Source organism: Mytilus californianus, unplaced genomic scaffold (genome assembly GCF_021869535.1).
Source record: "Mytilus californianus isolate M0D057914Y unplaced genomic scaffold, xbMytCali1.0.p SCAF_2, whole genome shotgun sequence".
In the NCBI taxonomy this organism is placed as follows: Eukaryota; Metazoa; Mollusca; class Bivalvia; order Mytilida; family Mytilidae; genus Mytilus; species Mytilus californianus.
In genome coordinates, this window is record NW_026262668.1 from 38,560,641 (window position 1) to 38,631,301 (window position 70,661).

Sequence of the window (70,661 nt, forward strand, 5' to 3'; positions counted from 1 at the left end):
ATAAACTATCTATAGACCAATTAAAAGATTACTCGAGTTGTAAATATGTGCTAAATTGGATAGTCTATGAAAAGGTATATACTATGAAATTAAATATAAATTTCATAGTATATACCTTCCATAGACTAACCTAGACGTATTTTTTTCTAAAAGAAAACATATTTCTTACACTGTTTAATTATATTATTTAAACAAAAATAAAAATTAATACACTGTTTATTTGTAATATGTTTTTCTCCTTCAAAGAATTACCATAAAATAAAGAATAAGTCAGATAAAAAGAAGTAAGAATAAAAAATCATTGAAATTGTAAACCTAAAAAATTGTCATTCGAACACATAAATTGATGATAGATAATATTAAAACGTTCCCATCTTGCAAGATTTCCATGTACAACAAACGCAAAAAGAACCTACCAGTTTTACCAAAAAACTTCGATAAATATACTGTTCCCAGCTTCTGCCAAGATCGAAGACCGGTTGTTCAATGCCCTAACTGACATATATCAGATTGATACTAACATCAACTACACACCCTTTACAGACTATGTAACAAAATACTGATGGGACCATTACACAACACAGGAACTGAGGACTACACATCATCTTTAATGGCCAAGCAAGCTGAAGAAACATGTCCAGCACCTACATCCAAACATATTTAAACTCATAAAAAGATTGACACATGAGGAAGCTACGCCCTGACAATGATCCAGTATGCAGCCGGTGGGAAGAGTGGCCCAAAAACGAAAATATGTTGAAATCGACAGCAGATTAGATGAGCTTAGGGATGGATACCGCAACCAGGAAGTCACAACAGTACAGTTTGGTGATGTATCCTCCCACCTTATTCACATTGAATAAATTAATAAACTTTAATAGACTTATATACAGTGAATTTCTAATGTGTGTTAGTGTGTACTACAATGTGTGATTTGTTTTAGTGCTGTTGTATTGTTTGTTTCATATTGTAATGTTTGCTTGAATCTAGTGTTGAACTTGTGTTTTAAAAGTATTGATATAATTTACTTATATTTGTTAAATGACCGCAAAAAATTTTTTGGGATCGTATAATGGTATGATGTCGTCGTCGTCTGTGTTGTCGTCCGAAGACACATTGGTTTCCGGACAATAACTTCAGTTTAAGTGAATGGATCTCTATGAAATTTTTTAAGAAGGTTCAATACCACAAAAGGAAGGTTGGGATTGATTTTTGGGATGATGGTTCCAACCGTTTAGGAATTAGGGGCCCAAAACAAGCATTTTTCTTGTTTCAGGATAATAACTTGTGTACAAGTATTTCGATTGCTCTGAATTTGTACCACAATGTTTAATACCACAAGTAGAAGTTTGGGATTCATTTTAGGGGCTATGGGGCCAACAGTTTATGCATTAAGGGCCAAAAAGGGGCCAAAAACAAGCATTTTCTAGTTTCCAGACAATAACTTGTGTGTAAATGTATGGATCTCTCTGACATTGTACCACAAGGTTCCATATAACAAAGGGAAGGCTGGGATTGAGTTTGGGGTTAATTGCCCCAAACATGTAGGAATAAGGGGCCAAAAAAGGGCCAAAAACAAGCATTTTTCTAGTTTCCAGACAATAACTTGTGTGTAAGTGTATAGATCTCTCTGAAATTGTTCTACAAGGTTCCATACTACAAAGGAAGGCTGGGATTGAGTTTTGGGGTTATTGCTCCAAGGGGGGTTTCATAAAGTTCGGGGGGGGGGATTTTTTTAAGGGATAAAATTTCGAATTTTTTAAAAGTTTCAAGAAGAAATCTTCAATTGCACAGTATTGCGCAATGGATTTATAAGATCTTTGACCACATTTATTTTGTGTCAGAAACCTATATTATGTCAAAAATTTGATCACAATCCAAATTCAGACAGTATCAAGCTTGAATATTGTGTCCAAATTTGCCCCAACTGTTCAGGGTTCGACCTCTGCGGTCGTTTCAGGCTGCGCTCAGCGAAGCATTTTATTTCTATTTCGTTCATATTTATTTAAATTAAAAACACAGAATTCATACACATACAAAAAAAAACACTTGTCAATTAAGATTTGATTAAACAATGCTTATACAGTATAATCCTTTGTTTGCACAAGTTCCCCACTCCCCCCCCCCCCCCCCCCCCCCCCATTCCCACACACAATTTTAACTTTTCTTACCATATTTATAAAAAATGGGAATAGGAGGAATGAACTATGCAAACAAGTGTAAAAAATATTCTGGCATATTGCTGGGAGCATGTCAATCAATATATTATGTCCCAGCATATATAGAAGAAGTTCAGAGAATTACTTTCCAAATTTTTTTGACCTTGTGACATTCCCTTTCAATAAAAGTTTGAAATAAACAATTATTATCTTTAACTAAACTTTCCAACTGATAAGTTCATCAATCAAGAAAACTTCAACAAATCTGACTTGCAAATAATAAGCGTTGTCTCTCTTGGTAATATTAAACAGAGGATAGAAATCTTTATTGAGAATTATATGACAACTTTAACCCTGACCAATTCAGTCTTTATATCCCCCTTACTATTGATGGCTACTTGTGAGGACACTGAACTGATAAAGGGCACAGACTCATTTGAGTTAATGAAGAAGAAAAAATGAAAATAACACTTTAAAAATTGTATGCATCTTAAAAGCACTTTTCTGGAATTCAATAAACTTCACCAAGAACACTCAAAGCCCAAAAATTAAAAGCCAAGGATGTGTTGTACATAGAGCTATATGACCCAAAAGGACTTAAAAATAATAGCCAAATTAATCTAAGATCTGAAGTTTGCCTGATGGAGTTGCAACCTTAGTTTCTTAATAAATTCTTAATTCATCTACACCAGTATCCATACACCATAGCAATGATTTAGACATTTTCAAAATAAGTATCATTGAAATGTACAAGATGTACTAGCTAAATCAATCAGGAAGGAGTTTATGTAATAGTTAGTGTTATGTGAATATCTAATCTGTCTAATAGTCCAAGGGAGGTAACAACTAATGAAAACTTCAGCTGTGATAGCATTTTCCAGACAAGGTCAGTTCAAATCATTCAGACATTTTTTCATAACATATATCTAGTTAATAAGGTTCATCTTGGTTGTATGAAACAGGTCATTTGCCAAAATCTGGAAGGTGGTCATCAAAGGACTATCATTAAGGCTAAATAAACAGACTTTGAGATGAAGAACAGCAATAAAGCACTGTTCCTTTGCTTTTTGTGCTTTTTTGCTGTGCATGTACAGACTCTGTGTCATGGATTGATACCCCAATCCTTTCTTTTCTAGTATAGAAACATGAAATAGCCAATACTTGTGTATAATCTATAGTGATAGTTAAAATCTTAACATCTTAAGAGTGATTATAACCTAATTTGGTGTAAAACTGCTCCGGTGACTTCAGATGAAAACATTCACACAAATAAATAAATGAATGGCAAAATAGCTCAGAGAATAAAATAATGATGGTTTTCAATTCAAGACTGAACAGAGAGTCCCCCTAGTGATAAATTCAGGGGCGTATAGAGGCCTATGCACCCATCCCCCTTTTGATTTGAAAATGTATAATAATTTTTAAGCATTGCATTGTCCAAACAATTATTTGCCTCGCTCCACTAAGCGCTTTTCTTAACAATCAGGAATTCTCGCGAGTTGGTTATTTTTGGTCCAAGTTTCCAGAGCTGAAAATGTGTAAATTTTACCCAAGACTGACAGACAGAAAGTGATGGCAATAGCCCAGATGACCCTATTGGCCAGAAAAGATAATAAAATTCAAAAGGGTTGCATGGACCCGTAGTATCAGCATGTGACTACAGCATAATCTAAAAACTATAGCCACATTACCACGTTTTAAAGTGATGCACAGAAGTAAGTTTGTAGTAACCATTATTAATCAGGAAAAATATTCAAAATTTAGTGTAGTCATTGAAAATATTTTCTTACTTTTAATATAGTGGCTTCCATAAATTTAAGAAAAAACAATAAACATTTGACAAAGTTATTGAATTATATGTAATTAAGACAAGTTTTAGATTCTGAATCAAATGTATGAGCAGGCAAAGAAGTTTTAAAGATTTAAATCCACCTTTTGAAAAATAGGAGCAAAAATTCAATGCAGAATTCAACCTTCAGTCTACATATCATTATAAGTGCTCTATAAAGTATAAACCTCATATTAACTACTGGTAGTGCAAAGTGAGAACTTTACTATCATTTTAGTTCATGTTGACCTCAGGCTCATTCCAAATGTTTACCATTATTGTTAGAAATTTTTAACAAAAACACAATACAGTTGTAATCTCAAGCAGGATCAAATTTTTTTAATAATCCTTTTTTTGTTACATGTGTTTCACAGGTACCAAGGGTGTATCTAATTTTGTGTTTTTGTTGTAAAAACAATCTGCCCCTTTTCCACAATAACTGTAGCAAACATTTCTTTATCTTCTTTTTTATGTTTTATTAGAAAACCTAAACAGTGTCCGAAACCAATCTCACTCGTCAAAATATGAATTTACACTTGATATTTCTACATATATCCAATCTTGATTTCTTGCAAATCTCAAAAACAGAAGGTAAAAACAGCTTTTTTTATGTGCAAGATTGAGGTAAAGGGAGTCCACATGTTCTATAAATATGTGATTGTTATATATATGTGACATAATTCCTGCAGGAATCAGAAACTTCTTTACATAAATTTTGTACATCCAAACTATAAGCACTCTTATCAAAAAAGAAATGAAAGAACAGAGTGCCAATGTCCCCCATGTTGCACATATTTTATCTATCCAAGGTACAAGGGCAATAACTAAAAAAAGCACTTTTTTTGGTTCTTTAAAACTTTTTATTAATATCTTAGAGAAATGAAGGCTTCAGAGCAAATGCAATGTAATTTCCATTATAATTAATATTTCCAAGGGGCATAACTCGTTAAAAATATTTGATCAGAACTTATTTTTTGAAAGTGTCAAAGACATTGCTGATATAAATCTATGATATAAGTTTCATAAAATTCTGGCAAGAATTGAACACATGAGAGCTCTAACTATGCAATTTTCCATATAATCAATATTTCCAAGGGCACAACTCTTTCAAAAATAATTGATCGGCACTAACGTCTGGCAAGAATTGTACACATAAGACGATCATAAGGCAATTTTACATATAATTAATTTTTCCAAGGGGCATAACTCTTTTAAAAATTTCTGATCAGCACTAATTTTCGAATTCGTCAAAGGCATTGCTGATATAAATCTATAATTTAAGTTTCAAAAAATTCTGGCAAGAATTGTACACATGAGAGCACTAACGATGCAATTTTCCATATAACTAATGTTTCCAAGGGGCATAACTCTTTTAAAAATAATTGATCAGCACTGATTTTCGAACTCGTCCAAGACATTGCTGATATAGTCTTATGATATAAGTTTCATAAAAATCTGGCGAGAAATGTACACGTGAGGGCGCTAACAAGACTGGACGGACGGACACCTGGTATTTCTATGTCCCCCGCAACGTGTTGCACAGGGGGCAAAAAGAGAGAGGTCAAAGCAAAGATAGGCTTCCCTTGTAATCTAACAAGTTTTGCCTACAATGCTAACAGATGATTAGATAAACTAAAATCTATATAGTACCAAAAAGTTTTTTGCCTGATGGTATGTGATGACCTTGACCTATATAACTTGAAGACAAATCTTCTTTGAAATATGTTATTTCTCGCTCATATAATGACCTAGCACTGAACTATATGTTTGATGGTGACTTAATTCATATTTGTGAGTTATTACTTTTTGGATCTACAAAGTGGGAGATCTCTATATCTTTTCAGCTCCACTGAACAGGGGATGAGGCTAACAGTGACGATCTTTTTCATTCAAAATTTTGTTATATTACTGTAGATACAAAGCATTTTAATATTTCAGGAAAAGCTAATAATTTACACAAATTTGATTACCCATTAAAAACAACATACTTCTAGACAACTGAAATGACAAATACAACTAAAACTGCCAGTTCTGTGATCTTCATCATGTAAATAATTGGGTTTAAATTCCACCCCATTGCCAAGCACTGGACAAAGTTTGCTGGATTGGATGCAAGACTGACCCTTTGTGTTGCCTTCAGGAATGTTGCATATAGACTGATTGGTACTAGAAGTACTGTGTGTGAGTAACATGTCAATGTATCCCACATCCTACAACTTTATACATATGTGTTTATAGTTTTAGGACATGTGTCATTTTTTTAAAAAAGATATACAGCAATTTTGAGTGAAGTATCTCATTTTCATATCATAGTATTTAATTTATAAAAAAAATTCAAATATATCCATAATTGCTTTCTATTTCAAAGCATACATTTACTACTCAAAATGTAGAAACCATACCAAAACACAATCTCTTAAATCACATGTCAGTCAGATCAATATCAATGTATAGAGAACAAACATCTTACTCTAGATTCTAAAAATTACTTCAAAGACCCATTCAAATATACATTTTATCAACCTAAGTATATACTTCAGATTAAGATATTTAATATGATGCAATCAAATATTAAATCTTTTTCTTAAAAATGATGATTTTGTTTACAAAAATTGTAATAAGATTTTTAAAGATTTTGTCAGGACAGCTGCCTGAGCTGGTTATCCAAATGAACCAGCACATTTCACATAAAAATGTAATAAAAAATAATGTGCATTCTTAATTCTTGAGATAATTAATGGACTGTTATAGAAGGAATCAGAATCTGAAAACAAGTTGATCTCTTTTTAAACAAAAAAGAAAAGCAATCTTGAACCATAGATCTCTGCATATTTGAAAGTTAAATTTTCTGTACAGATTGATACTTAAACATTTCAATTATTTAATTTTATATATATAAATGAAAAGTGACATGTCTACCAAGTAGGTTAGAATGATAATAGAGAAACTGAAGAATCATCTACAAAATAGTTTGATTACTACAATACATAAAATATGTTCCCTATTGCAGTGGGAAATCTAGTGTCAAAATATTACCTCCCCTTTAAACACTGAAAACCTGATCTTTTCGATGTTTGTTTCATTTTAGCAAGGACACATTTAATTATATAAATTAACAAGAAAAAGTTTTGGTAAATAGTCACAATAAAAATGAATTGAAATAAAAACAAAATTTCCATATAATGTTGATTATCATTCCCTCCTAAATTGCAAACGACGAGTACAACAGACTATAGGAGCTCTAAGTAAAATTGGTTTAAATGTGATTTTTCTTTTAGAGAAAACAATATTTTTTTATTTTTTTTTAAAAGTCTTTATCTTTTTTTTTAATTTTGGATGCTTTTTTGGGGGTTTCAATTGGATTTTTACTGTACATTCCACCTAGCAGGTAATATATAGTTCTAAGGGTCAAGAATAAGGGACTGTAACAGGAAAATTTCACATTAAATAGTTAAACTTTTAATTATGAGACAAGGAGGTTATATTTAGATCTCTTTGATTAGACTGACTCGCAATACAGTTACTTCTGACTGAATAATTTTTTCTTCTCTTATGAATTATATTATTTCCATCAGGTACAAGTAAATTGATAATCTCGACTTTATCATCACCTAAAGAACACAGTGAGAGTAACCTATAAATTGATGCTTTAAATTTACCATGTTTTGAGTGTTACACCTTAAATATTGACGTTTTATACTTGTGTGTTTGTTGTTTTGTTGTAGTTTTTAAAGTGTCTTTAAAAGCAGTGTCTGTACCTGTGTTGCTGCATACAATTGATTGAGATGACATATATTTTGGAGCATAACTGATCATTGGAGCCAATAAAACTTTGATGAACATTTTTCTTGTACAATGAGTGTTTAAAATTTCAAACTATTGGCAAAACACTCGAAGTGGATGCAGCAGTAAGTTAAATGTAAAAAAATTGCTTACATGCTACAACTCAATATTATCAAACCGCAGACCAAATATTAAAACATATTTCTTCCGTACAAACCTTTGAAGAAAATTTTCCTTGTACAATGATCGTTGTAACAAACTATCTGCTTACAGAAAGTATGTAAAAATTGCTTAATGCTACAACTAAACACCAATAGTGCTGAAAATGGTGTTAAACACCAACAATCAATCAATCAATTTAATCCACCATTTTCTACAAAAGGAAATGCCTATACCAAGTCAGGAATATGACAGTTGTTTTCCATTCCTTTGATGTGTTTGAGCTTTTGATTTTGCCATTTGAAAAGGGACTTTCCTTGGAGTTTTGTATTTTTCTATGTTATATAAATGTATTTATGTATGAATTTTTCTGTAATAGCAGATGGAACATTTCCTTAGTGTAAATACATGACTAACAACCTTTACTTACCACCCTCTCCATTAAATCTGTCATCAAGAAAGCGTTGTGAGTAATTTCCAGAAAGTTCTGAACTCATGTCAGATAGTGATGTCACACTGTAACTCCATAATCTATTCATGGATTGCTGACCCTTTGACCTCGGAGATATGTTATGCTTTTCATGGAGAACTGACCAACTATTGCTTCTTGTACGTAATCTTGGAGACTGTTCATAGTCCATTATTGGCGAAATGCACACATCATCATAAAAAGATTTTTCAATCCTCTTCTCTTTTCGAAAACCTGGCTTAGGTGAAGACAAAGAGAAGCTATGACTCCTCTCTCTCATAAGATAATATTCTTGATTAATAAATTCATCATTATTTTTTGCTTTTCTTGTTAAAGTTTCATAAGATCCCCAGCGGTCACCTTTAGATACATTTGAACTTAAAACTTTGTATTCATCAATATTTGGCAGTACATTTTTGGTTGGTGTTTTTGGATTTCTGTTCTTTTCTAGAGTTCTAGGATTTTGATCCTCCTTAACAGGCAACTTCTTCAAATTTTGGGTACAAACAATTTGTGAATATATTGCTCTTTGTTCATTATTAATTGGTGAGGATGACCTTTTTACTGGTGACCTTGATCTATTGCCAGCTGAGACAGATCTGTTATCAAATAAAGCATCGGAGCTTCTTCCTGCCACTAATTTGCTTCCAGAATTAAGTTTATAGTTTTCACTTTGAGATGCAGCATAATAAATCAAGTCATTGCTTGGTGCTGAGCCACTATCTGAGCTATTGCTACACACAAAAGAATTAGGTGACTCTAGTCTGTTGCCATGCATGGCATGATTGTGTGAGTCTTGTTTAAAATATTCTGCTGAATTAACCCATTCCTTTGTGGGAGATTTTTGTCCAACACCTACATTTCTTAGATTCTTCATTGGTGATACATGACCTCCATTATTTGCAATTTTATTTTGTATTTTAGAATCATCAGGGGAAACAACCCCATCTTCTGTTTTCAGAGCTCTAAATACAAGCATTCTTCTGGCTTGAATAACCTCTTCAGGAGACCTACGATTAACCTTCTCATATGATCCTGCATTTCTAACTACTTCTTTAGGAGTACTTTCTAACGGCATTTGATGAGATATTTTTCTTCTCTGATGGTCACCTGCTCCCATAGCAATTTTTCCTTTTTGTGTAAATTCACTTGCTGGAGCAGATCCTGTCCTTGGTCGCATAAAATAGAAATCATTACTTTGGGAAAAATCCTGTTGTTTTGGACTTTTTTCATTTGAGCAAACACAAATATTGTCCTCAAATTCATCATTCTCATAATCTGTTGACAGCAGACTATGAAGTGACCTAGACTTCATCGAGATCTTTGACAGGCTTGCTTGTGACAAAGACATGTCACGATTTTGTATTGCAAGTCCTCTGCGTAGAGAAAGATTAGCTAATTTATCTCCATATATAACATTGGTGAGTTGCCTCATCCTTTTTGCTGTAGACTTTGGGGATTCCTCCATCTCTTGTTGTGTAAAACTTTTACGAATTGTGTCCCGCCCAAGTGTATCCTTCCCCTCCAAAAATGTGATTGTTGATGAATTATGATGATGAGGCATATACCGAGATCTAGAAGGAGCTGAGGTAGATATTGAATTGGAGGAATCATTTTTGTCCTCCTTGGCAGACTTTTTATTCCAATTAAGAGTAACAGGTTTACTCGTACCGTCCATAGGCAGTGAATTAGTTTTTGACAATTTTGAATGACCATTCTGACCAGAATAAGTATCACTATTTTGACTAGACTTTAAGCTTCCTCTTTTTGGACGTTGCTCTGAAACAGATGAGCTGCGTTCTCGTGTTGGACTCTTACTTTTCCGACGAAATTTTGAAGAAAATCCTGTAAAGGATCTGCTCCTTCCTCTTATTTCACCAGGAAATTCCACATCCTTCTTTGATGTCGTGTGTTTGTTCCCCATTATTAAACTCTGAAATATATCAATAATTAAAATGACTAACTACAGTTATTTTAGTTTAAGGTAACTTTTCGTCAACCTGTTTGTAAAAATGCTTTAATTCAGTTTCATTTTCAACTTAAATTAGTTCTCACATATTATATTAATGTAAATTCTGTATTTCCTGTGGTTATTTTTTCAGCCAAATAAATATCTGAGGAATGAAAATTCTCACATAGTATTTAAATGCGAAGCAGACATGTTTAATATGATGGAAACAAATCTATTTACACAAATAACCAGATTTAAAATTTTAATTTCCCTTTTATTCTATTTGACATTGTGTTTCCAACTGATTTTTTACACCTAGCATTCGGTATAATTCCTAAATTTTGTTTAAACTTGCTCATGCTCCATTCTAAATTACCTTTTCTTATTGCCATTTATTTTTTGACTGGTATGTCAATTTCCCATTCACTTATAAACATATTACAGAAGTGTACTACTTCTTAAAAATTATACAGAAACATCTTTAAGGAAATGTTTACCAAAATAGATGTCTTTTTGGTTTTGTGTGTTCCATAATAGTTTACAATATCAATCAAAGGCAGAGTGTTGAAAACTTTTCAAACAGTTGAAAGGCAGAAGAAATTCATTCTTAAAATATATTGTTTAGACTTAAATCTGGTGCTCTTTCCATTTTTCAATAAGTTACATTATTAAGTATGGTAACATCTTGTAGTCAACAACTATTTATTGATGGAAAGCAACAAGTGTAAAGGTATTATAAAATCATTTGTTATTTAAATCAACATCATTTAAAACCTTATACAGTTTTGTGAACAGGCTACTAACTTATCATTATCTCTTCTATCCCTTCTATGAGTATAGTGTGTTTCAAAATGCTACCATAGTTAACCTCACTCAGTTCATGTTTTCAATGATCATAATTAAAAAGTGTGCATGCATGAAGGGTAAAAAACACCTAATATAAATTATTAACAAAAAGATGTGGGGTATACTTCAATGAGACAGCAACCCACTAATATAAAAATCCAAAAGACATTTAGAGGTCAGCATGACAGTCTTCAAAAACAGACAGGTGTCAATACAATATGTAAAACTCTAAATCACACAGTCTAAAAGTGAGTAGCAAATCAATTTAACAGAAACTTATAATCAAAGATCTGCCATTAACACCAAATTCCCAAAATGAGGAAAAAACAATTTTTATACTTTTAATAAATAACAGAATGACTGCAGTCTGTTTGAAATCACACCCAGAGGAAATCTACCAAAGACTCTCAAATAAAAGGTATACCAGGGGTGAAATGAATTTGATGCAGATGCTTTCCTGGTTTGTGTTAGACATTATTATTTATCTTGGTGTAATCAGGGGTGCACAGAAGTCAACAACAGTGTAAAATTCTGTACACTCCTAATTACACCAAGATAACAAAATATTTCTTATGAAGTTTCCTTTACTCATTTTTATACCTGGGCTGAAAATTGAAAAATTCATATGAACTAGCTCACAACACATTTTTACATACTGGAAAACAGACTAAAGTGTACGTGACATTGCCTGGGTATATATGCTCAAGGATATGCCTTTTTACCCTCTCTGCAGTGGTTTTTTCCAAAATGTATATGCCTTTTTCACTTAATGGAGAAAGTTGATCAGTTGTGTGCTTTTGGAAATGCAGTTTTAATTATCCCCAGATGTAGATCAATGATTTTGAAATAGGTAGCCCACCAACCAGACAACATTAGGAGTGGGACTTAAAAATATTCTATATATTTACCAAATATGTAGCTCTCTAAGGGTTGCACAGGTCCCCTCCCCCAATAAATCCACCTTTGATCCCTGGATGTAAATAGCTTTGCCAGGATGAGGTGCTATTTACAGCCAGGTAATTAACTAATCAGATTGCTTTTTAAAAATTACAAATTATATTGTTAATATCTAAATTTATTTAAGTGTTTAAATTGTCATTTGAAATTTATTTAGAAGTACATTGATCAGTCTGCATGATATTGATGATATTAAGAAGGCTGAAGTGTAAGCAAAATTTATTTTTTTTCTTCTTTACTTTTATTGTATTTTTTCCCAATGTTTTCTACCACAGACAATAGATAGAGTTGAATTTTAACCTTGCAAAATATTTTTATTTGTACACTATCAGGGATGTTGTAAGTGTTATTCATTGTTTCTACATGTTTGTTTTTTTTACAAAACAGAATTTGGTGTAAGTGTTAGAGTAAAACCTATCTTTACTTTACCATTTTCGGTTGAAAAAATATCGTTCACATATATGGCAGATATGGTCATGGTTTTCACAGGTTTAGTAACCTCCATGTAAGGATAAAGTTTAATTATAAAAAAAAGGAGATGTCCTGATTTAAAAGAGGTTTGCTTAATGATTTAGGGGTTGTAAAGACCATATGGTTACCTCTAGATAGATATAAGAAGATGTGGTATGAGTGCCAATGAGACAACTCTCTATCCAAGTCAAAATTTATAAAAGTAAACCATTATAGGTCACAGTACGGTCTTCAACACGGAGCCTTGGCTCATACCGAACAGTAAGCTATAAAGGGCCCCAAAAATTACTAGTGTAAAACCATTCAAACGGGAAAACCAACGGTCTAATCTATATAAAAAACGAGAAACGAGAAACACTTATGAACCACATCAACAAACGACAACTACTGAACATCAGATTCCTGACTTAGGACAGGTGCAAACAAATGCAGCGGGCTTAAACGTTTTAATGGTACCAAACCTTCACCCTTTTTCTGAAACAATAGTGTAACATCACAACATAGAAAGACACACTATAAAATATCAACTGAAATAGCTTAACTCAATCAAAGGACATATTAACACCATTGAACATACACTGAACAAATAAATTTGACCTATGATACAATGTAAATACAAAATAAATAAACTAAGAGAAGAATAATAAAAGTAACATGTTATATCGGTATGAAATGTTAAACAATTAAAGAAAAACAGCCATTTGCAATAACGATATCTGTTTTGGTTTTCTTAATTGTTTTGTTTCAATTCAACATTGCCACTCTCCTCTCTCCAATTTTTCATTTTGTATACTTTCTTCTGGTAGTCACTGAAGAAGTCTTCAGGTAAGCTGTCGTCTTGAATTTCCATTCAAAACATTAGAGCTTATTCATATTAGTACTACTGGTGAAAAGACTTGCAAACTGTTTGCACATTAGAAATTTTGATGACAACCCAACTGCTATATACTATCAATGTCATTATTAAGATCAGTTACATCAAGTTAAACTGTGACTGCCATTGCTAACAAATGATGGATATCTCCTATAAGAATTCAGTTGGCAATTAATTGATGAGCAATGGGTGTGAAAATACATCATATTGTATAGCATGCTCACATGAAGTCTGATTCCAAGTTCTAGAAAGCCTTGATTTGTAGTTCTTGATAAAAATGCGACTAAAATTTCATACAGGACCATTTTTTGGTAAAAATATATAAGTATTTGGTAAACAGGAAGTTGATGTGTGATGATTCAAACCATATTTAAGAAGCTAGCTCTGATCTAAACAAATTTATAGGACCAATGGACGGACAGAATGACAGACAGAAACATAGACAGACGTACACAAGAATACCTCCTCCTTTAAGAGCAGGGTATAATTAGACAAGTAATGGTAATTTTAAAATTTCCAAAACTTAATCCATTTCTAGACAGACACTTGATATTTACACCTATATCAAAGTCCATATCAAAAATCAATCTAAGGATTAAACCTAACATTCTTTGTGTCCAAGTTTAAAACTATTTATACAATGATAACATCAACTTTTATTGTACAATTTTAAAAGGTGATGAAACATCTTTATTTGCATGCCGACAAGGTCAAGGATTTTAGCCTAAAACATTCTTCAGGTGTATTCCTGATGATATAGACCAATTTAAATAATGAAAACTTAAAAATCTAATTAAAACAATTTTGCAAGAAGTCACAGTTTTAGATTTTCAATAAAAAGGTTGGAATGTGTTCGTGGTATTGTCTCACTGCTCAGTCTGAGTAAAATATTTGTGGCCACCATTATTAGGTAGTCAGAATTTTCTTAGTGTTCAGATCACCTTGAAAATCTGAGTTATGCCATTGGGGTTAAGATAAAAAAAAAAAAAAAAAAAGAGCAGATCAATTGAAAACAAACACTCTAGCATTTCATGAATTGACTATGTCATTGCAAATTACTGAATGCCTTCATATTTTTAACTTGGTTTGTTGTCTCATTGAAATATACCCACATTTCTTTTTATTCATTTTGAAAGGAATTGTCCAGTCCATGTATATCTTATTCTACATACTTCATAGCACATATCATATATTTTTCAAAAAGTCAAACATTTTTTAACTCAATTCCATCATTTTATTATGCTTTTTTCTTCCTACATATTTCTAAAAGTTAAAATAACAAAACCAGATTTGTTATTAAAATCAGAGACATATAATACAATTTATATGTCTCTGATAAAATCAATCATGGGTTGGGTGCCTTTTGAATCTTTCCTTAAATCCAAGGGGGTCAATTTATATATATGTAGGTCTAGGACTTGGAGGTGCGATGGTCACACTGAAGTGCAATGGTCTGCGTCATTTTTAAGTGTGGTGGTCTTTATGACGGGTGATGGCTAGTTTTAAATCTGCAAATATCTTGAGACATAGATTTTTTTATTAGTCAGAATTTGCAATCATTATTGACATATGGCGTTTCGGTTTAGATGATATGTATGTGTATGGTTGAAAAGAGAGAATCTGTAAAAGAATTATCATTGTGCAATTATATAAGCCTGTTTATCGTACCATTAGGATTATGTGATTATTGTTTACTGTTTGAACATCATCTGTAAGAACACTGCTAATGTCATAGTTTCATTGACACTTTAATTTTTATCTCTTTAAACAGTGTTTGCAAAATTTGAATATATTTCATATCATTTATGTCCTTAGTTACAGTTGTATACTAAATCATCCTAATAAATTTTGCTGCATACTCTCGACTATTTACTAAATAAACTGAAAAGCTGCTTCTTACAAACAAATTGACTTCTCCATTGACATGTGGACATGAAAAACATTGACAATAAAGTTTAAGCAATCCATCGTACTTCAACTTTACCACCATCACACTTTGGCGTGATCAAATTTGCACTTCAGAGTCATCATTGTGGTTTGGAGTACCATTTCGGTTCAGAGTCCTACATATATATGTTCCAGACCATATGAGTATATGGTCATGACCATATGCGTGCATACTCAAATGGTTCGTCACCATTCAAGTATTACTCATATGGCCGTCACCATATGAGTATGGTATATAATACGATAAACGCTGATTAGGTATGACCCTTTAAGGTGTCATATAAGTTAAAGAGCTTCTTGAATGAAATTGTGACTTAGTTAATCAAATAGCAATTTGTTACATGATAAAAAAAAAAAGTGGATTTTACTCACAAGTTAAAATTAAAGTAAAAGCATTTTTGCATGGTCATCATCAATTTTTTCCTTAGGTAATAAGAAACACAATATGTTGACTTCGACTTTGGAATATAACTTAAAGAAATATCTAAATGAAAAAAAATCAATTGTGTGTGTTTAACTCATAGGCACTTGGGGCATTGCACCCTATTCTTTTAAAGTTTTTATCTAAAATAGACACAAAAAAAAAGTTTTTTAATTTATTTTTAGTAAATTAAAATTTCTTAAATATTTTAAATTATTTTTAGTTATTTGATGTGTTCATGCAATTTTACAATCACAGTTGTTTATACGTGCTGTCCATATATTCTTATGTGGAACATTAGAGTAATAGAAGGGCAGCACGTATAAACTACTATTATTTTGAGATCTTATGAATAGGGACAATAATCAATCAATCAAGTAAAAATAAGTATAAAATGGAATAATTAAAAAATAAAATAATAAATGTGGATAGTGTCCACATGTGGACACAGATGATGCTCCTGCTTGCATATCATATAGTTATAAAGGGACATAACTGAAGAAGGTAAAAGTGACGCTACCCAAATTTGAACTTGATCTGTGTTTTGTGGTAATAAACATTGTGTATAAGTTTCAACACATTTGGTTGATGCAAACTTAAGTTAGAGAACGGAAACTAAAAATTTTGTAATTTTTCCATTTATAAAGGGGCATAACTCTAGAACGGTTAAAGTGCCGCCACCAAAATTCAAACTTGATCTGTGTTTTGTGGTAATAAGCATTGTGTATAAGTTTCATAAAATTTGGTTGAGGCAATCTAAAGTTAGAGAACGGAAACCAATTCTGGGACATACGGATGGACGACAAGGGTAAAACTTAATACCACGGAGGGGGCATAAAAATCTTTTAATTTGATGAAAAGACACTGTTTTTATTTTAGAGCATTCATTTTTACATCCCAGATAGTCCAAAAAAAGAGATTTCTGCGAAATTTGATGAAATCGTTCAGATTTCAACCAGATTTAGGCCTAGGAAACATAAAGTGCAGGCATCGACAAACTATAAATTCAAGTTAAATGTGTAAAATGATATAACAAACATTAAGTTAAAACATCTATTTTGTGGTGCATGCGCTCTACATTTCCTGTTAAAAATATCAATAAAAATTTACCTGTTTTCATTGAATTTTATCCTGGAAATTATATAAATCTTTAACATAAATTCAATAAAAATCTGGCAAGAATTGTAAAAGTGAGAGCACAGAAGTTACATGACCAAATGCCCAAAAAGGAGAATGCACATATGGATACGATACATATATTTGGTTTGAAAGTTTGGCTGTACCAGTTAGAAGTCTTATTACAAATGCAATATCGATCACATCGTATTTTTTATGCTGAAGTTGTTTATAGAGTCCATAAATTTAGAAACAATTCCTGAAAACTTATTGAACCTTTTGAATTTACTTATTTAGAAGGGCTATCAATTTGCCACTTTAACAAGATTTTTTAATATTGTCTGTACCTTATTTCAATATTTTGTACCTTACTAACACTGATTTTGTTTTTAATAAATTTAAATGTAATAGCCTTTTATATATCTTCTATTTGGTATGGGCTTTGTTTATTATTGAGGTTTGATCATATACAGTGCCTTATAGTTATTCAAATCTTTATCCCTTGGTGGATATGGTTCCCTAGATTTTTTTATTCTATTTGTGTATTTTAACCCTGACATTAGACATCTAGAATTTTGATCAGAGGCATACCTGGATCAGACAGCTAGCTTATGATAAAAATTTGTATTCGTAGATAGGTTATACCCATGTCCAGCACAACGCCTACAAAAAGGATGAAGATGTCTATGCTAAATACAGAGAATTGACAGCTGTGTTGACTGGATGACATGGTCTTTGGATAAATTTAGCAGATATATCCCAAATATATTTCAAAGTTTGTACCACATTCTATAGAGCTCAGAAAAGAAGATCTCTTAAATGCTGACATTCTAAAGGTAAAATGACAAACAAGATGCTGAGCATGAAGCAATTTGCTTTACTCCTAACAACCCTGGAAAAATCTTCTCTAATACAGATTTGTGAAATCTTGACCTGACCAAAAGTCAAGTTGCAAATAATAAAAGTTGTATTTACATACACATATAAATATATTGAAGATAGAACAAGATAAACTGACATGGTTGTATTATGCTGACAGGAATCATAAGATATTGAACTCTCCAATAAATATATGATTTACAATATCATACTTAGATAATAAACCAATACACTTAAGTAGTAATTACTAGTGATAGATCCCATAAGAAAACACTGGGTTCTAAAAGAACTCCGGATACACTCTATTTTTATTCCTACAACTTGAGCAATTAGAGAACCTTAAAGAGCAAGCTCATACCCCTTGTCTCCATATAAATTATGATTTAAGACAGTAATATTGTCTTACACAAATATACTATTAGTAAATATCTTATTTTATCTATATATTTATTTTGGACAGTAGACATAATAACATCAAGATTGATGTGAATTTTCGTCTCATCATAGGAACTGGCGACCATAAATCTGAGTAAGTTAGCAATCCCATATTTAGTAATTGACTGTGCATGTGGAAACCACTTTTCTGCACAAATTGTGATGTTTTAAAAAAAAAAATAGGCCTTGACCATAAACATAATGACCTTCAAAATCAGTACAAGTCTTACTCTTAATAAATGTGACTATATATCATGTAGATAGACCAGTAAAATTACAATCACATATGTGGTATTTCATTCAAAATCTGGAAACAAATTTGGTGTATTTTTAGTAACTATGACCTTGAACTTAGATACAGTTACCTCAAAATCAATATATATATATGTCCTCCTCTCATTATGTGTGACGATGTATTCCCCTAAGGTTGGAATCACTTTGCATCAAGAAATCTTTTTTTTGCACAAATTTCAGTCTATTTTTAGTAAATTTGACAGTGATCTTTGACGTAGTGACCCTCAAAATCAATAGGGATCTTCCTCTCATTGTACATGATTATATATTAAAGAAAGAATGCGATCCAATATAAAGTGTTTGGGTTAGCATCAGGAATCGAAAATGACTGATGGACAAACTGATTGACTGATATAGGTAAAAAATTATATACCCCTCCCCATCACTTCTTTGTATTGAGGAATATCTAATACAGATTTCTGAAATTTGATTTCTTTGTTCTACTGTATTACCTGAGGTGATAAAAATTCACCCAAATTTTTTAAACCCATCATTTCCTTCTAATTTTTTTTTCTTTCTAAGTTTTAAGTAGTCAATAGACCTGAGGAAAGCAAATAGACTCCAATGAATATAGATTGTTTTCTGTTGATATCATATGTTTGTTCAGATTTTGGTACATGATCTATGCTTCACAGTCCATATTGGACTTATTTGCATTAACACAGATACTATTCATGTCTGATATGATTTTTTTTTTTATTTTGGCGATAATTTTTATATTATTTTGGCAATATTTAGCAATAATTTAATTTTGGATGTAACACATCTTCTGATTGGCTGAAAGTTTTTTGTTTATCAGCTCATAGACATCATTTTGTCATGTGACTGTGACGCCATCAACGTTTTTTCCATGATTTACTCCGTAAAAATGAAATTAAGAATTCAATTATAAGGAATGACTCGAAATAACATAAAAAATGTGGCGCACACTTTTAAATAACCCGCTACACAGGTTATTCAGTGTGCACCACATTTTTTATGTTATTTCTTCATAGACAGAAAAAATATTACAGTCATTCCTTAAATAGCTTAGAATTAAAAAAACTGACATGTCAGCAAGTGCCCTGCTTGCACATTTTTGTGAGAGGCACAGAAAGAAATAGATAATACTTTTGCAAGTAATTCAAGTTCATGAGGAATTTTTATTTTTTAATTTGAAGACATGCTAGGAATTATTTCAGGATGTGTTCAATATAAATATAAAGTTTTGTTAAAATCCAAGCACTATGCATTTTGGCTGCCTGTTAATGTTTGGTTACTAAAAAATATTGATTTAGAATATAGAAAATTATACCAACATATAGATTTTGGTTGAAATCCTAACAAAAACAGATGTTCCTCAAAATGTCAATTTTTAACAAATTCTTAGTCTTTACCACAATTTTCACATGCGAAATCAATTTAGAAAGTAAGTTTTCACCCTATATTCCACAGTGAATCCATTAAAGGGGCATTAGCTACGAGAAATTAAAAAAAATAAAATACGATTTTTTTTTTGTCTAATCATTAATGAAAATGATATAGTGAAATAATAATTCCCTTTTAGCAGCCAATTTGGTTCAATTTTGTCAAAATAAGCTAAGAAACATTGCTGTTGAATTATTCACTTGCAAGTGAATAATTCAACCTCATTGAATCCATGTGACCTTCAATTTAACCCCTTAGCTGGAGATGGGTTAAACATGTATTCAGCTCTTAAAAGGAAAAGAATGTCAACATTGAAAGTGAAACAAGGATGAACCATCTGGTTGACTGATTCGATCTACAAAAAAATCATTCTTATACAGGTAAAAACGATGATAAACATACTTTTTAACCTCCAATATGAAATCAAACAGACCTAGAAAAATCCAATTGCACGTGGTCACTATCTGTTTATATTTTTATTTATGTTTATATCGGGTTATATAACCATAGCAGTCTTGGATGGTAAATTAAATGACCTCTAGACAAAAATACTCACTTTAAGTATGTTATAAACCAAATATGAGAATTTATGTCAAATTGGTGAACATGAATTTGACAGCTAATGCCCCTTTAAGGAAAAGCTAATATTATGCATATACAAACCATTTTTTTTTAAATCCTAGCATAAAATAATGTTTCTCAAAATTTGTGTTTCCATGACCTTACTAATATGAACCTTTGGTATAAAATTCATAAAATTCTACAAGAAATGTATAGGTGTGAGGGTGCTTACAATGCAATGTTCAATATGAATTACATTCTAACCCTGAGACATAAATCCTGTAATATAATAATAAATCAGCTCTGATTTTCTTAGTCACCCAAGAAATTGCTGATATAAACCTATGATATAAATCATAACAATCCTACAAGAAATGGTGGTGTTAGGGTGCTGCCTATGCAATTTTCTATATACTTCATATTTGCAAGTGACTATTATAACTCTTTTAAAAAGTAGTCCAAAACATTGCTGATATAAACCTTTGATATTAAAATTTCATAGAATTGTACATGTGAGAGGGCTAACAAGACCAGTGGAGTCACAGACACTGACAACCAGTATTTCTATGTCCCCCTCCTCCTCCCCCCACCCACCCCCACCCCCCCCCCCCCCCCACCCCACCCCACCCGACCCCACCTCACCCCACCCCACCCACAACGCATTGGGCAGAGCATAAAAACAGTATTTGGTTCTATAATGAACATAAGACTAATGTGACAGAAACAAACTTTGATAGAGTCAATTTTGGCCTGATAATGCTTTGTTATACAATAGAAATTCTATCAAAAGATTATCTAAACAATCCATGTTACAACTTACACTTAATGACAGTTTACACTTGTCATGAATAATTTATAACTGTATGCAAGGACAGGACTCTTAAATCTAGGATTAAAGCATATAATGCATATAATTATGTAGACGAATAACCTCAATCAATCTAAATTTATATATTATGCTGCAACTCTTACTGGTAATTGTGTGTCTATATAGGTCATAATAAGGATCTACTTTTCTAAATCTTCAAATTAACTAATCCAGTTTATCTAAAAAGTACTAAGATCCTCTTAAAAACCTTAAATTTATTTTCTCCATTTTACACAAAAGATATTAATTTCATTTAATGCTTTACCTGACTATAGTTATAGCTTTATAGCTGGTCAGATGAAACCTCTAACTTAACTTCTTCAGATAAAGTTAATTTCATATTTCCTTTAACACTTAAAATCATGTCTTGCAGATTTACAAATGAAGAAATATTTTAAAACATTCTATACAAATATTTTATGTGGACTTCCAAAACTATACCAATCTAGCAACTTCTTAAAACAGCAGGAAGCCAGAAGTTAAAAAGGATAGTAGTTTAAGGAATTGGACAATGCTTAATTTTCTTAATCATATATCAAAATGATATATACTATTTCAAAAGAGGATGAATTCATACAGTATTGGCATCATTCAAATTACCCCAACAATTTTCGGAGATAATCCTGAACTAACACCAGTTTGGAAAACCTATGAAAACACACTCATTTAAATGGCTTTATCATACTGGCTATCATATTTAAGATCATTTTGATCTCAATTTATTCATTACATATACAACAAGCTCCAATCAGCCTTTTAAAATAGAAACAGTTTGAAACCTCAACTTCATACTTAAATCAATATATTCAAGCAAATTAATGAACCCTAATATTTCATTTCAAGTCTAATCTGTTTTGGAAGTACACCAATAGATAATGAATGTCTAACAGACAGAGAGAGGCAGGAATAGTAGAATCAATGATTTGATTTGATTTTTAATTTTTTGTGTTTTTAACGCCACTTTTAAGCACCGCTTTTGGGCTATTTCGTGGTGGCCAGTTTTTATTGGTGGAGGAAGCCGGAGTGCCCGGAGAAAACCTCGACCTTCGATAGGAAAATTGTCAATCCTAGTCAATTAAGATTGGAGTCGAGTGCACCCGCACGAGCGGGGTTCGAACTCACAACCTCAGTGTTGACTAGCTAGTGATTACAGTAGTAACTACTTAGACCACTCGGCCACCAAGGCCCCTAGGATCAATGAAGTATAGCACATGTCCAGTACAAAATTAAAAAAAAAAAAATGGAGAATGTGTCCCCATGGACACAGATGATGCCCCTGCTTGCATACAACATTATAAAGGGGCATAACTAAACAACGATAAAAGTGATGCTACCCAAATTTGTACTTGATCTGAGTTTTAAGGTAATAAGTATTGTGTATAGGTTTCATAATGTTTGGTTGGGGCAAACTTAAGTTAGAGAACGGAAACTAAAAATTTTGCAATTTTTCGATTTATAAAGGGGCATAACTCGATAATGATTAAAGTGACACTACCAAAATTCAACTTGATCTGTGTTTTGTGGTAAAAAGCATTGTGTATAAGTTTCATAACATTTGGTTGAGGCAACTTAAGTTAGTGAATGGTAACTTAAAATTTTGCATTTTTTTCCATTTCTAAAGGGGCATAACTCGAGAATGGTTAAAGTGACCCCCACCAAAATTCAAACTTGATCTTTATTTTGTGGTAATAAGCATTGTGTATATGTTTCATAAAATTTGGTTGAGGCAAACTTAAGTTAGAGAACAGAAACTACAAATTTTGCAATTTTTCCATTTATGAAGGGGCATAACTCTAGAACGGTTAAAGTGATGCTACCAAAATTCAAACTTGATTTGTATTTGGTGGTAATAAGCATTGTTTATAAGTTTCATAACATTTGGTTGAGGCAAACTTAAGTTAGAGAACGGAAACTAAAAATTTTGGGATTTTTCCATTTATAAAGGGGCATAACTCTAGAACGGTTAAAGTGATGCTACCAAAATTCAAACTTGATTTGTATTTTGTGGTAATAAGCATTGTTTATAAGTTTCATAACATTTGGTTGAGGCAAACTTAAGTTAGAGAACGGAAACTAAAAATTTTGCAATTTTTCCATTTATGAAGGGGCATAACTCTAGAACGGTTAAAGTGATGCTACCAAAATTCAAACTTGATTTGTATTTGGTGGTAATAAGCATTGTTTATAAGTTTCATAACATTTGGTTGAGGCAAACTTAAGTTAGAGAACGGAAACTAAATTTTGGGATTTTTCCATTTATAAAGGGGCATAACTCTAGAACGGTTAAAGTGACGACACCAAAATTCATCTTGATCTGTGTTTTGTGGTAATTAGCATTGTGTATAAGTTTCATAATATTTGGTTGAGGCAAACTTAAGTTAGAGAACGGAAACTAAAAATTTTGTAATTTTTCCATTTATAAAAGGGCATAACTCTCGAACAGTTAAAGTGATGCTACCAAAATTCAATCTTGATCTGTATTTGGTGGTAATAAGCATTGTGTATAAGTTTCATACCAAAAATGAAAGAATGGACTTTGGGCATTTGTAATTATATTTTTCTGAAACAGTCAACACATCTTCCTTGGAAAAACATCGAGGCTTATCATGGTATGAACATGTATATTAAACCTGCAACAATTTTTCCAATGATCATAAGGAAAGTCATCAACTCAACGTCAAAGAATATTAGTCAGCCTCTGGGAATCTTTTTCACATCTCTAGAAATACATTTTTAATTAAGGACTCAAATGCATACTGTAAAAGCAGAAATTTTAGTGGAGGATTTAATTTCGTTTATTTCGTGGAAAGAATATATCCACGAAATTAAAACCCCCACGAAAATTTAACCTACATATAATATCACTTCCATTTAATGGAAACCACGAAATTAAATCCCCATGAAATTTTATATAGAGACAAAACCACGAAATTTTAACCCCACGAAAATAAATGTTTCTACAGTATATTCATTAATCAACTGTTTCGATATGACATCTGAATTCTGCATATTGCATTACTAAAAGGTTACAGCAAATATATTTAACTCTGCTGCATTCTGTATTGACCTGTCTCAAGTCAGGAGCAAATAATTCTATGGTTGCCGTTTGTTGCTGTATATCATATTTGTACATAATGTGTTGTACATAAATCAGGCTGTTAGTTTTCTCGTTTGAATTTTTTAACAATTTTCATTTCAGGTCCATTTATAGTTTGGTAGGCAGTACAAGTTTTGCTCATTGTTGAAGTTGGTACAGTGACTTATTGTTGCTAACTTGTATGCCATTTGTTCTCTGGTGGAAAGATTGTCTCATTGGCAACATCTTCTTATTATTTATTTTTACATTAATAATAATCAAAGATATTTTCCTATTATTTTCGATTTAAATATCCTCTATGGTATTCTAATTTCTTATTACCTTGTTTAAGAACACACATTTTCCTTTTGAAAACTTAACATATGCGTCTCTAATTTAATGAGTAATGAAAAGGGATATTAATTAGTTAGCTACAATCCTGTCCTCTTTTCCTCGAATGTGACCTAGCAAATTAGACTCATCACCAGTTTTGTACTAATATGAGCAGCTCGACAAATGCCACATGTAGAGCAGAATCTGCTTACTCTTCCAAAGCACCTGAGATTACCTCCCTTTTTTTTTGGTGGTTGGGGGGGGGTTCCTGTTGCTCAGTATTTAGTTGTTGTGTTTTGTATACTGTTGTTTGTTTTTTTTATCGTTTTTTGCTTTTTGCCATGGTATTGTCAGTTTGATTTTCGACTTATGAGTTTGAATATCCTTTGAAGGTAATCATTGTCTTATCTTTATAGCTATTTTAAGAATGCTGATTGCATTTTTATCTGATCAACTTAATACAGTGCAGATGAACTCCGATATAGTTATATTCTGAATGTCCCTGTTGACTACAAAAGCCACCTATATATATATATACTTGAACCCTGAGGATTTTTTTTTTTTCATTTTTATAATATATACCATAAGTTGATAAAATATTAATCTATTAGAGCATTGAAGTATTTGTTCAATTCTGTCAATCTATTTTTGTAGGAAAAAAATTTGTAATCAAACACCATTGTTTCACTACGAATGTTGGTTGATAAAAATTTGCTTTAAAAGATCACCAAAACATGACCCCTTATCGTATAGCAACACTTCTTTCAGGCCAAGTCAGAAAGAACATTAAATATATGTAACACATACCTGAGAGGGTGATAGAGCAGATTGTTACAGCCAGAAAACATTGTCAACCAAGGTGAAGTGGTGCCAGCATAAATGCATAGACTTTTTGTTGCATTGGTTCCCCCACCCCATTTGTTGCTACTGATGAAATTAATGTCTTGAGATTGTGTTATCAGTTAAGAAACAAGAAAATGATTGTCTCCAGTTATGCAACATGAATAGAGACAACAAAAGCAGACTGTTAAAAATTCAGGTTAAAATCAAATCACTTTTTTGTGTGTTTTCTCTCATTTTCAATTATAAATATGCAATACACAGAGATTGGTATACTTCAAGTTTAATGTTTGGAGAAAAACATAACAATGAAATATCCCTTTTTCTGTTTACAAAAGTGTAATGCCTTTGAGTATTTATATACTAGTAATCAATTAATCCCCCTTAAAATACAGACTAAGAGTTTACAGAGCTTCATATATTATAAATGCATAGACTTTTACAAGTATCACTCCAAACATTGGCTTGCCAAGCCCCCTAGAGCTCCTTTTCCCATGGATTAATTTAATGCAAAAATGTAGCATGTTTTTTTATTATTTTGATATACATGTAATTGTAATGGAGAATGAAGATTCTCCAAACTAAGTTTCATATTATGATAATGATGTTTACACAGAATCTCAAAATATAACTTTTTGTTCTTTCCTATTTATACTTTATTACACATTATTACACATCTTGCATGCTTCTACATTTAAATCAAACAACACCTTTAAGGCATGTTACATAATTCACAACCTACATGTACAACACATCAACAATTATTCAAATTTTTACCTTTTAAAACTTGAAAATACACAAAAACATACATTCCTTTTTGACTTTATTCCACTTTTAGATGTTAGCTTTCTTAATGATTTAAATCCATTTCCGTGTAATCATATTTAAAGAATTTTAATCACTTTAGATATTATAAAACTTAGGTATTGATCCTCTGCACTGTGCTTTTTCCTTTTATCAACACATAATCAATCACTATACAACTAAACATGAATTCAATCATGCAATGGTATCATGACTCTACATATTAAGATAAAAATCCTCAACAGCTGATTGCAAATGCAGTTTCCAGTTTCCCCCTAAACATCCAGTTTAAAAACCTACCTTTCAAACACCTTGAAGGAAGATATTCATGTTACAAGACCATGGATAGATCAATTTAAATTCAATCTCGTTGAACATTACATGGGATGACCAAGCCTCTCCACCATTTTCAAAAAATGAGACCACGCCAAAACCATAACTGACACTTTGGTTTTCAGATGTTTATACAGCACAATGAGACTTATGGTCCATTCTCCTAATGTTTACCTGTGCTAAGTCATGTGATCAAGGTATTTAATGGATAGGCGATCAATATGTTACTTGTAATCCATCTTAAAATTCACCTAACAATACATTACACAAATAGTTAATTTATTTTTCAAAAAAAGTTAAATAATTTCTCCCTATATAGCTAATTACTAAACAATTAATTGATCAGTAAATTTCAAATCAAACAAATTCAATAAGTATATAATATTGGAATACCTACAAAAGTAAATAATTTAAATATAAAATTCAATTTCTCTGTAATTTATACCAATATATAAAACTTTTAATTACAGAATAAATTAACACTAAAAGCAAACCATCTTCTTTACAAATAATAATGTGATCTTGAAAAATGACTGGCTACACAATGAAACTATATAAAAATGCTCCTAAGAGCCTGAACTAGCTCACCAGGCAAACATGGGGCATTTCATATTTATCTTTAACCTTTTTCACACAAAAAAACCAAAATTTATATTTTCAAATATACAGCTTTTTTTAGGGCATTCAAGTTGTATCAAGGGGAATCAACAAATTTTCTTTCAGTACTAAGATCACAACAGTAATAAACAAACAAAATAATAATCAAATGTTTTGAAAAATTTTCCAAGTTGACCTATTGACTATAATATCCAAGAAACACACCAAACAATGAAACTAAACACTGACCAATGAACCATTGAATTGAGGTCAAGGTCAGATGATACCTGCCAGACAGATTATGATATGTACACCTTATAACCATTCCATGTACCAGATATGTATGACCTATTCCTCATAGTATTAGAAACAGATTTAATCAGGAACTAAACTAAACATTGACCAATGAACCATGAAAATGAGGTCAAGGTCAGATGATACCTACCAGACAGACATATACCCCTTACAATTATTCCATACATTAAATATAGTTGGCCTATTGATTATAATATTGAAAAACAAAGTAAAATACAACAAGAATGCACATGCTGAAATGTCTTGCCCGCTTTACTAACCATTGATTTTAAGTTCATAGTTTTACTACAAGTATCACATTAACATAAACATGATCCTAGAAAATGAGGTCAAGGTCAGATAAACCAAGCCAAAAATACATCTACACCTTACAATCATTCCATACACGGAATTTAGTTGACCCATTGCTTATAGTATACAAGAAACAGACCTGACCATTAAAACTTTATATTGACCAATGAACCATGAAAATGAGGTCAAGGTCAAATGAACCCTACCAGACAGACATATACACTTACAATCATTCCATACACCAAATATAGCTGACCTATTGCTTATAGTTTGAGAAAAACTGACCAAAACACAAAAACTTAACATTGAGCAAAGAACCATGAAAATGAGGTCAAGATCAAATAAAACCTATCAGACTGACATGTACATCTTAAATATTTCCATACACGAAATAAAGTTGACCTACTGCATACAGTATTCGAAAAAACAGACCAAAACACAAAAACTTAACTTTGACCACTGAACCATGAAAATGAGGTCAAGGTCAGATGACACCTGCCAGTTGGACATGCACACCTTACAATCTTTCCATACACCTATATATAGTAGACTTATTGATTATAGTATCTGAGATATGGACCTGACCACGAAAGCTGAACCTTTTCACTGATCCATGAAATAAGGCTGAGGTCAAGTGAAAATTGTCTGACAAGTATGAGGACATTGCTAGGTAAGCACATATCAAATATAGTTTTCCTATTACTCATAATAAGAGAGAAAATAACATTACAAAAAATCTTAAATTTCATTTCAAGTAGTCACTGAACCATGAAAACCAGGTCAAGGACAATGGACATATGACAGACGGAAACTTCATATCAAGAGGCATCTATATACAAAGAATTAAGCATCCAGGTCTTCTACCTTCTGAAATATTAAGCTTTGAAGAAGTTAGTTCATGCCGCCGCTGCTGCAGCCAGATCACTATCCCTATGTCTTGTTTTCTGTGACAGAGGTTGCAGGCTCGACTAAAAACTAAACATTGACCAATGAACCATGATAATGAGATCAAGGTCAAACGAAACCTGCCAGACTGACATGTACACCTTACAATCATTCCATACACCAAATATAGTACAAAAAAATGTATCCCTATTGCTTAAAGTATCTCAGAAATAAAACAAACCAAAAAACTTAATATTGTCCAATAAACCATGAAAAGGTCAGATGAAAGATGCCAGACAGACATGTACACTTTATAATCATGCCATACACTATATACAGCTTATCTATTGATTATAATATCTGACAAACAGACCAAACCACCAAAGCTTAATCTTGACCAATGAACCAAGAAAATGAGGTCAATGTCAGATGAAACCTACCATTCGGAAATGTACACCTTACAATCATTCCATACCCCTATTATAGTTGACCTATTACTTTAAAGTATCTGAGATATGGACTTGACCACGAACACAACCTTGATATTTGATCGAAGAAAATGAGGTTTAGGTTGGGTGAAATATTATTGGCATATGTATGCCAAGAATAAGTACCATAGGAGTCCAGCAGTTTTGACAACATGAATGCTTCTTTAAGTAAAGGATTTATATTTTTAGAATCAAGACATTCACAAATAATAACACACTTGAAACATTACCAACCTTGAAAGTCTTTTGCATAGCTAACACTGACGATCAAAAACCCTTTAAAGATGAATATTCCTAAAGAATCTCAGTGTGCTACAAAGGTGAGAAAGTTAAAAGATAAAGTAATCTAATGCTATCTATGTCACCTATAAGGTAAAACAATTTCATATCTCAAACTGATAGATATGCTCTTTCTGATGACAACAGATTATATAAACAAGACATCTAAATAAGATAAACTTTTATAGTCTCAATAGATATAAGAAGATGTGGTATGAGTGCCAGCATGCATGTGTAAATCATGCAAATCTCTTTCCAAAATTCAGTAGTTTACTTTAAACCAAAATACACAAGAGCATACATTAATTGCTCTTGGATTTTAAGTTCAAAAGACAGTATTATAAGTTAATCCATGCGATTATTTTTTAAAAGTAACTTAGCAGATGAACCGCAAAAAATGAAAAAAAAAGAAACACTGATGTGCAAAACACAAATTTTGACAAATTCTAAAACATTTTTTGGCACATATATGACAATATTATTTTTATGTCTGAAAAGAACAAACAACTTTATGGCTTTCATAATAATTTATCCAACTCTACATTCTACATATGGTGCAGATATTTACTTTGATGTCAACAGTATAGGCAATCTTTTTCATAATATTTAGTTTTGATCTTATATAGAATGTCAATTAAACACTGACTATTTAGCCTTATTCTACTTCTATGCCCAGGTAAGAATTAAATACCCTGGGTTAACTCAGTACAAGTGCATCAGAATTAATCAATATCTGGATCTTGAATAAACATTTCAAATTCAAAATCTTCCTGCATAAACTAAAATTTTAGGTCCTTTACCTGGGGTAATTTACATCAAAATAAACACAAATATTGTCACAGTTTAATCCATTGTTGGTTTTAACAACAAAATATCCAAAACAAAAGCATGTAGAAAAAGATTCAAGGATGCCTACATCCAAACCAAAAAGTGACAAGCTAAGATTAATTTGTCACATACTGCCATGTATTTTCATAATTCATTGAACATTTTTTTGGTAAAAAATAGAGAAATTTATATAAAACTTATAAGTAACCTAACAAAACCTCTATTAAGTTTGAATGGAACCATTAGGATAAACGAAGTGTGACTGCCTATACTCCCCAGATTGCAAAACGAACAAAATCTTTGTCAAGTTTTACTGATTCATACATAAATCTATACATCCATAATTGTATTTTTTCAAGTAAATTTAATCAACAGCTGTCACAATTCAAAAAATATATAATATAGTGAATCAAAAGATTTCTGCTGGTTAACATTCAATTCAATTTCTTTGACAGTTACTTGATTTTTATCATTTTTCATACACAATGGGAAGGCCTCTTAAACAGGCGACATAATAAAAAATTGATTACAACAAAAAATGAATTTTATAGTGAACCACTGGTTGAAAATTTTCATGCCAGTATAAGCCCAGGACTTGCACCAAATGATTAAGCAGAGCCTGGATAAAAAAAGAGTGATTTAAAATTTTAATTTTTCTTTTGCTCAGGACGCATTGCATCATGTTATGATATATTTTGAGGAACTGTAATTGGGAGAAGCCTCAATTCTTTTCGCCAGAACTGGTTTGTACAGATGAAGTCAGTTGTGGCATTGTCATGCTGTTTTAAAATTTATTTGTTCTTCTCCTCGTCAAAGTTTTGTTTCTGTCTGTTAAGCTGGTAGATTCAAAATGTATGATTATCACTTGCGGCACAGTCAATACACCCTCTGGCAATTAGGAGGGGGGGGGGGGACAATTTTTTTCAATAGTTGGTTTGATTATAAATTTCTTTAAACATTCATTTGTTTCAGAAGGGTGGTTTGTTTTAAACAAAAAATCAATGGTCAGTGCCTTATGCCAGGAAAAACTCAATCAGTCCTACTTGTTTGAAAGCTGCTTTAACCGGCTTCAAATTCATAGTTCTATTTCGCTTGACTGTTTGAATGTATTGAATCTTCAGCCTTTCATTTACCTCTTTTCTTTTGATTTTGTCCAGAACTGAAAAAATTCTCGACTATAATTATTTTGGAGGGGTTGTTTCCCTGGAACTAGGACAAGTCGGATCAAAGCCAACTCAGGCCAGTTTAAAAGACATTTTCAAAGAACCACAGTGGTAAAAAGTCAGTCTCTTAAACAACTCATGTAAAAAATTATTTGTAAGAACGTGACAGATTCAACAAGACAATGTAAATAAAGGCGACAGTAGTTTACCAATGTTCAAAGAGGCAAATCAAGGCAACAAATAAAAACTAAGGGACTCCCATGAACTCCAAAAGGAGTGAGAGTGGGTGAGTCAACATGGTAAGCATTTCCTGCATGCAGCCACTACCATGCAAATCTACACTGTCATAATGCCATAAATGGGAATACAGTTCATAGATTGTTGTTTGTTTGAGAAAGAACTGCTCCCCTTCCAGAGCCACTGATTTCATTCCTGTCTTAAAGGCTTCATATAATTTATTTTTGTTCTTTTTAGATTTTTTCCTGATTATTGTTTCTTCATTCTACATTTATTTTAGGGGACCCTGTTCTGTATTATGTTTGGGTCAAGGTTCATTTAAGGATTAGGATCAATGCTTATGTTTGGGTTAGTTTTATGTTAGTGTTCGGTTTCAAGGATTGGGCTAGCGAAAGGGTAAGGTATGCATAAGAGTTCGTGTTAGAGTTAGGCTTATTTATAGTAAAGCCCTATATAGTCTTCTGTATATTTTGATAACTGGCTAAGGTGAGTACTTCTGGTAGGATTTTCTGCTTTTAAAAATATTGCATATGAAAAGATATTATTTTTGGTCATGTTTATTTCAAAGACTTGAATGTACTCAAAATTATGACACCTCATTTGATTTGAATTGCTTTAATTGATGCCTTTATCTCAGCTGATTTGTTTTCACCATTTTTCTGACACTTTTGGCAGAGAAAAAAACATGAGAGATATCATTTTTAGTTCAAAATATGATAAGATTTATCTTTGCATGTGTACAAGAAAGTCTTTATACAAAAACCTTTAAAAAAAACAAATCTTATCATGTGTACCAGCCTTTTGAATATGTGCTTTATGAAAAATAGATTTTGCATTTACACCAATCAGATAGTAGTGATCCAATAAAGCAAACACTTGTCATGATATAAACTCTTTACAGGAATATCAATGTCTTAAATTTGCTGACACTTTTGGTGTGCTGAATTTGTAGATTTGATAAAAAATATTTATGTTTATACATATTTTTTAGCATAAACCAAGAATTTCTAATGAAGTGTTAAGTATGACCAACTTTTAACCTCAACAGTTATATTTATTTCGATTTCAGGAAGTACCCTGTAAATTCAAAAATAGTAATCTAGCAGGTAAAAATTGGGAGATTTCGTGGATTACAGAATATGCTAGAAGTACAGAATTTTCAAAAATAACAAATCTATTGAACAAATGAAAATTCTGCTTACTATTTTAACATTATATTGAACAAAATCATATATACAGTGTTCTCCCCACAAATTTGATATAGCATCCTAGCAAACAGGAAACTTTGAAATTATCATCTTGCTTTTAGAAATAATAGCATCACATCCATAACACAATCAATAAGAAAATCATTTCAAATAGAATCACATTCAAGAAATATAGCTTCACATTACCATGATGCTGGGAAGAACACTGCATGTAGTCTTAAAATGCTTGTACCAAGCCATGAATATAACAGTTTTCCATTCAGTGAGTTGGTTGATATTGTCGAGCGTTTGCTTTTGTCAGGTTTTAGGGACTTGGCCCTTTTTGCATTTACCTTTGAGTGCAGTATTTTTGTTAATACATTATATGTCTAATTCCCTGGTTTTACCCATACACTTACCTTATGCAATTATACCAGATTATTCCAGTAAACACACACTTTATACAGCCCCAAATGGTTCTCTGCAGTTATAAATGTATACTTGTGTTAAATATCTTACCAAGAAATTGAATAATTTTAGCTTTAGTACAATTATATTTTTTTCTTCCTTCGATTAATGAGAATTAACAGATGTGTTGGTTTTTCCTTATCTGTGACAAGTCTTTATGTTATTTAACTAAAATGTAATACCTAGTAGGACAACTTTCAAAATATTGAGGAAGAAGACAAATTTTCACGCTAGAAAATGTATAAATATTATGTTTCATTTCCTGATATAATACCAGTAAACTAACTTAAACATTTAAATACAACGTATATATGGAAATATAAAATTAATCAAACAATTCCATAAAATAGGTGCACAACTTCTATACATGATGTCCTCAATCTTTCTGTGAAGTTTCAAAGATTTGGGTTTAAAACTGTAGGAGTAAAAGTGCTGGTCTGATGCACAGACACATGGATTCACACCCATTATTTTCATGTCCCCAATAAAGCCTTGTGGCAGGGGACCATTAACTTTTGTTTGTATGCAGTTACAGTCTCAATATACCACCACACCCTTGGTTATAGTTATACACTTACCTAATGAAATCATACTAGATTATTTCTGAAACCAGCATTTGATTTTTTTTGGTGTCCTTTGGTTGCTGTCTCTTTGAGGTATACTCGAAATCTCTTTTTAACTTTTATTCACTACAAACATACCAAAAACATCTGTCTTGGATAAAAAAATCAAGCAGGTGATAAATTATAATGTAGTTTCAGAACATCCAGGGATGTATTCTGTAGTTAAACATTTTATCTCAATTCAACACATCAGTTCACAAAATATTACATATATTTTCCAGGTTTTGTCTTTTCTGTAGAAATACTATGCACATAAGTTTGTTGAACAAGAGGCTTTCAAGAGCCTGAATCACTCACCTGTATTTCAGAGGAGAAGATTTTTAAATGGTAGCAAACTTGATGAACAAATTGTGTAAAATTGTCTTTAAAGGGCAATAACTCCTTAAGGGGCCAATTGACAATTTTGGTCATATTAACTTTTTTGTAGATCTTACTTTGCTGAACATTATTGCTGCTTACAGTTTACATATATCTATAGTAATATTCAAAATAATAACAAAAAACTGCAAAATTTTGTTAAAACTACCAATTCCGTGGCAGCAACCCAACAATAGGTTGTTCGATTCGTCTGATAATTTCAGGGCCGATAGATCTTGACCAATTAAACAATTTTACCCCATGTCACATTTGCTCTAAATATTTAGTTTTTGAGATATGAGCCAAAAACTGCATTTGACCCTTATGTTCTATTTTTAGCCATGGCGGCCATGTTTGTTGATGGATACAAACTTCGGATACAATTTATAAACAAGATACCCTAAGGAACATTTAATTAAAGTTTGAGGTAAACGGCCCAGTAGTTTCAGAGGAGAAGATTTTTAAATGTTAGCAAACTTGATGAACAAATTGTGTAAAATTGTCTTTAAAGGGCAATAACTCCTTAAGGGGCCAATTGACAATTTTGGTCATATTAACTTTTTTGTAGATCTTACTTTGTTGAACATTATTGCTGCTTACAGTTTATATATATCTATAATAATATTCAAAATAATAACAAAAAACTGCAAAATTTTGTTAAAACTACCAATTCGGTGGCAGCAACCCAACAAAGGGTTGTTTGATTCGTCTGAAAATTTCAGGGCCGATAGATCTTGACCAATTAAACAATTTTACCCCATGTCACATTTGCTCTAAAAGCTTTAGTTTTTGAGATATAAGCCAAAAACTGCATTTGACCCTTATGTTCTATTTTTAGCCATGGCGGCCATGTTTGTCGATGGATACAAACTTCGGATACAATTTATAAACAAGATACCCTAAGGAACATTTATTTAAGTTTGAAGATAATTGGCCCAGTAGTTTCAGAGGAGATTTTTAAATGTTAGCAAACTTGATGAACAAATTGTGTAAAATTGTCTTTAAAGGGCAATAACTCCTTAAGGGGTCAATTGACAATTATGGTCATATTAACTTTTTTGTAGATCTTACTTTGCTGAACATTATTGCTGCTTACAGTTTATATATATCTATAATAATATTCAAAATAATAACAAAAAACTGCAAAATTTTGTTAAAACTACCAATTCGGTGGCAGCAGCAGATATAAGCCAAAAACTGCATTTGACCCCTATGTTCTATTTTTAGCCATGGCGGCCATGTTTATCGATGGATCAAAACTTCGAATACAATTTATAAACTAGATACCCTAAGGAACATTTAGTTAAAGTTTGAAGGTATTTGGCCCAGTAGTTTCAGAGGAGAAGATTTTTAGAATAGTTTAAGATGACAACAGACGACAACGACAGACGACGACGGACGCCAAGTGATGGCATAAGCTCATCCGGTGAGCTAAAAATGGAGGATCTAAAGAGCCTTACAATGTTGCTCACCTGGATCATGAAAACAATTAAATACCAAAATATAATAAATGACTTTGAGCTCTTTTTTGTTAGTCATGTATTGCTGGTCCTTTTTTCTGTTTTCAGTTTCTCTCTATCTACTAAAGTTTTTGCCCAAAATACAAAACAATGGGTAAGAATTGCATGTCGAAAAATTTTGAGTACTTTGCTAATTTGCATAGTGGCCATATTGCTTTGTCATGATGACCATTATTTCAATGTGATAATAAATGCCTAAATAATAAATATGCAAATATGCCAATTCCCATCAACACTTTGTCTGCATATAAGTGAATTGTACATGTTTACTGCCTTCTGTTTGTGTACAAATGATAAAATTGAGAATGGAAATGGGGAATATGTCAAAGAGACAACAGAACATTGTTAACTTACAAAACTTTCAATCTTTTTAGTTGGAAGCATTCCCGTAGTAAAATTGCTATACAGAATAACAGGAATTCTTCAAAAAAGTCAGATTTTAAAATCAAAATAAAGATACAGGAAGAGATTGCGATAAATGATCTGTCTGCATAGAATAGGAAAACACTTTGGAGGTTGAATTTTCAGGGGAAATGACTTTTATTTGACATACTTTCTTGAGATTTCGGCCAAATTATTTTAAAACATGATTATTTCATCCTTCCAATTTCTAAAATTTTCAAATTTTAAAAATTTTTCTTCACAACATATTTGTAAATATTTGCCAAAGGAAGTTTCAAGGGCATATTAGTTTTAGATCCAAGTCGGGAAAAGACTTGAATATTCACAAATTTGATATAATATATAATTTTCAATCTATAACTAAGGGGTGTTATTTAATTAAAAGGGTTGAAGTCATGTTGTGCAATTCAAAGTGTATTGTCTATTTTTTCTTAAAATTCCACAAAAGATTGACCTTGACCTGCTGATCTTTGCAATCCATGTCAGATTTGCTCTTACTAATAAAACAAAAACTGCATTTTGACCCTACATTCTAATTTTTGGAAAAAAACTATCATGTTTGTTAAAGAATCATATGTATACAAGTTTTAGACTAGATACTCTAAGGAACATTTGAGTAAAGTTTGGTAGTATTCTGCCAAAGTAGTTTTAGAGAAAAAATTTTTTTTTTTAAAGTTTATGATAGTAAAATGAGCACAGTATGAAGGACGCTTATAAGCTTATTTCTATGGAAACAATGAGATAATTAACTGTCTATGAGTAAACTGAATGGAAACTTTATTTTCTTTGAAAAATTGTCCAATTTTTTCCTCATATCAACAGTTTACTTCCAAAGCAACCAAAGAAAATTGTGAATAAAATTGAAAAAATAAGGTTTTTACAGGTTAAAAAAGATGACCTTCATATTTGAAATAACAAGGAAAATCATATTATAAATTATTTTACCCTAGCAACAGTTTCTGTACATAGCAATCAACTAAAATCCTGTATATAAAGTAAATGAATAGTTGACGGCTAACTACTTTTGTATGATAACAAATGGTCAGGCCAGCTTAAAATGAGTAAATTAGTCTTTCTAGGGCAATCATGTCTATAAGTGATCAACTGATGATTAGTCCATGTTGACTTATTTGTAGATCATTTTTTATTGAACAATTTTATTATTTGATAGTATTCTCTCTATCAATAATAGTTTCTAAATAACTGCAAAACGGGGTCACATAACAATTTCTGCCAAGTTGAATTATTTGCAGATCATTTTGTTCTAGTTAATTTTACTGTTCAAATTTATCTTTATCTGTTATAATTTTCAAAATAATAAACACAAGAGTGCACATGCTGCAATGTCTCGCCTTCTTTACTAATCATTGATATTATGTTGATAGTCCTAAATATAAAGCTTTATTACAACTGTCACATAAACTTAACATTAACCAAGAAAACTAAACATTGACCAATGAACCATGAAAATGAGGTCAAGGTCAGATGAACCGTGCCAGGCAGACATGTACAGTTGACAATTCTTCCATATAACAAATATAGTTGACCTATTGCTTATAGTTTAAGAAAAACAGACCAAAACACAAAAACTTAACACTGAGCAATGAACCATGAAAATGAGGTCAAGGTCATATTAAACCTGCATGACTGACATATAGATCATAAAATATTTCCATACACCAAATATAGTTGACCTATGGCATATAGTATTAGAAAAAAAGACCAAAACTCAAAAACTTAACTTTGACCACTGAACCATGAAACGAGGTCAAGGTCAGATGACACCTGCCAGCTAGACATGTACACCTTACAATCATTCCATACACCAAATATAGTAGACCTATTGCATACAGTATAAGAAAAACAGACCAAAACACAAAAACTTAACTATAACCACTGAACCATGAAAATGAGGTCAAGGTCAGATGACACCTGCCAGTTGGACATGTACACCTTACAGTCCTTCCATACACCAAATATACTAGACCTATTGCTTATAGTATCTGAGATATGGACTTGACCACCAAAACTTAACCTTGTTCACTGATCCATGAAATGAGGTTGAGGTCTAGGGAAAACTGTCTGACGGGCATGAGGACCTTGCAAGGTACGCACATACTAAATATAGGTATCCTACTACTTATAATAGAGAGAATTTAACATTACAAAAAATGTTAACTTTTTTTTCAAGTAGTCACTGAACCATGAAAATGAGGTCAAGGACATTGGACATGTGACTGACGGAAACTTCGTAACATAAGGCATCCATATACAAAGTATGAAGCATCCAGGTCTTCCACCTTCTAAAATATAAAGCTTTCAAGAAGTTAGCTAACGCCGCTGCCTCTGCCGGATCACTATCCCTATGTCGAGCTTTCTGCAACAAAAGTCGCAGGCTCGACAAAAAACTGAGAAACTTGCGAAAAATTGGCTGAAAAATTGTCTGAAAAATTCTGCAGGAGAGAGACTCAAATTTGCTCTTATTGCTTCAGTTTTTTAGATAATAGCCAAAAACTGCATTTTACCCCTATGTTCTATTATTAGTAACAATGGCAATGTTTGATGATGGATCAAATCCTCAGATACAATTTTTAAACTAGATACCCTATTGGCCTAAGGAACATTCAGATTTAGTTTAATTTTGGTATCATTTGGGCCAGATCCCACATTGAAACATAAGATTTCAATGTTCTGATAGTGGTCAGTAATATGTCTTTGATCCTTCTTTACCATTTGACATGAACAATAAGATGGTTGATTAATTGGCCTCATACAACTTCCTAGCACTACTTTCGACCATTGTTATCTACAAAGTTTCATGAAATTCTATTGTGTGGATTCAGAGCAGTTGCGTTTTAAACTGATGCAGAAGTATATTTAGGTCAAATTCTAAGTTCAAAGGGGCATAACTCCTAGAAATAAAATTGAATCGTAATTTCCTGTTGATATGCACATCAACATAGTATGTCCTTATTATCTACAAAGTTTCATGAAACTCTGTTGTGTGATTTTTAGGATTGAGATGAGAAGATCAGGACTGACAGACGGACCGACTGATGGGTTGATGGACTGATGGACTGACAGAAAGTCAAAAACATTATATCATATGGTACAGAACTTTGTTTCGTGGGGTAAAATGATTATAAAACCACAGTCATCAATGCCTCAGATATTTGTGAAATATATTTTAACTCTCCCTGAAATAGATAACTTTATCTCAATTGGTTTTACTAAAAAAATTATGATAGGGTATGTATTTTTAATATTCAAAATATATGAAAAGGGTGGGGTACTGGAGGTCTCAGCTGCTCACCCCTTCTACAAAAGGATTGAAATTAAATTATAATTTATTCAATGATAATTTGGTTGATGCAAAATGATCACCTTTCAATAATTTAGTAAGGGGATCTTTCATCAATGCAACATTATTTCATGGTAAAGCATGATAAATGCAGGATATCAAATTGCATTTAATGGCATATTTTAGATTCTAGGTTAACATGGTAGATTTATAAACCAAACAGGTGTAGATTGACTCTTGATTAGATATGCCTAGCAGGAAGATTTACTTTGTACACATTACTAATGAGACAATTCCAATAGCTATTATTACTTAAAATTAATACTCTTAATATAACTGCACACCAGGTTACAGTGAAAAGGATTTTACTTGTAATTTTTGAACATTTGATTTAAGATTTCCATTTATTTCTAAATTGAGATACAAAAAAAAAGAAATGCATTCCAATGTCTGCCACTGATGCACATATTTCACTTGTCCAAGAGCAATAACTCAAAAAAAATATTGTTCTTGATTCTCTTAATTCTTTTTCATAAATATTCTACAAGAAATGTAGACATGAGATAGCTAACAATGTTATTTTCTATACAATTTCTGTTTCTCTAGGCATAACTCCTTAAAAAAAAGTTGATCAGTGCTTAATTTAATTTAAAAACTTTTCCAAGACATTGCTGATATAAACCTTTGATATAAATTTCATAAAAATTCTGAAAGAAATGTCGGTATAATGTAATTTCCTATAAAATTTATATATACAAGAGATATAACTCCTTTAAAAATATTAGATTGGCACTGATTTTCAAATTTCAATATTTCCAACTCATAAAAATATGTGTCAAAACTATTTATATGCACTTTAAACATCTTTTCAAGCAAAATCAAATTTACATTATGTGATCTTTCTTCCTTCCAATCTCATTGAATATTCAAATTTGAAAAAAAGTTCGTTTAAACTTCTAACATATATCAATTATTTTCACAAAAATCACCAGATTTTATTAAACTTATAGAAAATGACCATAATTAACACTTTGATACATGTAATCACGTATTTGATCAGCACAGGTCATTTTCTAAATTTGAACTCAAATTTTCAAGAGAATGTGGAAATAATAATCATTATTCCTGTTTTTATCTAATTGTAATCAAAATGAACTCATCCTTTATCTAAATAAGTAAAGAATCTATTTACAGCTTATCTGACATGGTACTAGAAATGCACTTTAACATTCATAGACATTTGTTATAATGCCATGGTAGATTAACCTTGTTAACTGGATATTATTTCTAGAGTAAAATATTAGGATTTGCAGTTAAAAACAGCAGCATCAAAGTAGTGTAATAAAGACGTCAGAACATGTAAACTCTTCAGAACCAAAAGTTAACTGGTGATAGTATAAATCTTTATGCCACCTTTTAATGCATGAAAATTCACCAAGTTTTCCAAAAGTCTTTATCTATCTTTGACTATATTTTAACTGATTCCAACCCAAGAAACTTCGGGAAAATCAGGCATTTTCAAAAATATGCAAATTGTATATATGAATTAGTTGACTCTTAATACTGTAATTGATGCTAATCCTTAAAACTATGTATTGAGATTTGGAGGCGGACAACATGGGAGGAGGGTTGGTTGCGAGATGGCTGTTGGGCTAGTATCGAAACTACCCCAGCTAAAAATTGGTCATTTTCAGTCTACTTTTCTATTTTGATACAACCTTGAGAGGTGAACATTGACCAAACTGTGTTTCCTTGTCATTCAGTTATTTCCTTGTAGTTACAGCAACCCATCCAAGCGGACTGGAAAGCCAGATCTGCCAAAATGTTCGATTTTACAGATTTCTGACAACACAGTGACCTAGTTTTTACAGACCAGATCTTTTTTGGCCATATAACCTATGGATGCATTTAGGATAATAGTTACCTATGGTCGATATCATTAACGTAGTGGCCATCCAATGACTCCCAGCCGCCCCACCTGATTTTGGCTACTTTCACAGTTTTCTGATTTTTATCTTCAAGAAAGGAATAAAGGTTGCCATATTTTCATAACAACACATCTGGAAAAAGTTTTATGGACCATGGATTGAACTCCTTGCTGTCAACACAATTCAGAATGGGCAGTTCTAAAAATTTATGGAGGGTCATATGGGCTATAAAAGAATGGCTGTTACAATCCTGACTACAAGCAGGATTAGGGCCGATGGGGTTAAGCTGTTATTATAACAGTCCATGTGAAATTGACAATGAACTAAATTTTCAACTAATTAGAATTATGAATGGATCAATTCTCAAGTTTAATCATTATCAGCCACCTTTTTTCTTGATCTGATGGAAATTTCTGCTGAAATTATTATTCTGGATGGCCTATCAAAGAAATATTGTGTACTCTTATTACTAGCCACATGACTCTATAAGCAGGATATCTGCTGTCACTACTTCACATGTTATATAATGTGTAATTAATACATTTATAGTAGATCAGGTATCTTCTGTCATCTTGTATGGTAAAATGGCAGTCCTGAAGCCATCGGTCTATAACTTTATTAAAATTTTGAGAGAGAAATGCATTTCATTTCTACATATTTCATCTGAATGAAGGAAATTATGTGTTTCATCTTATTATAACAACTGTTTTTAAAATATACAGAATTCTTTTGTATGATTTTGTTTTTTTCAACTTTACCATATAAGGGTAGAAAACCTTACTTCATAAAGGAATGTGTAGGGAATTTTCCTATTTGTTTTGTAGCAAGAAAACGAGTCCCATTACCCAAATTTTATTTTTATTTTCTAAAAGCACATTATAAGAATTATCTTTTTATAATTTATCTTAATATTTTTTCATTTAGATTTCTTAAATTGTATCACACAAAATTTTTTATGTATAAACTAGTACACACAATCTGACAATTTTTGCGGTTGTATAAAAACTTGTAAATTAGTCAAAAATCGTCATTTAAGGGCAATATAAGAAGTTATCCAATGAGTTCGATAATATTGTCATTTTTTGGAGATATTGTATTGCTGATGTTTTTTTTTCTATTTGCAGTTTCTACCTTTCTATTATGGTTTTCAAGTTAATAGTAAAAACTTGTTTTATGAATAAACTAGTACACAAAATCTGACAATTTTTGCAGTTGTATAAAAACTTGAAAATTAGTCAAAAAACATCATTCAAGGGCAATAAATGATCATCTGATAATTTCGGTGCAAACAGGAAATAGGTAAATATTCACATTTTGAGCATTTTTTGTCTCCTTCAGATTTTCTCTTATCTATTTTAGTTTTTGAGATATAAGACAATTAATGCACTTTCTGCTTTGAATATCTAGGTATTTGTTTGATAATGTTTGAGCTACATGTACAACTTCAATGAATTAACACCAGCAGATAGGGACGTTTATTCGAAGGTAAAGGCTTTAACTACATGTATGATTACAGAAAGTACAAAAGTTGGAAAGTCTGTATATTGTATATGGTCATAATTTTCTGTTTAGCATATGTCCTTGTTCAATGACCTCATTTTCATGATTCAGTGACTGCTTTATAAATTTGTATAGCTTTATATCATATGATTTTTGGATTAGAGTAAGGTGATGTTGGGCAGGAGGGCATGGAAAAGTGGATACCATTTTATGTGCAAGCAATTCCTTAAAAAATAGTTTTCAAACCCATTGGATGACTCGTTATAGAAGTATTGCCCTTTAATGATGATTTTTGACTAATTTACGAGTTTTTGCCTATTATCTCAAAAACTATAATAGATGAGAAAAATCAATCAACGCTATCTACCTTCCATGTTTGTTTACCTTTTCTTTTATCACAATCTTTCCTTCATTTACTAATATTTTGATTTTTGCTTATTATCTCTAAAACAAGATTGTGTTTAAATAGTTTATATTCCTGTTTGTGTGTGTTTTTATTCAAGTTGAGTTTAATAAATAAAAGCAAGTATCAAAACAAGCCATACATCTGTTAAAATTATTAGTTAATGACCATTAATTTATAAATAAACAAATTTAAATTTCTTAGTTGCACATCTTGCTTTTGAACAAATTACAATACTTGGTGTACAGTATTCTACACTATTCCACTATATCCAGAAATGGTATCTAGGATGTCATTTGTTTGTTGTTGGTTTTTTTTGTGTAACTAGGTTGCTGTTTTCCATTGAATGATTATTCCCCATTATATCCTATACATTGTTAAATATTCTTCTTTTGAAATATCTAGAATAAAATATAAAATTTCCTACCTCAAAATGTATGTATTAAAGATGATTGTGTGACTGAATCTGCTTCTTTTTTTATAGTGTATGGTTTATAATTACAGGAATCTTATTAATCAAATGACTTAATGAAAAGCCAACATTTTAAACTAAATAAGTTAAAGACTATTAAAACATTTAAAACAAATATTAATTTTTAAATCTATAAAATAATATGTATTTCAAATTATACTTCATACCAAAAGTCTTTTTTTTTTTATTTCAAAAGCTAATTAAAAACAAACATATGTTTATAAATTTGACATAAATTTCATAACCATTATATTATTAAAATTCAAATTCACCTGAATGATAAATGGAGTATTATGATGTCAAAATATACAAACAACAAAGAGAACATAAAAAATGGATTAGAAATAGGTTTAAATAGTTGTTTGGAAATATATTGATTATATGAAATATAAATAAGGACTATTAAAAAAGAAATTACTTTTATCCAAGCAAACAGGTGCTTCTGAACATATATGAATACTAAAGGTATCAGCTGTAGCAACTAAAGAATACGAAGAAGAGGAAGTGGTTTTACAAATACCATGTTGGTTGGTGGGTTGTCAATTTTAGTCAGTTACAATAGTATGGCCCATAAAGTGTCCCATTTCAAAACATTCTTCATTAATTTCGAATAGCTATATCTAAATTCTAACTGAATCTTAATCCATACATGAAAAATGCGCTCCGTCTGGCGCAGCTGGATATGACCGCAGAGGTCGACTTCTGAACAGTTGGGGCAAGTATGGACACAATATTCAAGCTTGATACAGCTCTGAATTTGGATAGTGATTAAATATTTAATTTTGGGCCCTGTTTTCAAATTAGTCCATATTCAGGTCCAAAGATTATTATAGATTTCTGACACAGAATAAATGTGGTCAGATAACTTAAAAAAATTTGAAATGGGACATTTAATCTATTTAATGGTCCAATATCCAAAATCTTATTCCATGGTTAGATTCAGCATATAAAAAAAAAATCATGAATTCAAACCAGAGACATATATATATATGTCTCTGAATATAGTAATACAGTACATGGTAAAAACGTCAAACAATTCAAGACTTTAAATTAATCCTCATTGAAATTGGTTAAAAGATTTGTATTTATTTTCAATTGAAGATTTCTTGCTGTTGTGCAATACTTTGCTGTTGCGCAATACTTAGTAAATCTGTTTACAAACTCAATATAATAATTTACACACCCTATTTGGTGTGTATCTCCTGCCATATCAGTATTTGTTGTCTCTTTATATAGATCAGAAATAATTTATGTTAGAACCAGCTTAGTCAGTATTAGAAAAGTCTTGTTTTTGGCCCCTATTTGGCCTCTAGTTTCTTAACATTAAAGCCACAACCCACACAAAACGACCCCCAACCTTCTGTGTGTGGTATGGAACCTTGTGGTACAATTTCATAGAGATCCATTGACTAATACTTAAGTATTCGTCTGGAAACTAGAAAAAACTTGTTCCTCCCCCCTTTTCGCCCCTTATTCCTGAACGGTTTGAGCCATAACCCCCAAAGTCAAACCCAACCTTCCCTTTGTGGTATGGAACCTTTTGTTTCAATTTCATAAAGATCCATAGACTAATACTTAAGTCATTGTCCATTAACCAGAAAAACCTTTTTTTTTTCCTTTTTTCCCCCACAATTCCTGAACGGTTTGGGCCATAACCCTCAAAGTCAATCCCAACCTTCCCTTTGTGGTATGGAACCTTGTGGTACAATTTCATAGAGATCCATACACTTATACACAAGTTATTGTCCAGAAACTAGAAAAATGCTTTTTTGGCCCCTTTTTGACCCGTAATTCCTAAACAGTTGGGACCATAACCCCCAAAATTAATCCCAACCTTCCTTTAGTGCTATTGAACCTTATGATTAAATTTCATAGAGATCCATAAACTTATACTAAAGTTATTGTCCGGAAACCAAATGTCTTCTGACGACGACGATATGATAGCAATATACGAATGTAAATTGTTTGCGGTCGTATAATAATAAGTAAAGGTGGCCTTACATTTGTATGCAACTTTCATTGCTATCAAAGACAAAATATCAATACTCCGTTTTGTTGGCACAATAACATATCTCCTGAGAATTCTATTGCTGTTTCTTTCAACCTAAGTTACAAAGACCTTACTTTATGTGTTTGAAAGTGTATAATTGAGGACAATTAAATCTATTTCCACAGCTACTGTCAATGGTCCTTAGGCTTAAGTATAAGTGTGGTATCATAATAATCCAAACAGGAAGTTGGTAATCACAAAAATTTACATAACTGTAAATATTGCTATTTTTGACAAAGAGTTCATATTGTTACCCAGGTGGGCCATTTATCAAACAAAGAGTCACCTTTATATGGTTATTTAAAACATCTCTGTTTCCGGCCTTTTTTATTGTCCATTTATTAAAATTCATATCAGATTTATAATTCTGTAAAATTATCCAATAAAAGGTTAGGAAGTCAATTATATGATTGGTACAAAAATTTAAAACCATAAAACTTCAAAAGTAAAAACTCTTTTAAGTATTTGACATTGAGTATTTAATAATCTTAACAGAAGTATGGTTTGTTTTGATGTTTGCTTTTCTGTATTAAACTCAACTTGATTAAATGCAACACACACATAATCAATCAGAGCAAGGATTTGTATAGTGAGAAGGATTGGAATCTCGTGGACTATTTGCATTGCCTGTATTGAAATGGTTAATGTAATGGAACTCGTTTTCTTGCTACAAAACTATACAAATCCTTGATCAGAGAAACAGGAATATAAACTATAAAAACACAATCTTATTATTGAGATAATAGGCACACACCAAAATTTTAGTCAATTAAGGTAAGAGACGTGTTGAAAGAAAAGGTAAATAAACTGAAAGAAAAATTCTATTCTAATACACAACTGTTATGACAAAGTTTGATTAATAACTGGAAATGCATGGAAAATTAAAAAAAAATAAAATAAATAAACATCGCTCTATCAATTCATATATTTTTTTCAGTTGCTCCATGATTCTGTGTTGATTGTTTATCAAGGTCATGATTGGTAAACTTCAGCCCCAAAACCTTAAAGTTAATTAGCAGCCAAAGTTTTCGATCTTCAATCATGCACCTAATGATATATTTTTTTGTCGATGATATGGTATATATTCGTAATAAATGTTAAAAAAAAAATGCACAGAGGACTTGATTTAGTACATTTGAATCCATTGGTTCAATAATTCCCTTAATATTATTATAACTTTAAAAAAAACTCGTTCCATATGACTTTAAGGGCAATAGCTCCTATTAGGTCATCCAATGGTTTCAATCATATGATAATTTTTGTAAATCTTGCATTGCTCATCAATTTTGCTGTTTACCACTTTACTTATCTATTTAGTTTTCCAAAACAATACAGAAAAACTTGAAAATTAGTCAAAAATTATCATTCAAGGGCAAGAAATCATTTAAGGAGTTTACTGATGATTTTAGCCATGTTGCCTTATTTATAGATCTTAATCGTTTAGCAGATCATGTTTGCTGTTCAGGGTATTTCTCTATGGTTTTATGATTATTTGGCCATGTTGACTAATAGATCTAGTCTTGTTTATCATTTTTGCTGTTTAAAACTCTTTATCTATTAAAGAGCTTTCAAAGTTCAAGGTGGTAACATTGAAGAAAAAAATTGTCATTTAAGGGCAATGATGACTGACTATTTTTTTCTGTATTGACTTATTAGTAAATTTTGTCTTGCTGATAATTTTTGCTCTTAAGAGTTTCTCTCTATTTATTATAGTCCTCAAGATAATAGGCAAAAAATGAAAAATTTGTAATTGTCATTTAATGGAAAACAAGAACAATAAAGGAGTTTATATACAATTTTTGTTTTGTCTTTTTTTTTGTAGATCTTGTCCTCTTTATCACTTTTGCCTTAAAAGTTTCTCTCCACCTAGTCCTATTATAGTTTTCAGATAAAAGGCAAAAAAAAAAAAAAAACCAGTTAAAATAGTTATTTAAGGGCAATAATTTCTCTGATAGTATTGGTCTAAATGGACAGTTATTAGATCTAATCATTTTGAACATTTACGCCCCTGTCAGATCATCTCTATCTATAACTGTTTACAGTTTATATCATGCATCTAAACCCTGTTCTATTTTTAGTCTTGAGGCCCATGTCAGTTGTCAGGCTGGATTACCAGACACACTTTTTAACTAGACACCCAAGGACATTTTGGTCAAGTTTGGTTTTATTTAGCCAAGTAGCTTAAGAGGAATTGATTTTTGATCAAGTTAATGGATGAGGCACAACCATGACAAATGGTAAGGGATAGCAATAGATAACACCTTTTTGGCCAGGTGAGCTAACAAGAGGATTTAAAGACCATGTGTCGCTAACTTGGATCAATGTTCATCTTCAACTATGGCCACTCTCCAACATTGTAGGCAAGAATATAATTCATGATAAAAATCCCAAATTTGTTTATCATGTTTTGCTGATCATTTTTGCTATTTACAGTTTCCTGCTATCTGCTATAGTTGTTGGCCAATATACATAAAATAGATAAACAATAGTCAATTATATATAACTCCAAAAGGAGTTGACTGACAATTTGGGCTATCGTTCATCTTTTGGAAATCTTGTCTTGCTGATCATTTTTGTTGTTTACAGTTTTTATTTAACAACCAAACAAAAAATCATCTTTAAAGGGAAATAACTCCTATAAAGAGTTGACTGACAATTTCACCTATCCTGACATATTGAAGATCTTGTCAAGCTACATGTAATCATATGTGCTTGTTAAGTTTTTATCTATCTATATTCCCAAGATAACAGGCAACAAGACCAATACCAGGTTTGGACCTGTGTTGCTGCATGCAATCGATTGAGTTATATGTATACCGGAGCATAACTGACCATTTCACTGATGCCAAGAAAACGTTGATGAAAGTTTTCCTTGTACAATGAGTGTTGTAAAATTTTAAACTATCAGCAAACAGGAATTGGATACATGGCAGATGTAAAAATTGCTTACTGGCTACAACTCAACATTATCAAGCTGCAGACCCCATATTAAATCACCCCCTTCAATAGGAGTCAGGAAAACTTTGTCAAAACTTTACCTTCTACAATAAGGGTTGTAAAATTTCAAACTATCAGAAAACAGGAAGTGGCTCTATGGCAGATGTAAAAATTGCTTACTTGCTACAACTTAACATTATAAAGCTTCAGACCAAATATTAAATCATTCCCTTTCATAGAAGCCCAGATAACTTTGACTAAGGTTTTCTTTCAGACAGACAGACAGACATAGTCGTGTGGTTACTAGACCTGCTTCCACCTTTGGCAACGCAGGTAATAATGCATAAAAATTGGTAAAAATTGCAATTTAAGGATAATAAATCCTATAACAATTTGACTGACAATTTGAGTCATGTTGTAGATCTTGCCTTACTGATCAATTTTGCTTTTTAAATGTTGATCTATCTATTATTGTTTCCAAGATGATAGATAGAAATGCAAACTTTTGGTAAAAATTGTCATTTAAGGGCAATAACTCCTATAAAGAGTCAACCAGATAGTTTGGCACTATGACTTATTTTGAGATCTTGCCTTGTGGATCATCTTTCCTTTTTCAAATTTTTTCTCCATCGAATATAGTTTTTATAATAATAGGCAATTACTAAAAAAACTGATGAAATAGTCATTTCAGGGCAATACATGTAACTCCTATATGGATGGAATCAACTGATGATGGTTTTGGCCACATAGGCATATATGTAAATCTTTGCCTTGCTGATTATTTTTGCTACCTAAAGTTTGTATCTATCTATTATAGTTTTCTAGATAAAAGTCAAAATATGTAAAATTTCAATAAAGGGCAATAACTCCAACAAGGACAGGTCAAACAATTTGGGCCATGTTGACTTATTTGTAGAACTTGACATGTTGATCATTTTCGCTATATAAAGTTTCTCTCTTCTATTATAGTTTAAAAATTTGGCAAAAATGAAAAAAAATTGGTAATATTTGTTATTTAAGGGCAAAACTTCTTTAAAAAGACATTTGACAGTTTGGATGTAATTTAAAAAAACAAAATCAGTAGGTATATCATTCTGAACATTTCTGCCCCTGTCAGATTTCTCTAACTATAGCGGTTTTCAAGATGATAAGACAAACTTCCATTTAACCCCTATGTTATATTTTCAGCCATGTTGATTGGATGGCTGGATCATCGTACACAATTTTTGAACTAGATACCCCAATGGTCATGTTGATTTATCCTTGTGTGAGTGTTATCTTTCCGCCAGGTGAGCTCATAAAGTAACTCCTTTTCTGGAGATAGAATACTTAATTACAAATATTGTTGTTTTAGAAATGTATCCCTATATTTCTATTGGAGATAGACCATGGATTTTTGAATCGTGTAAAGGTAAATGTGATGCCACCCAAATTCAAACTTGATCTGTGTTTTGTGGTAATAAACATTGTGTATAGGTTTCATAACATTTGGTTGAGACAAATTAAAGTTAGAGAACAGAAGCTAAGGCAGGGGCATAAAAAATGTGTCTGAGGACACAAATGCCTCCTCCTCACATTATAAAGGTGCATAACTCTAGAACAGTAAGTGACTCACTGCCCAAATTCAAACTCTGTCTTTTAATTTTGGTTCTGAGCATTGTGTATCATAAAATTTGCATGAGGCAAACCTAAGTTAGAGTGCAGAAACAAACAAATTAGCTATATTTCAAGTTAGAAAGGGGCATTACTCTAGAATTGTAAGTGACTCGCTGCCCAAATTCGAACTCGGTCTGATTTTTCGTTCATAGCATAGTGAATGAGTTTCATAAAATTTGAATTAGCAAAATTGATGTTAGAGTGCGGAAATGTAAATGTGACAGACAGAAGGACGGAGAGTCAAGACCACTTAACGCCCCATGCCGAACAGTGGAGATACAACACTATCAAACTATAATTCTCTGAACTTCCAGTCCAACTAGATAAATAAGCTATTACATTCAATGGTACAAAAACTTGTAGAATGTAGAAATAGCATTTTATATTTGTAAAGGAAATAGCCCATTGCCCCTTGATATCAGATATAAAGCTATCTGCATTTTTATAAAAAGTGGACATAGAACACTATAAGACTCACACAAAGTTATTTGTTTAATTTTGGCTCACTTGTGTAACCCTTTAGGCCAGGTGAGCTAAATTCTGACCAGTTCAAAGTTTGACTGACAGTGTTAAGAAGATTGTTACTAGCATAACACATCTTTGTACTTCAAAGAGCATTGAATTTCAGATTTTCAACAGCAAAAAAAGATATTTTTTTTATATGAGTAAATATACTCAAAGAAATCTTCATATATATCAGAAAGGATAAATTTTCAAAGGACTTGAAAGGTCTAATTACATACATCAAATTTGGTCAATTATCCAAAACAAGATTAAAATGAAAAGTAATTAAATAGTCTTGAAAAACAAGACTTATTTAACTTTTCATCTTTTTCTAGGGTTATATACTATAAGTCATAAAACAGACATTTATAAGCAAGCAAGAAAGCAGTCAGTACAGACCACTCACTAATCCAAACAAAGATTTTTTTTTTATCTTAAGATCAGGGTCAATGTGGGGAGGGGGTTCATCATTTTTCAAATTGAGTGAATTTCCTGACTTTTTACATACTCGTGCAAGGATTAGCAATTGTTAGAAAAAGTAATTGGGAAGAAGTAGAATAACTGCAACTGTGCACCTCCTCAAAATCAATTTCAAACATGTAAACTTGACATATTTACGTTTTTCTATGTAGTCATTAAAATATAGGAAAACTTAAGTATAAGACACCTACTTGACCTGTAAAGTAATTAAGTAAATTCATAGAATATACACCTGTTTAAAACACTTACCTCAGTGATGAAATTTTCCAGAGATGACATTCATTATATCAACAAATAAAAAGAAAATATAGAGAATATCAAACAAGCATGATCAACATAAGACATTTTTTGTAACCTATTGAAGAAAATGATTAAACCAACTGTTTTGCATTGTGAGAAAGTTCTCCAGATTATCCAATGAGGTTTTCACCTGCAATATACTGGTTGGGGTTACAAGTGGGTTATTTGAAACAAAACCTAAGTAGATACTGATACTATAATTTACTATGGTATCTTATCATATATTGATTATATCTTAAATAATCAATGTACTAATGTAGTAAAATAACTTATGAGCTCTAAGAGCTCAGATAGAAATAAGTCTAATTTAGCTTTATACTCATAGAGGTCTAAATTTGTATGTTTAATGGGTTCTCTTCCTTTATTTTAAAAACAAGAAGTCAATTAATGTTAAGCATATATATTTGATCTGTATCAAAATGTTGTGATGAACGATTCTTCAAGTCGAAAAGTTACCAAAATTGGTAAACTTCAAGACCCATGTACAGATATATAAAAAGGTTAAGCATCTACTTGAAATTGAGACAACATTGTTTGGCAATGCTTTGTCTTCTGAAGAAAAATATGAGTTAGATTCTAAAAAAATAGAGACATCTTTTATTAACTTTCTCTAATGCAACCATTAATAACCACTTAAACTGAGAAAAGAAACTAAGTTGCTACGTAAATTTTTCAATCAAATCATTACTTGTATATAGCTCTGGTCCTTGTAAATTCTCAGAAAAGATTTTATTGTCATAGGTGAAGTACTTTGACCACAAAGTCAAATAATGTGTTTTCATCCTGTTTAATGAAGCATAAATTGACTTAAGCAAGTCTGTCAATTTCTGCAAACACATATTTATCAAAATACATGATTTTGACTTCTATAAGTCAGTCGAAACAAAAAAAGACTTTAGTCTCTGATGCATGATTTTTTATTGTTAATTGTTTTTGGCTTTTAACTGGCTTTCAGTACCTGCGAGCTCTCAAATTGTACTTTCGTGTTAATTTGACCTTATATTTACGAATGATGTCCTTGTACCGATGATAAAATTTAGTAAATGTTTTGACTAGTTTGTGATATCGAAAACCCTGGTGTAATAATTTTTCAGTAATACAGAGATTTCTTTCGTTGAAATCAAATATGTTGTTACATACACGTGCGAATCGAACAAGTTGAGATATATAAACACCATAAGATGGCGACAAGGGAACGTCGCCATCTAAAAATTGACAAAACCATTTTACTAACTTTGATTTTGCATCAATTGGAACATACACAATTCAGGTGTATCATGTGCTCTTGACTGCTTTTTCAGTTGCTTAGCAGCTTTTTTGTCTGCTGGACTGGGATATTATGCTACTGCAGTGGTCATTTATTTCATTAGACAGTTTTTTAAATTTAAAAATAAATAGATGTGATATAATTGCCAATGAGGCATTCTATCCACCAAAGTCCAAAGGACATCATAATTTGTTTGAGTCAGCTTACTAAACAGTGGCGGATCCAGAAATTTTCATAAGGGGGGGCCACTGACTGCCTAAGAGGGGGCCCGCTCCAGTCATGCTTCAGTGATTCCCATAATAATCAACAAAATTTTTCCCACAAAAGGGGGGGGGGGCGGGACCCCTGGGCCCCACCCCTAAATCCGCCTCTACTAAATCTCTTTCCAGTTGCCGATTTTACAAGTCCACATCATTTTAAATATAAAAATAAGGAGATGTGGTATGATTGCCAATGAGACAACTATCTACCAAATCATTTTAGTTGTTGATAGAATGAATATAATCTCTGTTCATTTGTAGCTTTTTTGTTCAGTTGAGTGTCAAAAATGTAGATTTATTTTAAATGACCTAAAAAAGTTTGAACATATGTATTCGCATTCCGACTTTTTAAATGCCCATTTAATTAGGTGTGTGAATTTTTTCTTAATAAGAATATGAGGCAAAGTGGTATATAGGGTAGAAAAATCAAAACTTTGAACCGATTCAAAATCACCAATATATGCATGCAATTTATCAAGAACTTCCAACGAGTTTTTGACACTCCAAAAGTAATTAATTCCACTATTTTCAAAGGCCTTATTTGAACAATTTATTATCAGGTTTTTGATTGTACCAAGTGTACTAGTAAGTAGAATAGACAATTTAGTAGTGAAACAATGACTTGAAGACGAAATAAATCTATATTTGTTAGGTGATTTGTGTAGCTTCGGAAGCCAGTACATAGTTGGGACTTTCATTGCATTTGGTTCTGCTTGTGTAAAAAGTCGGAATGCGAATACATATGTTCAAACTTTTTTAGGTCATTTTTTAGTAGCAACAAACAAAAGAACTATGTCAATTGGACCTGCTTTGATGCTATATCTGCCCTTGAATTTTTACTTGATAACATTTTTGTTCGCTTTGAAGATTCCGTATATCGTCAAGTTATCGGAATTCCAATGGGGACTAACTGTGCACCACTTATTGCGGACCTGTTTTTGTATTGTTATGAGTTACAATTTATGACTAAAATCAGCAAAGACCCATCGAAACAACATCTGATACAAAAATTTAACAATACTTTTAGATATTTGGATGATATATTGGCTCTCAATAATGACGACTTCAGTATGTATACTAAATAAATTTATCCTGTTGAACTTACTTTAAATATAGCTAATACTAACAATGACCACTGTCCTTTCCTTTCCTCGATCTTGATATCTATATCATTAACGGGAAGCTTAAAACAAAAATTTATGATAAAAGAGATGATTTTTCATTTCCTATCGTTAATTATCCATTTTTAGATGGTGACGTTCCCTTGTCACCATCTTATGGTGTTTATATATCTCAACTTGTACGATTCGCTCGTGTATGTAACAACGTATTAGATTTTAGCGAGAGAAATTTATGCATTACTGAAAAATCATTACACCAGGGTTTTCGATATCATAAACTAGTCAAAACATTTACTAAATTTTATCATCGGTATAAGGACATCATTCGTAAATATAACTCAACATGCAGATATCTTATACCACATCCAATCTTTTATGGTAATATTCTTTACAAAGCACAAAAATGTCAGTATTCACCTCAAAAGCTAACAAAACCTTTAAACAGACTTATTAAGAAGGGATATAGTTACGATACTGTTGTCAGGTCATTAAAGATTGCATATTTTGGCTTTAATATTAATTCACTTATAGGGTCTTTGCATCGGAATTAAACACATTTATTCTACAACCAGTTGTTGGCATGACACGGGTTATGTTCTTCCCATATATTTTATGACGGTATAATACTAAACCCCTAACAGGAGGGATTGTACCTGATATTCATATGATGAAGACATAATCTTTTAATCAGTTTAATTGAGGTCTGGAGCTGGCATGTCAGTAACTGCTAGTAGTCTGTTGTTATTTATGTATTATTGTCATTTTGTTTATTTTCTTTTGTTTCCTATTCCGACATCGGACTCGGACTTCTCTTATACTGAGTTATACTGTACGTACTGTTGTGCGTTTGTTTTTTCTACATTGGCTAGAGGTATAGGGGGAGGGTTGAGATCTCAAAAAACATGTTTAACCCCGCCGCATTTTTGCGCCTGTCCCAAGTCAGGAGCCTCTGGCCTTTGTTAGTCTTGTATCATTTTTAATTTTAGTTTCTTGTGTATAATTTGGAGTTTAGTATGACGTCCATTATCACTGAACTAGTATACATATTTGTTTAGGGGCCAGCTGAAGGACGCCTCCGGGTGCGGGATTTTCTCGCTGCATTGAAGACCCAGTGGCCTTCGGCTGTTGTCTGCTCTTTGGTCGGGTTGTTGTCTCTTTGACATATTCCCCATTTCCATTCTCAATTTTATTGTAAAAACATGAATGAAGATATCTTTAGACATATAAACATGATAAATATTGCTTCATATATGAATATTAAAAGTCCCTTAACTCTAAAAGGCAGACAAGATTTTTTTAAATCAAAAGCAAGTCTAATTCCCCAATCCAAAAGAGTGTAAAGTTTGTAGTAAATTGAAACAAGCATACTAGAGCTAGCGCAGGACATGTAAAAAAAAATTAGCCTTTTATTAATCTGACATTTAAATGCCATTAACTCTGGAACAACAAATCAGAAAATGTACAAAAATCAAAAGGGAGTTTATTTTATCTATCCAAACGATAGTGTAAAGATTTGAGGAAATCAATCAATATAAATACTGGAGCTAAAGCAATATGTGAAAAATTGCCTTAAATTTCACAATTAAAGATCTGTTACTCTGGAACAAAATTTTTTTTTTTTAAATCTAAAGAATCCTAATCTGTGAATAGCATGAATTTCATGGGTATTGGTAGAAGAAAATTTGAGTTATCGTGAGAAGAGTTGGAATAGGATCCCAGTTAAAACCCACGAATAAAACCCTTAATAAATCTCTTAAATGGGATATTGTACCGAGATGAAAATTATGTTAAGATGCTTCAATTTGTAGTATATCCAAAAGGTATTCCTTAAACTTTCGACTTCTGTTAAATTTTAAGGGTTCTGAAATGTATAGGATGGATGATTGTCTGAGTAAATGGTCCAAATTTTATTTTTGATTTTAACCAGGAAGTTACTAAATTACCCTATTCATACTCAATAGAATATTGCTCTCTAAAATGCCAGTCATGGCCCTTCAAGAATTCTCCAAGGAACCATGGAGGGGATACTATTATAACAAAGTAATTGAAATTTTGCAGTCTAATATATGGAATAAAAATTTGCCACTCAATTATGATAAAATTGCATTGAAATAATGGGGGAAATAATTAGGTCCCTGTTCCAGTTGATGGACAGATGGACAAATGGACCATGGTAAACCATAATATGTCTGTCTATGACGGATGTATAACAACAAGTTGCTTTCTTTAAAAAAGAAAAGCAACACGTGAACCCAAGACCGCTGACTGGTCACCAACAAATTGTTGCTGAATTTTTGTTTGCTTTTGAATTGAAATAATTGACTGTGAATATAATAAGATAATGATGATGTTAAAACACCTTTATTAATAAATTGCTTCGCCGAGCGCAGCTGGATACGACCGCAGAGGTCCAACCCTGAACAGTTGGGGCAAAAATGGACACAATATTCGCGCTTGATACAGGTCTGAATTTGGATTGTAATTCAATATTTGACACATAACAGGTTTCTGACACAGAGTAACTGTAGTCAAAGAACTTAGAATTGATTATATGATTTGAATTTATATTCCAATTTTTTGCTTTTGTGCAATACACTATGCTGTTGCGATTTGACCTCCTCCCCCTTTTAAAAAAAAAATATTGAAGGATTTTCTTTTTGATTTCTGAAATCTTGAGGAGAAAAAATTGTACCCCCCCCCCCCCCCCCCTTTTTCCAAAAAAAAATTCTTTCCCTCAGTCATGGTCATAATTTCAATTTAAATTTCCAATGGAGTTTGCAACCATAATCACCCATTTAAATACATCATAAAAGTCTTAAAATAGAAAATGACATACATAATCATAGCTAAATTTAATTTACCTTAATCAGCATTTTTTAAATTATTAAAATAGTAACTTCTAAAAATGAATTGACAGCTAACCACCTCAAGACAATACAAAAATTATTTATGCATAATTTAAAAGCAGTGTAAGGGAGGTAATTCAAAGTTGTATTTGAATTACCTCCCTTACACTGTAATTTGTACTCAAGCAATTGTCCATTAACCAGGACACCCTTGTTTTTTTCTCATTTTTTTGCCCCTAATTCCTAAACGGTTTGAGCCATAACCCCCAAAGCCAATCCTTACCATTCCTTTGTGGTATGGAAACTTGTGGTATAATTTCAGAGAGATCCATACACTGTTCAACAAGTTATTGTCATAGAAAATGCTTATTTGGGCCCCTTTTTGGCCCATAATTCCTAAACTGTTGGGACCATAACCCCCAAAATCAATCCCAACCTTCCTTTTGTGGTTATAAACCTTATGTTTAAATTTCATAGATTTCTATTTACTATTACTAAAGTTATTGTCCGGAAACCAAATGTCTTCGGACGACGACGACGACGACGTGATACCAATATACGACCGCAAAATTTTTAGCGGTCGTATAAAAATGTGTAGTTGTGTGTAGATTCTTGCACAAGTCAGTTGAAAGCAATGTTGGATAGTTGTGAATAGAAAAGTGTATATATACAGCTACTATTTGAATATACATTTTAAGGGCATACGATACAGTTTTGATCCCACGGTGATTTTTTTACGAAAATGTGCATACAAGCTATTTTTCACCTTGTTAATTCAAATATGTAATATATACCTTCCTTTTTTGGACATTTTTATCCTCTGGAAAGACTTACCTAACTTTTTTTGTTTCAAAAGATAAACACAAGTAAAAATATTTGGAAAATCTTCTTTACATAAGTATGCTTTACATTTGTATAAAAAATCTTTGGAAATAATTAATTTTTATCAAAGTTTCATGATTTTAGAAAAAAACGGCAATTTTGCTGTATATTTATCTAATTTTAAAAAATCTCATCGGTGACTTTTTCATAAAAATTGCTACAAATAATCCTCATACATAAGCAAACCTATTGTCATTTTAAAAAAGAGGGGTCTATGAACTCGTTTTCAAGTTAAATCAGTCTGAATGATAAAAATCCGTCGAAAAATTCATCTTTTCCCGATATGTCACAGTTTGACGTCGCGAAAATAACATTTTACGTTAGCAACGTCATTACCTCCCCCTGTAACTGTATCGTATGCCCGACTATTTTAATTATTACTTGGGAGTGTACATCATTTTTTCATAATCCTATAGCAAATCCCAGTTTCTGCAAACCGGATGTCTAATGCAAATTGTACAAACCAATCGCAATATAAATTTAAGCACTCAGTTTGCTTTATTGCTTTACAATCTGGATTCATTTATTTTATCTATCAAATCTTCCTATTTTGTTTCCTGGATGCCTTCAATTATTCTTAACTCGTTATTTAAGCTGTCTGTACTCATGGTAGATGTGTACAGATAAATTTAAAGTCCAATTTCCATGTGAAGTGAATCCCTGTGGCATGCAACTTTTTGAAGGTTTCGTATATTTTTCTTGAGAGTAACACACCAGCTTCATTGGGACCTCTTATATAGAGACTTATTTTGGTCTCATAAAACATCTCAAATTTTAAGGATTTCCTGATTTTACTTAAATCAATCCAAATATTCTACAGGAAAACTTGGTTTTGAAGAATATCTTATTTTCAGAAGTTTTATGAATACCTGAACATACTCTCAAAAGAACCAATTTATATAAAAAGATACATGTATGTAGATATAAAAAGATACCAGGATTGAAATAATGTACGCCAGACGCGAGTTAAGTCTACAAAGAAACATCAGTGACGCTCGAATAAAAAAAGTTAAAAAGGCCAAATAAAGTACGAAGTTGAAAGGAATTCAGGACCCAAAATTTTGAAACAAAGGTTTTGCCGAATACATTTAAAGTTATCTATTCCTGGGGTAGAAAATCCTTAGCATTTTGAAAATGTCAAAGTTTATAATAGGACAGTGACTCAAAAAAGAAAAGAAAAGAGAAACAGCTAGAGGTCAGAATACCGTAAGTAATGATGACCGTGCTTGAAAGTCACATATCAAGCTCTTACTGCCGTGTCCTAAATTTAGATAAGAAAAGCGAAAATTCACATTCGCGAGCGAAATTAATATCTATGCATGCACATGGTATTTTTGCACAAGAAATAGTAAATAGAAAGCATACGTAAAAGCGTGGTAATCATCATATAACAATTTAAATGTAAAATATTTAATCACAAAAAAGCTTCAAAATCTGGGTCATCTCTGGCATATCTTGCTCGTTTACTTCTTCTATGATTTTTTTTAGTAAGCTCTTCCTCTTCCTCGTCCATCTCCTCGGGTCAAACAGTATCACCTGCATCTTCCATATTTGGTTCGGTAATTTCTCATGTGAACGACATATATCTCACGTTTTTTAAACCTGCATGGACGAATGAATGTTCTGCAAACGTTGGTATATTGTCGCCAGTCGGATAAAATCCGATGCCATTATTGGTCAGAGAACAGGTTTTATATAGAAAAAGTATATATGTGACAAAATGCAACGAACACAAATAGTTTCATCATGAGTATAACCACAATCTCCAGCACTACGTCTTTATTATGGTCTGCCGACTATCGGCGGGTGCCCTATTATAGTAATCACTCTGTCCGTCTATTCATCCGTCCGTCTACACTTTCTATGTCGTAGGATAACACAAGTTTGGTCCGACAGTTTTTAAAACAATTTTAACACAACATTTAGTACCATAAGGGGTATCTCCCTTTCAATCTTTTTTACTTTTCATTTTCGAGATATTAGATTTAGGCCACTGGCAGCAGGGCCCTTTAATCATTGAGGAGTGACTCGGGTCAGTATTCATAATATTGACTTTTTCCATAATTCCCTGAAATTTTTGGTCTCCATTTTTCCCTATTCCCATATTTTTTTTCGGACACTCCAATTTACAAAGTTTTGCATGTTCGCTAACACCTTGCGTTTTTCCCCATTTTTGATTTCCAAATTCTTAAAAATGAAGCATTTTAGAACTCATTCCATTAACTGTGCTGTGTCCATATTTTCATGGCGTTGGATGAGCCGCAAAAAATCATGCTTGTCAAAGAGTACATATAGAAACCTGAGGATGAATAAAATTATCTTAAAAGTATCGAAAAGTGCAAATATAAAAATCTCGCCTTAACGAGTCAAGGCGTCTTATGCCGCTAGGACTACATATTTTTAGGTGATTAGGACTTTAAAACACATTGCACTGAATACCACGCGAAATTGAAAGTTATCACAACTATTTATGCATGCATGCATCTTGGAAGACAATATCACGATAAGTTGTCAGTACAAAAAATGTCTGAATCTTATATCATTTAATTAATAACCTAAGATATCATAAGGTATTCGTGAAAGGTAATGGTATATATACATAATACCTGCGTTTTGAATAGCAAGAACTGTTAAAATTAAAGTGTCCGCAATTTGACGACAAGGTGTCCGTATTTTAACCCCCCCCCCGTCTGCATTTACACGACTCCGCATTTCCGCGGGTTTTAAGATTCTCCAATCCACCAATCAAGAGAGGAGACCTGGAAACGCGGGAAATAGGCCATTTGATACCCCTCTATCTCTTCTGTCAAATGCAACCACCAGTATGTCCGCAATTGGCCTGGACGGTATCCGAACTTCCGGATTTGAAAAAGTGTCCGCAATTAGGCGAATTTCCCCTAATGCACAACTGTTACAGAACATAAAAACATAAGAATTAGAAACTCCATTGTTAACATGTAAATGATTTCTTTAATTTCACATTTTCTTAGTAAAATCATGAAAGGACATGGACGTTTTTACCTTGAAATATTGATGACCTGAACATGAATTCTTATGAAAATTTGTCTGGGGACATAAACTACTGACATTGGACTCGCGACTAAATATACTAGTAAATTCTTTAACCATGGACATTTTATAATAGTAATATGTGTCCGCCCTAATTTATCTCTTACACCTGAACACTAAGTATTTGTTTCTTTTGTACGGAAGCCGATAAGGGCCATTCAAAAAAAAATGTTTATGTCGTAATTACGACATAACATGTCGTAATTACGACATAACATGTCGTAATAACGACATCACTATGTCGTAATTTCGACAAAACATGTCGTTATAACGACATCGCTATGTCGTAATTTCGACATAACAAGTCGTAATTACGACATCACTATGTCGTAATTACGACATAGCTATGTCGTAATAACGACATCGCTATATATATAAAAGAATATGTATTATGATTGCCAAGAGACTAAATGACACAGATATAAACAACTATAGGTCATCATAATGCCCTCAATAATGAGAAAAGCCCCCGCATAGTCAGCTATAAAAGAGGGACGAAAGATACCAGAGGGAGAGTCCCCGAAATGACAGCTGTTTAACAATTTAATTCAAACGAGTGAAAATAACGGTTTTAATAATGTACAAACAAAAACCGAAACACGAATATGTAACACAGCAACAAATGACAACCACTGAATTACAGACTCCTGACCGCTATCTGATAATAACGCCAACCTTATAGTTAAACTTTTCACTTTTTGAAGCGATAGGAATTTCAAAATGGTCGCCAGTAAAGGCAAAGTTTGTATCGTAAACAAATTCATCTTCTTTTTGAGAATATTGAACACTTTATGCAATCAAGCTTAATTAAAGTTATTCACTAGCAACTCAGACTTGCACATACTAGAACTTTATTTATAATCAAGTCAAATGAGACCCAGTTGAATAGGGGAGCAATTCAAGCTCCATGGAGCCTCTAATTATGTTTGGCATTGCAGGTTCTGAATAAGATGAATTTTAAGCTTTTCCCAATAAAGACTATGTTAAACTTTGGACTCATATTGCTCAGACCCACGGATCTCTGTACCTTCATTTGTACACACTTGAATCTTAATGTACAGTAACTACTGAGGCTTGATGCAAATTATAACTGCATTGCTATTGTTGGTTCTTAATGAAATTCTTCAAGCGTCCTCCCCATTGAAGCCCTATTCAAACTTTGTACCCCAAGTTCTTTTAACCACTGTTCCCCAGGACAACTATTCCTACAAACTTAGAGGGAGGGTTGGGATCCCGCTAACATGTTTAACCCCGCCACATTCTTAATGTATGTGTCTGTCCCAAGTCTTTAATTTACATATTTGTTTTTCGTTTATTTTTGTACATAGAATAGGTCGCTAGTTTTTCTCGTTTGAATTGTATTACATTTGTCATTTCGGGGCCTTTTATAGCTGACTATGCGGTATGGGCTGTGATCATTGTTGAAGGCCGTACGGTGACCTATAATTGTTAATTTCTGTGTCATTTGGTTTTTTGTGGAGAGTTGCGTTTTTGAACAAACCAGCGTATCCCAAAGCCTTGATAACCTCTGTAGGCCCCAAATAAGACGAAAAAACATCAAAATTTGAAAGAAAACTGAAAATAAATGGTTTCTAACCTCAGGGATATTAACCCTTGGCATGCTGAATTGTTATCAGAAATTGTCTAAATTTCGAGTATTTGTAAAAATATGCAAATGATATGCAAATGAGCTGTACCCTGATGCTGATGCATACTGATTGCATTAAATCTAAGATAGCCAAGGGTTAATATCCCTGAGGTTAGAAACCATTTTTTTCACTTTTCTCTCCAATTTTGATGTTTTTTTCGTCTTATTTGGGGCCTACAGAGGTTATCAAGGCCTTGGGATACGCTGGTTTGTTCAAAAACGCAACTCTCCACAAGAAACCAAATGACACAGAAATTTACAATTAAAGTCACCGTACGGTCTTCAACAATGATCACAGCCCATACCGCATAGTCAGCTATAAAAGGCCCCGAAATGACAAATGTAATACAATTCAAACGAGAAAAACTAGTGGCCTATTTTATGTACAAAAATAAACGAAAAACAAATATGTAAATTAAAGACTTGGGACATACACATACATAAAGAATGTGGCGGGGTTAAACATGTTAGCGGGATCCTAACCCTCCCCTTAAGTTTGTAGGAATAGTTGCCCTGGGAAACAGTGGTTAAAAGAACTTGGGGTACAAAGTTTGAATAGGGCTTCAATGGGGAGGACGCTTGAAGAATCTCATTAAGAACCAACAATAGCAATGCAGTAATAATTTGCATCAAGCCTCAGTAGTTACTGTACATTAAGATTCAAGTGTGTACAAATGAAGGTACAGAGATCCGTGGGTCTGAGCACTATGAGTCCAAAGTTTAACATAGTCTTTATTGGGAAAAGCTTAAAATTCATCTTATTCAGAACCTGCAATGGAAATGCAGGACTTCATAATTTACACAAATCTGTACATGCCAAACATAACTAGAGGCTCCATGGAGCATGAATTGCTCCCCTATTCAACTGGGTTTCATTTGACTTGATTATAAATAAAGTTCTAGTATGTGCAAGTCTGAGGTGCAAGTGAATAACTTTAATTAAGCTTGATTGCATATAGTGTTCATTATTCTAAAAAAAAAAGATGAATTTGTTTCCTCTACAAACTTTGCCTTTACTGACAACCATTTTGAAATGCCTATCGCATCAAAAAGTGAAAAGTTAAACTATAAGGTTGGCGTTATTATCACATAGCGGTCAGGAGTCTGTAATTCAGTGGTTGTCATTTGTTGCTGTGTTACATATTCGTTTTTCGGTCTGTGTTTGTACATTATTAAAATCGTTATTTTCACTCGTTTGAATTAAATTATTAAACAGCTGTCATGTCGGGGACTCTCCCTCTGGTATCTTTCGTCCCTCTTTTATAGCTGACTATGCGGGGGCTTTTCTCATTATTGAAGGCATTATGGTGACCTATAGTTGTTAATTTCTGTGTAATTAAGTCTCTTGGCAATCATAATACATATTCTTATATATATATAGCGATGTCGTTATTACGATATAGCTATGTCGTTATTACGACATTACGACATAGTGATGTCGTAATAACGACATGTTATGTCGAAATTACGACATAGCGATGTCGTTATAACGACATGTTATGTCGAAATTACGACATAGCGATGTCGTTATAACGACATGTTATGTCGAAATTACGACATAGCGATGTCGTTATAACGACATGTTATGTCGAAATTACGACATGCTTTGTCGTAATTACGACATAAATTTTTTTTGAATGGCCCTTATCGGCTTCCGTACTTTTGTGACAACCCTGTGATTAAATATAAAAGTTCAACAAACGCTATAACTGTTTTATCTGTATGAAACTTCTTTCTGGTGATATTTTTGGTGTTGCTGCGGATAAAATATATTCTTTCTCCTTGCCTTATAAAAAAGTTCAACTATTTTTTTTTATCAGAAGTTGCACTTGGCTCATAATACGTTATTTGAAGTATTCCCAGGACGGAGCAACTAAATACATGCTTCATTCGATTCTTTATAATTTACGGTCACAATTAACTCGGTAACTCCGACAGAAGCCCAAATAAAATCAACCGAAATCTAATAAATAGTGGTAATGAAAGAAAAAAAAAAACTCAGTCTTTTCTAGTAAACAAAAACTGGTGTAAATTTATGATATTTCGAAGCACTTCTCCAATATTAATCTCGTGTTTTTGATAATTTTTGTTTTACTGTAAAAAGTAGCCTTTACAAGGGTATTAATAACAGAGACGGACTTAGAGGAGGACTCCGAGCGCACCCCCCCCCCTTTTGTGGGAAACATTTGGTTGACTATATAGGGAATCAATGAAGCATGACTGGACCGTGCCCCCTCTTTGGCAGTCAGTGGGCTCCCCTTATGAAAATTTCCTGATCCGTCACTGAATAAGCCGGGTCCTTCATTCTGTATTCTTCGCTCATTTTTTTTAATCATTCGCTCATTATTCTTTATCTTTAAAACTATAATTAATTGATAACTGTATTCTGGACTTGGCTCTTTTCTGTAATCAGTATATTTTTACCCAATTCTTTAATTTTTGCAGTTATTCATGTTCTTTTCTGTAATCGGTATAACGTTAATTTTATCCAATTCTTTAATTTTCCCAATTTTTCAAATTATTCACTACAGTTTATATAGCACTCCATTATTCTCTATTCTTTATCATGTTTGCCCATTTTTCTCTATTTTTTATTTTTTTTTTGCCAATCAAATAAATTAATTAAATTAAGGTAAACCCCCCTTCCTTCATGGTTCATTGCACCACATGCATTCTGTTTTTCATTGGCTACTATTGGCGGGATTTTCTATTGTTCTAATTTTTCAACTCTTGCGGGTGAATCCATTTTGGTGTTCTAGCTAACACGTTACGTTCACACATATTACATTTTTTTGGAAAATTTCATCTATAAGGTAGGTTTTATTCTCAGGGGTTTACGCAGTATATATTGGACGATGTCCGTAGTCTTTCGGAACACCAGATGTTATTCGGAATACATCTGTTTCTTTCTATGGCCACCTTTCATATACATGCGCAATAGCTTATTATTTGACCTGTTGAATCATAAGCATCTTAAAGTTGCTATAGAGATATGTTACATATGATGCGAAATTTATTATGACGCAAGCTACTTTAATAAGCATTTGAATACTTCCTTGCACGCAATTACAAGCTGCTAATATTTACCTTACATATACGCGTAGTTATTCTAATTAGAGTCAAACGTTGAAACCAGCTGTGTTTAGATATGAGATAAGATTTCACGTAAACAATGCGATTTATACTCGAAACGATATTTGTTAAAACTAAAATCTATAAAAGAAGTATTACTAGCATTTCACTTAAGATTCCGAGTCTAGGGAAAATCTACATAATGTACGAAGCAGGCTATTTCATAATTTTCATACCTCAACGTCCTTGTCGGACTAACTAAAGGACAATACTGAAATTAAAATGAAGTCTTTCTTGCTCTTTATTGAAATTTTACGTCTAGGATAGACCAAGGACGTATATAATATAAATTGATATACGTCCTTGAATAGTTTTTATTTTCTTTAAAATTGCAATTTTCTTTGTTTAAATATTGCAACGTTATTTCCTTATCAAATGTCTATTAATTAATAGACACCGAGTGATGACAGATGCAGGCAGAGATAAGAAAAAATAATTTCTATTTATAGTTATCTTGGTCAGGGAACAGATTATCTAACTATATGTTCGGCCAGTAGTAATTAATACTCTTCAAAATGTTCGTCAAAATAAAAATAAATAATTATTATTTCATAAAGACGATCAGATGATGAATTTTCGGTTTTAATATATTAAGTACGAAAATGTAAAATAGTGTAAGAAGATTTTGAGCCATCTCACTGATCAGTAGGCTACACAGTGCCCCCAAATGGCCAGTATAAAACTATCCAGTAAGAGAGAAAAAGGATAGCCGGGTCAATGTAAGAACCTACTAGGCAACTTCAGTTCAATTTCAATATCTCGATTATTCTAATGGATTTGTCAAATGTCAGGGAATATCTTTTTAAATGTGACAGGAAGACAACTCTCCATCAAAACACAGTGTAGTCAAAATTAGCAATGATAGGTTATAATTCAGCCTTCAACACAAAAGCTTGGCTCACATTGGACAGCATCCTACCGAGGGCCCCAAAACACTGTTATAAAACAATTTAAACAGGAAAAAACAAACAGATCTAATTTAACTTCAAACCAGAAACAAAAAGCAAATATGAACTGCACCAAAAAAAGACAACCACTAAACAACATGCTTCGAACTTGGGACATGTGCTTATGAATACACCTGGTTTAAAAGAATTTACATACATACCATAAGACAGTAGTGTAATTTTACCATGTAAAAGACACCCTTTAATATTTAATTAAAAAATCGTGTTCAGATAAAAAAACAAAATCGTAAGGATTCCGCGGAACCCAGTGTCTCGCCTTCTTTTGCTGTAAATCGCAGGCTCAACAAAAATGAGGAAAAACATCAATAAAAATATTCCTCTCAATACTATTTTTTTTTATTTTAAGAAGCTTCTGTCCAAGTTTGGGAAAAATCCAGGATAGTTTATAAATCTAAAAAAATTAACTTCAGACTGTATGTAATGTTAACTGGAAGAAAAACTAAGTCCATTTATAAGTAAAATACAGATAAACAAGTACAAAATTTTAACAAAAAAATTCCTTCTAGATACTAGCTTTTAATCATAAACAAGCTTCTGTCCAAGTTTGGTGGAAATCCAGGATATTATAAGAAAGTTATTAAAATTAAAAAAAACTTTAACCTCGGAGTTAATGTATTGTATCCCAGCAGAAAACTAAGTCCGTTTATAAGTAAAATACGGAAAAAACGGAATTTCATTTTTACAAAATTTACTTTTGGATACTATCTTATGATCATAAACAAGCTTCTGTCCAAGTTTGGTACAAATCCAGAATAGTTTAAGAAAGTTATTAAAATTTCAAAAACTTTAACCACAGAGTGAATATTTGTGGACGCCACCGCCGACGACACCGACGGAATGTAGAATCGCTTTGTCTCGCTTTTTCGACTAAAGTCGAAGGCTCGACAAAAAGGAACACCTTACAACAGTTCATAAACGTGACCTTTATACAAACTCATATTAAGGTGATGGTTATACCGATCAGTGGTAATTTCAGGTTTGACCATGTTAGTTTTTTTGTTGTTTTCAATTTTGTTTGTTTGTTTATAAGTACAAGGTGTAAGCTGTTTTGTCTAGGCTATAAATATCTTTTTTAATGAATTGGTTTCGGTCATCAAGGTGAAGAGAATACAGTGTGATTCAAATTGTTTATATTTACAATTAAACTTGCAGGCTTTTTTCATGACCCACAATTTAAAATATAAGAAAACATCAAAATAAAAAGGGACATCCGGAAAATATCTTCAAAGCGTGTTAAAGATTTTAAAAGTGTTTGTTTTTAACAAAATTTAAAGAGGTTTGTCATCTAAAACTTTTAAGAGCATACACAAAGCACAGAACTTAAAATTGCCAATGCTTGCTACCCTAAGCATAAAAAACCTTACAGAACAGGTGTAAGGATCTTAATAATGATCAATATCAAGCCATTGTTCAAATAACTATGAACATATCTCAAATTCCAATAAAAACGGCTATTTTACAGGTTCACGTATTGCATTTCTTAAACACATATAATCATTAATTGATTAAATTTCTTCACATTTGCATTTGAACTTTAGCCTAAAAACTAACTCTAATTTAAAAACAAAAACCAGCATCTTAGAATGGAACATCAAGTGGGTGACTTAACATGATGTCTTTCGGGAGAGAGGAGAGAAAAAAATATTCCTTTAACAAGAATATTTCACCCCACATTGAACAGTATTTACTTTAAGTAAACAGTCACTGTCAGTTTCTAATTCTTATATAACAAAAATGATATAAAACAATAAATCTTTTTTTTAAAACAATTATCTTATATCTAATGCCAAGCAAGCATTTGGGTTTACGATTGCATTTCTTTTTTTAAAGAAAGCAACTTGTTCATTCTTTATAAATAACATATGGTCTAGTTATGTTACGCAGTATGAATATCAAGTTTTAAATGTTGCACAGTAACGCAGAATGTCAAGTTTAGTTTGGTGACTATCGAAAACTTGGTTGTAATCACTTTATAAAAAATACATTTCTGAATAAAGATAAGAGAAGATTTCATCATTCAACATGCATCTATAACTATCATATTAATTCTCTGGTTTGACCAAAGAATTGACTGAACTCGGCGGATCCTCGATTCGAGTAGACCGGTATGATTGTGTAAAACGATTTGAAATGACATGCCATAGAAAAGAAAATTGTTTTATCTAATAAGGTTAATTTGAGTTTTATCCTGAACAGGATTTTTGTTGTAGAAAGTGTCAGTGTATTCACAGGAGTTTGCCAAACTCGACTAATCAGCCAGGCAAGGTCCACAAACAAGTCAATTTTTTTCGATATAGTGAGTCGACTGTCACTTTTCATAGGAGTGATTGCCCTGAAATGAGGATTTTTTAATCCTCTTTTGTGTTTTGAGCAAAAACTGAAGAAGACCGAGGGAAACAAACAGACAAAATGATCAGCTATATACAAGATCAATTTTTTTTGTCATGAACTTTATTCTTGTCTACAATGTTTTATAGAGTCCATTGTTGATTATGTATTTAGACCTAGATGAGCGACACACTCTCTTTAGAACCTCTAGTTTCTAAACGCCTTCACATATTTAGCTGATGTTTAGTATGTGAGTCTACAGTGAAGAGTTACAGAATGTACATTAAATTCTGCACCACTGGTTTTAGCAGAAATTATGTGCTTTGGACTTCGAATATTTCATGAAAATAGCTGTTAATCAGACTTTTTTTTGGTTTTTTAGATGCCTTCACATAATGAGCTAATTTTCAGTTCTACTATGATGAGTTACAGATCATGTAAATGTTTGTTTCCACTCTGCTGATTTTTAGTGTGCGAGTTTATTATGAGTTACAGATCATGTTAATGTTTGTTTCCACTCTTCTGATTTTTAGTATACATGTGAGTCTACTAGGATGAGTTATATGTCTGGTATCAAAATTGAATAAAAGATTATTTTACCTACATCTTTGCCCCCATTTCATTTTTTGTTTGTTATATGTACAAAATGTACCATGATAAACATTTGCAAAATTCAAAATGTTTTTTTTATAAATCTATTCTCTTTCATCTTTAACCAGTAGGCTATTTTCCCAAGGAAAATGCCTCCGGGGATTGTACACTTCATTAGCGTAGTTATTAAGAGTTCCCTTTCATAATTAATCTACAATGAAAAGTCATTCGTGTAAAGCATTTTATAGTGCATGGAAAGCCATGTACAATGAAAATTAGACGGGGAAAAAACTGACTTTTCATTGGACGAGAAGGGGTGAGTATGTTCTAATGTTTGTTTCCACTCTGCTGATTTTTGTCTTGCCTGCGACTTTTGTCGCAGAAAGCTCGACATAGGGATAGTGATCCGGCGGCGGCGGCGGCGTTAGCTAACTTCTTAAAAGCTTTATATTTTAGAAGGTGGAAGACCTGGATGCTTCATACTTTGTATATAGATGCCTTATGTTACGAAGTTTCCATCTGTCACGTGTCCATTGTCCTTGACCTCATTTTCATGGTTCAGTGACT

The 70,661-nt window shown here is 32.2% G+C and overlaps 1 protein-coding gene across 1 annotated transcript; it reads right to left on the reverse strand.

Moving 5' to 3' along the window:
* Window positions 1–2,125: 2,125 nt before the first annotated feature.
* Window positions 2,126–26,980, reverse strand: LOC127727921 (uncharacterized). Its single transcript, XM_052235075.1, has 3 exons — window positions 26,779–26,980; window positions 8,360–10,331; window positions 2,126–6,203 (listed from the first exon to the last, which is right to left on the reverse strand). The coding sequence occupies exons 2-3, from the start codon at window positions 10,320–10,322 to the stop codon at window positions 6,181–6,183; spliced, it is 1,986 nt and encodes a 661-aa protein (XP_052091035.1). The 5' UTR covers window positions 10,323–10,331; window positions 26,779–26,980; the 3' UTR covers window positions 2,126–6,180.
* Between the last annotated feature and the right edge of the window lie 43,681 nt (window positions 26,981–70,661).

What these genes read in the sequence shown, in the direction of transcription:
- LOC127727921 (XM_052235075.1), bottom strand. Translation starts at nt 10,322, where the DNA reads ATGGGGAACAAACACACGACATCAAAGAAGGATGTGGAATTTCCTGGT. An exon ending in CAGATTTAATGGAGAGGGTG is followed by an intron (nt 6,204 to 8,359) that starts GTAAGTAAAGGT and finishes ATATGTATAAAG; the next exon opens with TTGTAGGATGTGGGATACAT.